General features: G+C 37.2%; 5 protein-coding genes across 5 annotated transcripts in view; 3 read left to right on the forward strand and 2 right to left on the reverse strand.

The window, feature by feature from the left end:
• Positions 1-10524: 10524 nt before the first annotated feature.
• LOC110929856 lies at positions 10525-18016 on the forward strand. Its single transcript, XM_022173047.2, has 8 exons — positions 10525-10799; positions 11052-11137; positions 11213-11370; positions 11451-11581; positions 11889-12202; positions 16601-16931; positions 17440-17517; positions 17711-18016. Exons 5-8 carry the CDS (start codon positions 11901-11903, stop codon positions 17759-17761), a joined length of 762 nt encoding a protein of 253 aa, XP_022028739.1. The 5' UTR covers positions 10525-10799; positions 11052-11137; positions 11213-11370; positions 11451-11581; positions 11889-11900; the 3' UTR covers positions 17762-18016.
• A 22388-nt stretch (positions 18017-40404) lies between these two features.
• LOC110929857 (MDIS1-interacting receptor like kinase 2-like) lies at positions 40405-41439 on the reverse strand. Its single transcript, XM_022173048.2, has one exon. The coding sequence runs from the start codon at positions 41437-41439 to the stop codon at positions 40405-40407; it is 1035 nt and encodes a 344-aa protein (XP_022028740.2).
• A 90-nt stretch (positions 41440-41529) lies between these two features.
• Positions 41530-42807, reverse strand: LOC110932154 (LRR receptor-like serine/threonine-protein kinase FLS2). The gene has a single exon (XM_022175512.1). It carries the CDS (start codon positions 42805-42807, stop codon positions 41530-41532), a length of 1278 nt encoding a protein of 425 aa, XP_022031204.1.
• Positions 42808-54647: 11840 nt separating this feature from the next.
• On the forward strand, positions 54648-57974 carry LOC110929858 (systemin receptor SR160). The gene is made up of 2 exons (XM_022173049.2): positions 54648-57373; positions 57463-57974. Exons 1-2 carry the CDS (start codon positions 54670-54672, stop codon positions 57753-57755), a joined length of 2997 nt encoding a protein of 998 aa, XP_022028741.1. The 5' UTR covers positions 54648-54669; the 3' UTR covers positions 57756-57974.
• Positions 57975-71424: 13450 nt separating this feature from the next.
• Positions 71425-72089, forward strand: part of LOC110932156 — a 1925-nt gene continuing 1260 nt past the window's right edge. Inside the window, exons 1-2 of the mRNA XM_022175513.2 lie at positions 71425-71932; positions 72005-72089. The exon at positions 72005-72089 is cut by the window's right edge and continues 244 nt beyond it. Of these exons, the coding sequence (XP_022031205.2) occupies positions 71425-71932; positions 72005-72089 (593 nt within the window). The remainder of the gene's footprint in view (positions 71933-72004) is intronic.

A 72089-nucleotide genomic window follows, 5' to 3' on the forward strand; every position in this document is an offset into this window, starting at 1 on the left:
AGAAGTAGGAGAGTGTGTGTGTTGTATTGTTCAACAAATGGCAAGAACTAACTAAGGTATGGTATATATATAGTCAAGTTCCAAGTGTGTGCACCCTTCATGGTTTCGAGTGGGGTTTACGGCCCAAAGGCCCAACCGGCCAAAGGTTCTCGGCCCAAGGCCCAAAACCGATTACTAGTCACTCGAGACCTCATGGTCTCGAGTCGGGTTCCTTGTTGTTTCGTGTCGGGTTCTCGGTTCACATAAAACACGTACACATATATATACAATACACACATAACAAAGCACTTATCACATAAAAAGGTTCACGTTATCATTTTAACTAGTCACATAACGTACAAGCAAGTTACATCAAGACACAACGAAAGGTTCTAGATTTCGAGTTGTCACAAATATAAATTCAGTTTACATGACACGTCCCATACCGTGTCCCAAACAAATAACAAGTTATCATAGAAGCAACTAGGCAAATAATTCCGTTCCGACAACTCAGATTTAATTATTACAGACAAGTGTTTATTATCTCTAGACTCCCTAGCCTCGATTTCATCACCATGCGCCTAAGCATCCTAGCAACTTAAGCACCTGTCACATACGTTAAAATAAATTCAATACATATAATGTAAAGGTGAGCACACAAGTTTAATAATAGCATATAGAGTTCGAATAGTTTACGCATAACCAGGCACGTACACAGAGGAAAACGATACATGTTAATTATCGACATGGGACCATCGATGCCAACGACTGCGGGTTGACCGTCCGAGACGGTTCGCAATACATGATTACCACCGTAAACCATGCAAGTAATTGCCCTTAACAACCCCCGTGTGAACGGGTGCTGAGTCCAAACTATAGTACTATGTTGCTAAGGCAGGTAGATAGCACTCCACGTGTAAACATAATAAACAACATTCATTCAGTCAAGTAGCACATGCAGTTTGGTTAGCGTTCAAATAGTTTGTGTTTGCTTGTGATTTGATAGGTAACGTATGTAACACCCAAAAGTGCTAAAAGCAAAAAGAGGTCAAGTATACTCACAGTGATTGATTGTGGATTGAAGGGAGCGCTGAGAGTAAGATTAGCCTGAATAGTTCGATAGCATAACGATAAGTAACGCGGAAAAGTAAACAAGTATGGATGGATCGAATGGGTTGGTCGATCGAACGGCAGGTTCGATCGAACGGCCCGTTCGATCGGCTGGTATATCCGATCGGACAGTCACGTTCGATCGGCCGGTAGGCTCGATCGGCTGGACCATTCGAGTGGATTGTTTCTTCCTCTGGTGTGTTTGTGTTAGAGGATTTGAACTTTCGAAGTTTTTGTTGCAGTATTTGAGAACACTGAAGTGTTCCTACCTTTCAAGTCGATCGATCGAACGGTTCGTTCGATCGGCTAGCTCACTTGATCGGCTAGCTCACTCGATCGGCTAGCTCACTCGATCGGCTAGGATCTTCAAGGCTAGTCCCCAACTAAATGTCACTCGATCGAACAGCCTGTTCGATCGGCTGGCATTCTCTACTACGAACGAGTTGTGAAAACGATTAAGTGTTAAAGCATAGTATCTCATGATCCGAACAGTAATGTTCACCAATCGAGTGCCATGTTCGATCGAACACTACTTCGTCAATACTATACCTCATGAAATTTTGAAGGTGTGGGACAATGTGCTAGCCGATCGGCTGGCCCGGTCGATCGGCAGGCATGTCCGATCGGCTGGGCTGTTCGAACAGCCTAGCCGTTCGGCCAGCATTTCTGACCTGGTCGGCCTTTCGTCTAACACTTGGTTGTTTGTTTATTTGTCATTCTTTCAAGGTATCTTGACAACGTGTTGAACTATGATAACCTCCGTTCCTACTTGTTTCCTTGGCTCGAACAGGAATCACCCAAGTCCGGCCGGTGAACGGTTCGGAATGTCGGTTTAGAGTTTAACCCGAAATCGGTGAACCTTGTTCATAGAACCCGAATCTTGAACCTTTTAACTATTTGAATGATTAGTTAGCCGGTTCGAGCTCCGTTTCTATTGATTTGAAGGCATTGAGTGTAAAAGAGTTGAAAGGAAGTTGGAATTCCTTCTTTCAATCCTTCACAACTTGTGGATGTTTAGATCTTTGATAGATCTTAACTTGTTTATGTGGAAATCGGTTAGATCTAAGCTAATCATAGTGGAATGAGGCCAAAACATGATGTTCTTCAAGAACACCATGATGACATCACCCAAGAACACTTAGATCTTTGTGATTTCACGGTTAGAATCCAAGTTTTGAAAGATAGAAAGGTGTAGAATCAAGTAATGATCAAATTCGTACAAGAATTAGAGTGAAAACTTACCGGGATTGAGAGAAATCTGAGAAAAGGTGAGGAAGATAGCTGGTTCGGTCAGAGCTTTCCAAAAATGGAAAGTATGATAACGACAGCCCTATCTATAGGCTCCAAAAGAGGAAAGTGTCAGCCGATCGGCCAGGAGCTCCGATCGAGTGGGCTGCTCGATCGGCTGGCAAGATGCTAGCCGATCGGCTGGCCTGTTCGATCAGGTTGCCTCCTGTTCGATCCGCGACACACTTTGAGTATTTTGCGACGATTTCGATGTTTCGATTTCGTTGGATGATGATACGAATACGATAGAGTTCCTAGTCAAATTACTTTCAGTCCCAACCATTATATCTAACATACAATCTCCTATAAGTCACGTTTCGATGTCGGTTTCGTTTGAGTTCGATTGCTTTTCGAGTTTCGATTCGATTTTCGATTGATTTGCTTGAATATCACACCAACATAAAGTAAACATGCACAAGTAACACATAAGGCACACACACACGTATAACAATACCAAAATTCGCTTAATTCGAGTCTCGAGTTCGATGATTGTTAAATCGATTTGATTACTGATTAGGTTAACTTTATCGCATTGTTACTTCCTACTATTCACAGTCGTAGATCAGTTCGCGTTAAAACACATTCGATTACTTCGATTCTTGTTGATTACAACACTTACTCCTCATAATACAACTAAAACATAAAATCGACTATCTACAGTCAAAGAAAGTCAAAGTTGACTTGGACTTTGACTTTGACTTTGACATTCGAAAACACGGGGTGTTACACGCCACGCGCGGGAGCCACATGTCTTTGGTGCGCCACGCGAGGGAGACAATTTTCCAGTATAAATAGCCGGGTTTGGCACTTGAAGTTTGGCGTTGGTTCGACGTTAAAATTCAAATTGTATGCTGAGATATCGACTGTTTACTACTAAACACACACACACGATCACGAAACGCTGCCGCGATAACGGGGTAATAACTCGATCGCTATTACGGTTTAATGTCTGATCGATTGAAACTATCCAATGGATGTTTAAGTGCTGCCCACATTAGGGTTATGCTTAGTCACTCGTCGTGAATACGATGGATGTTAAGTATCGCACTTTGTCATTCGTTGTGAGGGGTTGTATCTCGTGAGTTATCGTAAATGCTGTATTAGTTACTAACCTAGTTCGTGTGCATTGTTATTTAAATTAGGTTACAAGGCTAATCAGTAGGCTAAACTCTGCCTGTTAAACTTGCAATGTGAGTCATTCTCTTTTTACCAAACTTGTTTTCAAAATCATGGTTATTTTCAAAGTTATAATTACAGGGATTAAGTCTTTGTAATCTCCAAGTTACAGCCGGTATGTGGGGTTTTGTATACATTACTTGATAACCGTCACCATTGGACAACGGGTTAGCCAAGGGGTGATATGACCATAGTCACAGACACCATTGGACAACGAGATAGCCAATAGGTGGTTGAGTGACAAATACCGTGGGTATATGGTTGATATATATAAACATTGTAATCGCCCTTAATACTGTAAATTATAACAATGCATCGTTTTAGACAAAAAGAATGATTCACTCAGTATTTTTCCGCTGACAAAACCTTTTTCAAACATGTTTCAGGTGATCTGTTGTGATCCAGGAAAAGTGCCGTGAAGCACTACAAGCTTAAGAAAGCGGCTCAATATAAATAAAGAAACATGTTTTGTAAAATAAGGATTTCCCAGTGAAATCACTTTATTGTAACTTACGGGGTTTATCCCGAATTATGAAATAAAATAATCGGGCATTTCACTTTTTAAAAAAAAAGATCCTGTAAAATCTTCCGCTGTCGCATCAATCAAATACCACGGGTTCCTGTCCCGCGGCTCCTGACCGGGTCAAACCGGGGCTGGGGCCGTGACAACTTCGGTTTCACCACTTTTTGGGTTTTGCTTTGCTTTATTTAAAAAACCACTATATTTTGTAAGTTGGTCGCTTATCTCGCTCCACTTCGAGGATAAGCTATTGTTTTCACGATAAACCTCTCTTCCCAATTCTTGATGGAATACTCTACTAACCCCTTGCCACAAATGGGTTCGATTTGAGAATTTCCTATTTTTATAAAAACAAAATTTAATATATTACAAAGTTATATAAAAAAACCATTAAAATAAAAAGAAAGTTTAAGAATACCTAAAGTTGCATGTTGAGATTGTTGAAACCAACCCCTCGCCAATGCAAGTTCTTCAGGAACGGTCCATTTTAGCTGTTTTCGCTTGACGATTTCAAGTGCTTTATCCGCCTCGGTTTTTTTCTTATGGCTTCTCTTTTTGATGGGTTTCAATGCGGAAGGACCATCGTTGCGTGGTTGAGTTTCAGGGACGGTTTCATTTTGTGAAAGGTCGATGGAGGTTGGTGAAAGGTTGATGGGCGTTTGTGTAAACGGGGTAGGTATCGAATCATCGGTGTGTGGGAAGTTAGTAAACAAACAATTCCCAAGATACGATGCGTAACTCGCTTCTTGGGGCATAGAAGAGTGTATCAAAAATGGACGAGGCATTGGACGAACGGGTGGTGGGCTAGGATTATTTTCTTGGAATGCATACGGGTTGTTCGGGTCAAAAGGACGGTTATGAGGATGCGTTTTTTCGTTTTGTAGAAGGAGAATTGAAGATGATTATAGAAGATGTGGTTGAATGTGGTAAAAAATGGAAGAAAAATGTGAGTTTTATAGTGAAATATATATATATATATATATATATATATATATATATATATATATATATATATATATATATTTTAAAGATAGCCATTGGCCAACGGCTAGTTTGGTTTGTCCAGTGAGAGCCCGCCATGTCAGCTTGGCCAGACTGCCCCACGCCCGGCTTGAAACCCAAGCCCCAAGGGCCACGCCCCAACCCAAGCCCACCCGAGATGGTGGTTTGAGCGTTTTCCCCCAACCCATGCCCAAACCCCGCACCATACCCCATGCTCTTATATCAAAATGGTAAGATTTCCTTTTATATTTTGTAAATGGTGTTTGAAGTTTTCACTTTTGTTTTAACTTTAAACCCTTTTAAAGCAAATTGTGTCTTCCATGACAAAGTATATTTGAAAACATCCATATCGTTTACTAAGTATTTCAAAATTCAAATCTCATGTGACTAAAATTAATTAGTTAAATATGTATAGGATTTAAGTGTTATAAAAACTTAGCCAAGGTTTTATAAAATATCTTTGTAAAACAAAATCAAATGTGTATAGGATTTAAGTGTTATAAAAACTTAGCCAAGGTTTTAAAAAATATCTTTGTAAAACAAAATCAAGGCTTTCATTTCTATAAATTAAGACATGTTATTCAAAAACCATTTTAGGGTCATTTAATTTCCCAACATATTCATGTTGTCGGATAACGTATGCATACAAATGTGTAAGATGACGATGTCTTTTTATTTATTTAAGAGTAAATTACAAGTTTTGTCCTTTATGTTTGTACCAAATTGCAGGCGGTGTCCTTTACCTTTAAATTTGACGAGTTTTGTCCTTAATGTTTCACAATCCTGCACGTTATGTCCTTTAGCCCTAACTCAGTCAGATTTTTTTTGTTAAATATGGTCATGTGCCTTGCACATGAGGGTATTCTTGTCATTTTACATTCCCAAGGGCTATTTTGTAAATAACTATTATTCAGGGACTAAATATTATATACAAAACTAAAAAAATATATGAACAATCTCTCTCTTCTTTCTGTCTTCTCTCTTCAGTCTTCTCTCTCTCTTTCCAGAATTCACCACCAGCCACCTGATCTCACCCTCATAACCACCTAGTTCATCTCCGTAGAACACTCCAGACATAATCTTGCGATTTGAAGCCACAATAACCGATTTATAACAAGCACCCAAAACAGTTACAAATAAGTGTTATACTACTTTATCCATTTCTACTTATAAGGTCAACTTTTCAAGGCACACACAGTTTGCATATGTATTTTTACGTCAAACACACAAATATCTCAATCAACTTATGAAAAGGGCTGGGGGACTTACCGGTTGTATCGTTCAAAAACCAATACAATTAACGGACTCGGATGAAACGCAAAACTCTCCCACTCCAAACAATTAATCTCCTTCACCAAACAATCATCCAACTCTCCTTTCCAATCAATCTCAACCCCATCTTCCCCAACCACATTCTTTATCGGATGCTTTTCGAAATACTCCGAAGCCCGAATCCCCACCCGACCGGCCAATTCGGGTCCTCTTCTTCCCCTACCATCCCCTTCTTCTCCTTATCCCCCTCACCATCTTCAACCTCCTCATCAACTCTATCCTTAATCACACCATCCAAAACACCTGAATTCTGCTCCTGAATCGCCGAAAACGTCTCCTCTAATGAACTCCTCATGAAATCTTCCACTGCAGCTGCTTCACTTCTCCTTCCGCGTCTGGGTTTTTTGGGAATTGTTGTTGGAAACGGTTTTTCGTCATCAAGTTTTGAACTTTTGGTGGTTTCGGTGGGTGATTTTGTTGTTGATTTGGGATTTTTTTTAGGGTTTCTATCGTTTTTGTAGGTTGAATTGGAATTGTTAGAAGCTCCAAGTGGAATTTGAAGTTTTGGGGTGAAAATGAGATTGAATTTTGAGATGGATACAGGGTAATGAATGAAATGAATGATTGAATTGTTGTGGGTTGAAGGTGAAATTGGGGGTTAGGGTTTATATCAGTTATATGCAGGATTTGAAGAGAGAAGAAAGAGAGAGAAGAGAGAAGAGAGAGATTGTTTATATTTTTTTTTTATTTTTAGTTTTGTATATAATATTTAGTCCCTTAATAATAGTTATTTACAAAATAGACTTTGGAAATATAAAATGACAAGAATACCCTCATGTGCAATGCACATGACCATATTTAACAAAAAAATCTGACTGAGTTAGGGCTAAAGGACATAACGGGCAGGATTTTGAAACATTAAGGACAAAACTCGTCAAATTTAAAGGTAAAGGACACCGCCTGCAATTTGGTACAAACATAAAGGACAAAACTTGTAATTTACTCTTTATTTAATGAACACACTCGTGAAGAGTATTCCATTTTTATAGACGTGTAGCAAAGAATGTTAGCAAGGTGAATATTGGGCATGTTTAGAGATGGGTATAACCGGGTATTTTTAATACTTGGAACGGGGTACTACCGGTACCCGGGTTCTGATAACACTGAGTGGAACCGGGTACATTGAGGAACCGGGTCCGGGTTGAACCCGGGTAGAAGTCAAAAAAAGTGTAACCGATGTAACCGTGGAAGCTTGGACCGTTAGTATATCACGAGCCATGGTGGCTAGAATTGGGAATTCCGATTCTTTTGATTTCCACCATGCCAAAATATCAAAGTTGGTATATTCCTCAGCGGTCATAGTACGCGAATAATCATATATTTTATACCGACCGAGTTCACTTGATGGTTCGTTACCCCTTTGTTGCTTGGCCGTTTCGTCTCTAACGACATTCAACATGGTTATGATCGGGTCTCCAATAGTTTCATCGTTAGAGGTCGACGACCTAGACGCAAACAAATTGCTATGTTGTTTTTCACCATATTTGTGGTTTTAGAATTTGTGGTTTTAGAGTTCTTTGAAGCCATTGTAGAAAAGTATTACAAGAACTAGAACAAAATGATATAAGAAGAATAAGATGATTGGTGAGTTAAACAAATGAAATTTGAATACAATTTATAGGAATCGGTTCTAACGGCTAGTAACCGGTTCCTTCAGATAGAAACCTGTTCCAACGGTAATATTTGGCATTTAATGCATTTAATGCGATTTCCAACGGATAGAACCAGTTCTAACGGTAACATTATACCGGATACACTGGAGGAACCGGGTACTGTAGGAACTGGGTACGGGTATTAACCGGGTACGGGTTAGGAACCGGGTACTACCCATTTGTTATGAGAAAAAGTGGAACCGGGTAAGAACCTTCGGGTGTTTTGAACCTGGACCCGGTTCTCCTATATATCGGGTAAGACCTGGAACCGGTTCCGGGCCGGTTCTACGGGTTCAGGTTTGGAACCGGGTATTATGCCCATCTCTAGGCATGTGTAGCTCCTGTACCCAATATCTGGGTGGAGCATGTACTTGAAAGAGAAGTTGTAGAGACAAATAGTATGTAGCTATTTAGCGTAGAGATGTTAAATGGGTCATGTTCATAGATTAACACTTGACAAGCTGAACCAAAAAAAAACCTAATAAACTTAGTCACAGACCATAAATTATTTAGACACCCGAGTCCTGAACACGATCAGCGTATTAATGAATTGACCAAACACAATGTTGAAAATGGTATAGTTGGACTTTAAAATTACAAACTTAGAACAAAAACTCTTCTGTCATGTTATTTTGGGATTTCAACTAAAAGTAAAAGGACCGATCGATCTTAGTATAAATCTATTTTGTTTTAACTATTATAAGTGGACAAAAGATCAAATACAAATAAATTTAACATACAAAACGTACGAATTGTAGGTTTTGCTGAAAAAACGCAGTGTCATTTTCGTAATTATTAGTAATTATCAAAATTACTCTACAAATGATCTTGTAGAGTAATTTTGATGTTTGTAGAGTAATTTTGTAAAATTTTCTTGTATAGTAATTTTGATCTTGTAGGGTAATTATCAAAATTACTCTACAGGTGTATCAAAATTACTCTACAAAAGAATCAAAATTACTCTGCAAGTTTATCAAACAACCTACAATTCAAAATTACTCTACAAATGATTCTGTAGGAGATAAATTATGCTTGATTTTGATTATCTTGATGATTTGAAACAAAACCCAGTTTGTAGTGATAGGATGATGAAGTATGATGATCATATAAGTGCAAAATTAGTGCAATGTTGATGTATGAATGTGTATGTAGTAGAATATTTGATAAATGAAATTGATATAGAATGAATGTTATGTGAGCTTAGTTGATTTGATGATCCAAGATATGAATTAGCAGGAATGTGTATAGAATACTTGTACATTATGCTTTGCTAGTGGTACGCACACTAAGTGCTTGATGAAATGCCTTGAATAAAGATTTATATATGACAAAGACGATCTCATGTGTATATGATGCTAGATGGTTAAAACTGGTAAATAATAGATTGTTAACTCAATTATGTTGAGAAAAGAATGGAAGGAAGACATGAGATTAAAGTATATCGATTGTAAATTGTAGGAGTGAAGGAAGAAGACACAAGCCATTCCGGGTCACAATCGAAGCACGACAAAGGTAAGTTCTTATACTTACAAGTACTAGTATCTATAATGCTTATGTTACATTTTTATGTTAAGGTTATAAATTTTTTTGTTAAATGAAAATACATGGAAGTTCGATTCGTGCATACGGGTCGAATAAGTAAGAATGACATATGTATGAATTGGGAATTGGTGTCGAACCAGATATAGAAGATTGAAGGAATTCGACATCAAGACCCGCTAGAAAGTATGAATGAATGTTAATGAAAGGATTATTATCATGTTCGATAGAAGGTTTGAATTCTATGTTGGTTAATTATGATATAACTAATTTGTTTGGTATGGTTGTAGTTAGATCATCGTGTTAAGTGGCATCAAGCTTGGAATGAACATATCTCCCGCATATCACGTTTTCGCGTTTTCATGTTCAAACGGGTCAAAACATTTTGTAGTTATGTTTAAGTTTAATAGTACGTTTGTAGATTGTGTTTAAACTTATTATGTTAGTATGTTATCTACTAGTAAACTTATAAGTAGCCATGTTTCGATTGTAAATGTTGGGTTTCTACATGTTAATGAATGCCAAAAAAAAAAACTTTTGTTTAAATAATCATACGATTATAATATGCGCTTTTAGACCCGTATATGATTGGGTCTCACAAATTTTCTCTACCGACGATTATAAAAAGCAATTAAAACGTGTGTTTGTGAATTTTCAAATGAATGATCATGGTTTAGGGTATTGGCTGAAAAAAATTTGCTTTAAAAAATCATGTATTTTTAGTTAACTATTCTTTTTCAGTTTAGCCTTTGGATTTACGAAACTTATCAAAAGAAATCAAAATACAACTCCATAGTTTATATTTAAAAATTCAAACTCAAACTATTTATGAAACGACAACCGAAGATTCCGTCAAGTTTACTAACGACGTCAATATCAAAAAATCCATAAAAACAATAATAAAAAAAAATCCGATGTGTGTGTAACTGTGTGTGGGTGGGGGGTAAAAGCAATGCAAGTTTTACACCATTGGTAACTGCTGAACGCGTACAAGATCTCATCCACACCGTTGGATCATAAACCAACGGCCACAGATCTATTCCCTCCTCTGTTCGATAAACCTGAACATGAAGCCTGCTATATAAAGGGGCTCCAAATGAGAGAGAGAGAAAGTATATGTCATATGCATCAATAACAACACCATTTCTTCACTATTTCGTTTGTAAATCGAAAATTATCAAGAAATTTCACACGAGAATTCGGTGAGTAAAATGTTGAAGTTGTTCGTTGAATTCAAAGGATCTATAGCTCAATCCGCCTCAATTAGATTGTCAAATTTCGGATTTCAGATTGCAGATTTGTGTGTTTTTAGTTAATAACAGAGTTTATTCAAATTGTTTGATTCGGTTGATGAATTTTGATCTTTTGATCTTTTGTTATGGTTTTGTTTTGAATTTTTATGTAATTTCGATGATTAATAGAATAATAATAGGATAATTTGGCTTATTTTGCAGAGATGTTATACGAACAGAGGATTTTGAGCTGTTATTGAGCTTTTTACTCTTCTGGATTTGAAATCCAAAGGCGAATCGAGGATATTGTAAGTTTGGAGGTTTGCGTTATACGAATTTCGCATTGTTTGATGAATTAATTGTGATGTTTGTTGAATTTACAGGTTGATTTGAAGCGGATTTAGGTGAAATGAAATCGAATTTGAAGATGTCTTTGATGTAAAATGTTCATTAATCGCCTAAAGTTTTCAAGTTTTGAGAATTTCTGTGTCTAAAACCGTCCAATTGAATCAAGAAGATCGTGAAACAAAGTACATAATAAGTAAGTATCAATCGTTCTGAATTTTTACTCATCTGAATTGAATCACAGTTTCATCTGATGCTTATTATTCTGTTTTGCAGTTTCATCGCTCTGAGTTTCGTTAATTCGTCGTTGAAATCTCGTCGCTGAAATCTCCAATTTCGCTCTGATTTTCGTTAATTCGTCGTTGAAATCTTCGACCTCGAGGAACACAACAGATTGCAGCTTAAAGGTAATGCTAATGAACTTTCTCACAAGAAGTCTGTTATATCTTCTTCATTTTTCTTTAGATCTCAATTTTCGTCACTTCCATTGATCTTCTCGATTCTTCTTCTGGTTATGAGAAAGATAATCATTGAATCCGATCAATCTACTGAACTGTAAATTTTGAACAATTTTAGAACATTTTTGATATAATTTTGAAATATTATCATCATTTTCTTTTTTTTTTCTTCTTTGAAAACCTAACTATGGTTGAGAAAAAGGGGTTAAAACTTAAAAGTAAACTAACCATGGTTAGTGAATTGGAACCGTAACAGGAGCATTATTAAATGGAGAAAAATAACTCATTGAGAGACAGATCTAATACGACGACGTCTTCATCTTCGGACTTCGTGTTGCAGTGGGGGAACCGGAAACGGTTACGTTGTATGAAGGTTCAGCAGCAACAGGGTAAGGATAAAGAGTCAGTGACGGTTTCCGGTACACCGCCGTTAGGTCAATCGTCAATTACGGGACGGGTTGACCGGCGGCATAATAAGGAAGGGGTTAGTGGTTCTAACGCCGTTAGTAACGGTCACGGGTATATTAATCTCCGGCAACGATCCGCTTCGCCGGCTCATCGGGTTCTCAGGTATTTTCGTGATTTTTGCACGTGTAGTATTTTGTTTAATAGTTTGCATAATTTAATGGTAAGTTAGTTTAAATTAAACAGATTTACTCATATATTTGAATTTAGTAATAATTTGTTTTGTGGGGTTAATCCAAACGTAACATTAAAAGAAATGATGAAACATAACTTTAATATTTGGCACATATCAATTCTTTTCTTTTTGAAAGTATTAAAAAAGTATTATATTTATTAATTGTTTTTGAATGACTTATTGTTTTATCAGTTATTACTATTGTATTTAACCATTTAATTTTTTAAAAAAGTTAAAAGGTTATTTTATTACTTTTTTAACGAAACTAAGTATAAAAAGTTAAATATTACAAAGAGTAACTTTCTGTTTTCATCCCTTGAGTTTTGTCAATTTTAACAAATTTAGTCCAAAAATCTAATTTATAACAAATCTAACCCTAAGGTTTACATTTCTTAACGTTTTTCATCCCTAAGAATTAAACGAAAAAACATCCTTAGGGATGAAAAACATTAAGAAATACAAACTTCATGGCTGGATTTGTTATAAATTAGATTTTTGGACTAAATTAGTTAAAATTGACAAAAGTCAGAAACGAAAACAGAAATTTCCTCTATTACAAATTTGATAAAAGTAAAAGAAAATGTTATTTACAAATTACATACAGATAGACAATGATTTGACACGAGGAATGGGGCAACTTTATTAAAAAACGGTATGCTAGCAACCTTAATTAAATAAGAATATATGCCTATTGTTTTTTTAAATCTTTATCGGATGAATAAATAAAATGTCTTCTGGCCAATGACCTTGTGGTCAGTGGTAGAAAGTACTTGAGTTCTTAAATGAGGCTCAGGTTTGATTCCCATTAACTGCAAGTGAGGTGGTAAGGTTTACCCATCTTGGTGGAGTTCCTGACCGGGGTCACGGGTTCGAGCTGACAGTCGGGATTAAGTTTCCACAAGGTGAGAGGATGAGCTCTGCACTGCACTCCCCCTCATTCGAACCCGGGTGGCTGTGCTTCTGATAAAAAAGGGTTGAAGCCAGTCCGGTAGTGAGTTTCCAGTCGATCTACACCTTTAAAAAAAATGTCTGCTCATTCGTTTTTTTTTTCTTTTTTGTTTGCTTTTTTTCTTCATAAACTTATTGATTAATGGGTAACTTTGATTTATAAAGTCTACCAATGATATAGTAACCTTTACTTTAATATTTGATTTTTTTAATTAAATTATACAAATACGAAACACAAAGTTGTCTTTGGTGTCTTAAAAGCTCACAATTTTTCATAGTTGAGTTATTCCGAAATTTGTTTAAATCTTCATCATGATTAATGATTTCATATCGAATTTACGTATTATTTTATTTAAAGTTATTATTATCTCCAGATGTTCCTGTTTTATTCATGTAGGTACACAGTTTTTAGTTTCTTTCTAGTAGAATGGGCAAAAAAAATAAAAAAATACATACAAATTACGGAATCTTTTACACTTTTTTGTTGGTTGTTACAACCAGAAGTTGCCAAGTACTTTCTTTGTTGGTAAAATGTTTTTTTTTTAATTATAAATATAGTTGAGAATCAGAACCGTCCCTAAAAACTCTTGAAAAAATTTAAGCCTCGGGCGACGAAAAAAATTGGGCCCAAAATTATGGTTAAGAGTAAATGAATTACAAAAATAAAAACTTAGTGTTGGAGCAAAGACTTGAACTTGAGACCTTTACATTATTTTGAGATGTTTTTTGCCACTATACCACCAATACATTTTTGCATAACAAATGGATAAATATACTAAATATATAATTTAATAAATATATAAAAGCTTATAAAGGTTTTTCGGGCCCTTTGAAATTTTGGGCCTCGGGCGTCGGCACGGGTTTGCCGGGCCCAAAACCGGCCCTGTTGAGAATTAACACATAAACTATAGATTAGTTAAATAAGACAATACCAGATTAAATAAACATAAAACAGATTAGTTACGTACAATATTAGTATTTAGGTGTTATTTTCAGTTTTAGTGGAATAATTTTGATTTTAAGTACTAAAGTTATGACAAGATTAACGATGTCCCAAACTATACTAAACTAGATTACTTATGACAAGATTAACGATGTCCCAAAAAATATATATATATTTAGAAGCCAAAATTAGAAGGTCCACTTTGTATTAATTTATTAGTTTTTGGAGTTAAAAAACGTAAAATCAGGGGATTTGTCTTTTATTTCGTGTCACTATAGAGTTCACTCAGTAATAATGCATCTTTCCCAAATATATGTTTTGGATTGAAAATGATGTGTAAAGCTATTTTTAAATTAAGGAAAATACAGTGTTTGACTAATTGACTTAATGTTTAATAATTAAATTTAGAAAAAGTGGTAAAATCGTTGGATTTGTTCTTTAATTTTAACACGAGAGTAATTTGCAGAAGAGCAAATATACTATACATACATAAATATAGTTGATATTTTATTAAGGTAAATGGAAGTTACAACTTGCTAGAACAAAACTTACAACTTGTTTTTATTGTTTATATATATATATATATATATATAGTGTTATATATATATATATATCATTTCTTTTCCTGATTATTTGTCCTTGAAAATGAAAAAAATAACAGTATATTAATAAATATTTCAATATTCTTAATTTAATATTTATTTTTCTGAAGTCTTCCAATTGAATTTTCTTCTATCCACGACATGATATGACTAATCTTGATTTCGACCTGCAATCTTTTATGTTTTTTTTTCTTCTTCCCAAATTGAATTTTTCATCTATCCCTTTGACATGCATGAAATGATTAATTTTGATTTTAACTTGGAATGTTTTTATTGGATTTTTTTTCTCTATTTGACATGATTTGAATAATTTTGATTTTGAAATTTAACCATACAATTTTACAGCCCATTCTTATTATTATTTTTATTTTTTAATTATATTATCATTTCTTGTTATAATATAATCGTTACTGGTAATATTAATATTTAATAATTAATCATTAATCAATCTTTAAATTTCTTAATTCTGCACATTGTTTACTTTTATAGATTTGTCATTAATTACTAAGAAAATGATAATATATTATTGTATTCATACTTTTTTTGGTGTACGTAATCATTTTTCACATGATTTGCCTCCTAGGATTTTTTTTTACTCTCGTTAACATTAATTAATTTTACCTAATATCACAAATTAGTTATTTCTAATCTCTATTTTCTTAATGATATTTCCCTAACAATTTATCCATCTTTTTCCTGTCTATAGCTCCTTTTTAATCTCCAAAAATAACATCTTTAATTTTGCTAAATTATTTTATAATATTACCCACTCCTTTAAAGGAATTATTATTATTTCGATTATTCTTATTATTATTTATATTATTATCCATTTTGCTTTAAATTAGTTTATTATTAAAAGTCCGGACATGTTCTCCTTATAATATAAAAGGGTGTCCTTTTCAATCTTTTGTATTATCGCCATATATTATTAATATAATGTGTTACTATTAAAAAAAAAACTATTAAATAATCCATTTAGTTGTTTTGTATTCAATACCAAGTGAGCACCACATATTGTTAATATCTGGTTAATTTTTTGGAATATTATAAAAATAAAATAAAATATAATCCTCATCCTATGTTATTCAATATTTTAGGTTGCATAAATTTATATTATATTTGGGTGTGGTTTTATTATACAAATGATAAATCTCTCTTTATTCTCCACTTTACACATGGCCCCTTATTGCAAGTGTGAGAAGGGGGACAATAATCAGGAGAAGTTATCCATCCAACCACGTGTGCCACAACTCACCTCCACTCCAATCATCACCCCATTTTCCACCGTTTGATCCCACTCACCCCCGATACTTTTACCACCTTTAAGATCCCGACACGTGTCCACCATCCAACCCCAACCCCATATCATCCAACGGCCACATCTCACCCCAAAACCAACGCCACCTTTTTTCCAATTCATATTCTTTTTCTTCCCCTGCGCCGCTGCGCATGTTATCATCCCCATCCCAGATCTCTCCTATTGCTCAACCATAAATAAAAGAGATGAATTAAAAAATTATTAATATTGGAACAAAAAATAAAAATAAAAAACAAAAAAAACAACCCCCTCTTTTTAAGGCCTGACCCATGAATCAAATATTCAAACACCTCCACTCATCTTTCCCATACCATCCCTCCAGTTTCCTCATTTTTCTTGTGTGATCCATATATCTACAGGGCTATATCCGTAATTTACCACCCTTTTACCAGTCCATTTCCCTTTCTTTTTTATAATATTTTTTTATTCATGTAAATAATTTATAAAAAGTCATAAATAACGTGATCATGTTCTGATATTCCATATTTCTTATTATTTTTATAACCAAATTGTGTAGGAATTCAGAAACTTCAAATTCCATGAAGGGGCAGAGCAACGGTGGCAGAGGCGTTTGTTCACCGGACAGAGGGGGTGCGCACGATAAGAGAGGTGCACATCATAACGGGAAGAATAATAATAACGGTGGTGGGTCGGCGTCGTCGGAAACGGCGCATGATAGCAAAAAAGGGGCATCGCCGGTGAATGAAGCGGCTCCGATCGTGTGGCCGCCGAAATTCGTGATCGGACTGACGAATAAGGAGAAGGAAGAAGATTTTTTGGCGATTAAAGGATCTAAACTTCCTCAAAGACCCAAAAAAAGAGCAAAGTTCATCCAACGAACCATTAACGTACGCCTCTCTGATTCTCTGTCTACTTGTTTTATTTATGTATTTTTCAATTATTAGAAAAAAAAATCTCAATTTGGTGAAATTTTAAAATTTTATATCATAGTTGGCTCATTTTATTAATGCATTTTTCGATTATTAGAAAAAAATCTCAATTTGGTGAAATTTTAAAATTTTATTAATGCATTCACTATAATTATTGTTTTTAATTTTTATTTGAATGAATTAAATAAAAATATAAAATTTACTTTTAAAAAGTTGGATGAAAAAATGTTTATTTTTTTAAATATTTTATCACAAATGGAGAATAATAGTTTCAATGAATTAAAGTTTGTTGCTGTTAGACAATGCAATTACACCATGGGTCCATTCGGAATAATAAAAATACATAAAGCATTATTTTTAATGTCAATGTCAACTTTCTTTCTTTTTATCTTTATTTTATTGGTTTTTATTTTAAGGTAAACTAACGTTAAAAAATGGTTTTCTTTTTTTTGATTTTGGTGAATAGTCGGTTATCCCCGGTGGGTGGTTGTGTGATCTTACGTTGGAACGGTACGAAGTTAGAGAGAAAAAGATCACAAAAAAGGTATACTTTACTTTCAATTCTTTTATAGTTTTATGACTTTTAGTCGTGGGATTATTTAGTGGTCTTATATAGAAATTATTTAAATAATATTAACAACTTAACGTTCTTCTGTATTTTTATAAAAATAATTGATATGGTTTTGTATTTATAAATATAATGGTTGTAATCATAAAAAAAAATTGGATGGTTACAGAGACCGAGAGGATTAAAGGCTATGGGAAGCATGGAGTCTGAGTCGGAATAAAGGTTTTGTGTTTGTATAATTTACAGAACTCGAAACAAATGTCTTGTAGTTTAATTTTGTACGATGATGTTATCTTTAGACATTTGTTTGTTTTTAAGTTGAGGAGGATAAGGAGAAATATTGAGGTATGTATTTAGTATTTTCGTCAATTTTCTCCACTTAAAATCAGCATGTAGCGTCCTTGTATACTAACCAAAGTGTTAAATGTTCATTTGTCTTGGTTTGACTCGTGATTTATTATTATTATTTTTAATTTAATGTTGTAAAGAGGTGGAAAGTTCTTACACGTATGTTTGTTTGTTTGTTTTTTTTCTTTTAATAATTGCAATATTTTAATAAATTCATGCAAGAATATATTTTTTAAAGTTAAATAAATTTCTTGAACTTCATCAACGGTTTAAAAGTATAGGTGTCTGATACAAAGATAATCGTGCAATAAACGTCGACAAACTGAAAAGTAAATGATGGGAAAATAACCATCAAAATTGGTTTACTAGGCTTTGTAATGTATTGATATAAGGGCTGCAAATGAAACGAACATGAACAAGACTTTGTTCATGTTTGTTTGTTAAGAAATATATGTGTTTATGAACTGTTCATGAATACTTATCGAAGGAGATTGTATGTTCGTGTTCGTTTGTTAAGGAAGCGAAATTGTTCGTGTTCGTTTGTGTTTGTTAATTGTATGCAACAAACGAAAACGAACGTTGATGAACATAAACCTAAGGATGAGCCCATCCCCATACCTGAAAAACTAACCGCCTTTTCCCCATCACCCTTGGAAGTGTTGACCTCCATCTCAGTATCAGTATTTTCGTTGTCAATGTCTATCCCTTAGTGAGCCTTTGGGAGGGGCGTCAGACTAGGCATTTGTTGCGGAGCTTCATCTCTAGCTGATTTACCCCTCGTCAAATGCTCCAACAGGTTCTCTGAAATAGGCCCTGAGGAAGAAGAAGAAGTCTTTGCACCAGGCCCTCGTCAAAGTATCACCTTTCTTAACTTTTTTGGGTTCCAGGTTTCCACCAATCTTCGGTCCAGGCTTTTCCTCTTTCTTGGAGTAACCAGCTTCTTAAGATCAGAAGCAACTGTGCTCTTAATACTCGCAGATCCAGTCTCCAAACCCTCACCAACAACCTTCATCGGATTTCCACCATATGCTAAATCACAATCACTCTTCTCTATCTCCGGGTCTTCAGCAGATTTGTTACTCTCGGTCCAAGAAGATTTCTATGGAACATGAACTAAAACGGACAGATTACCTTCTTGTAAGCAGTCGAAGCCGTTTGCTTCAAAAGGGGATCAGAATTAGGCTCTAGCTCAAAAAAGCTAAAAACCAAGTCATCAAAAGAAGGCACTTGCAAGGAGTCTCGAAGAGACATATCTGCCAGAATAAAAAAACACAAAATCATCACTCAATCAAAAACTTCGTTAGAACACTAATACACTCTCAATATCACTCACCCTTCCCTTTACAAGTAATGAGTGGCCACATTGTAACGCCCTTAAAAATATCTAATATTTAACATTAATATTTACCTTGATGGTAAATATTATATACATCAATACTATTATAATTTAACTTGGTTAGTTGCTTGTTGATAGATAATAAAACATTGAAAAGTGACCCTTTTTATATTAAACAATACATGACGAGCTAAAATGGACAATTAGGAAACTAATTGTAATAAAAAGAAATTAAAACTCAAAACACACACTGATGTGTGTGTTTTGGTCGACCAGAACCAGAGCAAGAAGGGGGAAAGCTCCCCACAACCTAAAATCATCAATTCTTCAAATCGAAAGGGAAATCGGGTCTAAAATCAGTGCATGAACTGAAAGTACTGATCATCTAAGCTAGAGGATCATAAGGTATGTTGAAAATTTGATAATAGTGAAGTAAAGGTTTTTGATAAACACCAGCAATTGCAATTCAAGTATGAATTGTGAGTGTTAGAATGAAACTTGAAGTGTATTCATGTTTAGAAACAAACCATTGACAAAAATTGTGAAGCTAATGCAATAATTTAAGTGTTTGGGCAATTAATCATGATTATGTAGGTGGGTTTTTGATGAAATTATGAATTACATGGATGATGGTAGTAAAATTACATGTTTGATAGTGACGAGGTATGGTACTGGATTCGACCCGAGCGATCGGACTTTCTTGTTATTTATCACTTTTATATAGTAATTATATATTATTATTATTGTGTACTAACCCGCGAAGCCCAGCGCGTTGTAGTTTATGCTACACTAGGCTGTGGGCTCGTAGAGACAACCCCTAACTGGGCTTGGCCCATTGAGGTTAGGGTTTTTCCCATATCTCCTATATAAGGAGGCCTTCACCTCCTTATTAGGGCATGAGATATAGGGCAACACTTTTGTAGCTGGAAATAGGGGATTCTTCCTCTACCGGCAGTCTCTACAATTGCCCACGTTTCTCTCTCCTTGTTTACAGGTCTAGGATGAAGTGGAGAAGACAAGGTGTGGTCGTTCATCACCGTAGAAGTACCGACCCGCTCGGGTTACTCTTTTACATTGGCGCCATCCGTGGGACCCTATAGGTCACATCTCTTTCTTACCTACTCAAACTTCTAGATCTATACCCGTTATAACTGATATGCATTACAAATTTAATATATATGCTTGAATTTGGTACGTGCTTTTAAGCATGAAGCACGCATTACAATTTTAATATATATGCTTGAATTTGGTACGTGCTTTTAAGCATGAAGCACGCATTACAATTTTAATATATATGCTTGAATTTGGTACATGCTTTTAATTATGAAGCACTGTATACAAATCTCTAAAGTTAATAAAGTTAACAGATACCATAATTTCTTATGGGATGATATCACGGCTGCCCTGGCGGTCTCGTCGCCAGAAGAGCCACGGTGACGCGCCTACTTCCTTTGTGTTGTACGTCATCTCATCGTCGGAAAAGCCCCTTTGGCACGCCATCTTCTTCTCTCCTGCGCCGCTCCATTGTCGGAGAGCCACTGTGACGCACCATCTTCTTGTTGGAGAGCCGCCGTGACGCACAATCTTTTTGTCGGATGCCTGTTTTGCCGCCATCAATCGGCGAGCATCGTCCTAAGACGCACCATCTATCACTAGCTAGTGCCCCGGACATATTACTTTTCTACTTTGTACCCGATCAATCGTCTATCGCACGACACACCGCCCCGTTTCTGGTGAACACTTTTATTCACCTCGACGGCTCGACACAACAGGTGGAAGTTCTTATACACCCTTCCTCCTTCGGCTAACGATTTTCTTCAACCCGCCAAATCCCGGCAAAAGCTTTTAACTAACCCGCAGCTCGGCGGACGTTTTGTCCACTCACGCCATCTCCGGCCAACCCGTCCTCACTGACTCCATCAACCGGCGGGCATCGTCCCAAGTCACGCCATATCTGGCGGAACAGTTTAGATACTCAATCGCCCCACGGTGGGCGCACCGAATTTCCTCAGGCGGACGATTTTGATCACGCCATCACCGTTGCGCCACCCTCGTCTCGCGACACTTGAATATCCTTGGCTAAGCCGCCTACTGTTCATGTCGGGCACTCACTCTGTTCTACCTTGCACTAGAGTTGAGCTTTCTCCGCCGTGGCATGATGGTCTCAACACGAGATAGAATCCCACCCCTAACGACGCATCATTAAACTGTATGACCTTGCGTCATATACATCAATTTTTATGATAAGGCTAAGAATGCTTTCTAGTTTTCTTTTGGATTCACATGTTGCTTTTTTAAACTTGTTCGTTTATTTTACACGAATAGTCCCTATACAAGTCAATTTATGACTTTAACACCTTTTCTTTTGCATATTTGTGGTACCGTACAAACACTATCTTATGACTTTTAAACAATAAATGTGGCATATATTCATTTGACCAATATATGGGCATGCTATTTTATCAAATAGCATCAGATCGTTTACATCAGTGCAACCAGCAATTGAAATTTAGGGGATGACCCTGACATCGGCAGATAAAGGGTGTACTAGATGTCCCCATCTTTACACAATATTTTGTCGCCATGCCCATGTAACCAATACAGGTTGCCCTCCATCTTTGCTCAACCTACGCTTCCACCACAAACACATACAGTAGGCAACTCTCTAAAGCGATGCGCACGACAAAAACCCACCATCAATGGCGGAAACTTCTCATGTGCCGTATCGACAACCAGTGTGTGCGGCCGGAATGGCTCTGCTATCTTGCGCCAGCGGACACAGCTCCGCCACCTTGCTCCGACTGTGTAGCGGGACATGCCTTTGCCACGCGCGCATGGCGGGAAGCTCTCATTCGTAGTCATGCGTACCAACCAACTGCTCCGCCCATCTCCGGTCGGTGACCGTTTTGGTCACGCCTTTACTACACTTTTAAAACGCATTGTCAAATGGTCACCGCCACTGCGCGTCATTATCTCTTTCCGCCATCTACAACCCACATCTATCATGGGGCACTACTAGAGCATTCCTGCCTTCGCACAACCTGGTTCGTGCCACCGTCATCCGCCCTACGCGTTTCGCGCCACCGGTTCCTCCGCTGCAGGTCTTTGTACCATAAGAAACTTTTATCGAAGGCATGAGCTTGAGTTTTCATGATCACGCCAATTCCGGCGACGACTTCTTTGCCGCACCATCCCCGGCGCGCACTTATTTTGCCACTCCCCACTCAAGCATTGGTTAAAACTCGAAACACCCTACTATATGGCACCTCATTACCCTTTGGTTGTGTAGTTATTTTTGCTCGCGCCACTAATGGCGGAAGTTTTTATTCAACCTGCCACTACCGGCGGAAGCTTTTATTCAACTCGTCACCATAGGCGGAAGCCTTTGCTCGCCCCGGAAAGTCTCCAACGGACGCTTTTATCCACCTGCGGCGCTTCCGGCCGATTACTTAAATCACTCCGCCACCTATGGCGGATGCTTCGGTCCACTGCGGTGCCCTCAGGCGGTCGCTTTTCATCCACCCACACCTCTTGCGGACACTTTTATTCGTTTCGCCACCCCCGGCGGACAACATTATTCATCGCGCCATCCCTGGTGGACAATCTCCTAGGTCATGCCATCTCCGGCATACACATTTCTTGGTGGCGCCACCTCCGGCGGACACCTTTCCTGGTCGCACCACCTCCGGCGGGCACCTTTATTCGTCGCACCGCCACGAGCGGACAAATTTCAGTCTACCCGCCACCCCGGCGGACTTTTTCGTTCATTCCCACCATCTCCGGCGGATATCCTCCTTGCTCGCGCCATCTCCCGTGAGCACGCCTTTGGTCATGCTTATAAATTGACTTTACTATAGAACAAAACACAAGAGTACCTATTGGAAATCCTCAGCTGTCATGCAGAGAGATATATCTTCGAACCTTCTTGCCTATTATTATAAAGGGGGTTGTGGCGCATTTAGTCACGCCATCGCCGTAGCGCCTACGTTGCCACTCATACACCGGCATGTCGCTTTAATTCGTGTTACTAGAGCTTTTAACGGAACCAGGTCACTTATAATGGTTTAACACTTTCCTCTTTATACTACAACACATGTTACATGTGCCGAGGCTTTATAGCACGAGATCGTACAACCGCTATAGCACTACTCTTAAACATATATGAGCATATATCCATTTCACCATAATTACGGGGTGTCATGTAACCGCCCTAGCATCCATATCATCTTCCAGATCATGGACATGCATTTTACCCAACATGAGATCATTTACATCCATAAAGACGGTACTTGAAATTTGGTGGCATAGGCCATCCATACCACTAAAAACGGCCGAAACTACATAAATATTATCGTCGTAGTATAATACCGCCATGGGTAGGATGTGTTAAAAAGCAACCAAGCTCGATCATTTCGACTTGTACATAGAATGGTCCTTGTCTAAATAAGACACGTTTTGGAAAACCTTATGTATACATACGAATAATAAAATTTTCTCCCTTGTTATTTCAATGCTACTAATGTTTTATTTAAGCAGCAATAGACTGGGAGACTAGCACAGCGGGCTAACCACTCATGCCCTAGCTACAATTAAGTCTTAAAAGCTGACATTTTGTAAAACCGAGCGGCACCTCGGTAGGAATTGACATCATCAAGCAAGACAGTCTTCTTGATAATGTCTCGCCACCTCCAACATGACACATCGAGCACATGACTCTCCTGCTAACATTATCTAGCAACATTGAAATAAGGGACGGGGACAGTGTAACACTATAAACACTATAGAACGTAGTCACCAACACCAAAGGCCTTGGTTCGGACATTCGATTTACACACCTGAAAACCCCTCTTCAACAACGAGATTTCGGTTGGACAGCTTCTTGTCAAACCTTCTTACTGGTAAGGTAGTTCTTGTCGCCATTTACTCTTTCACCAAGCTATACCTCGGTAATGATAAACCTAAGCTGGAGTTCACTAAGCTAAGCTATATATTTCGGAATGCAATTCCAGGTACAACCCTCTTTTTGCTTTATTTAGTTGCGCGACACACTTTTATTTGTTCAAACACGCTTCGCATCTCATTGCACGCCCTTGGTTCACTTGACTATATACATATATCTATATGATGATCCGTACATAACCTGATATGGCGATGCTACCCCAAAATTACAAAATTCTAAACGCATAAATGGAAAATTTCATTGCCCACACATGCATTTGGTCACGCTTGATTGGCCATCTGACATGTTGCATGGGCCTATATAATTACTTTTAATACTTAAGTTCTAACATGCCTAGCATCGTCAAACTGGGTAATCTGCTCGGAACAACATGGCTATGGGCAGACATGGTCAGAATATTTACGCAGGCTAAACTATACATCGGATAATCCTTATTCAAGCACGTGGACCTAGCTAGGCGCCTACGCACAACGCTCACGGGGGACAGGTCCTCAATCTCATCTTTAAATATGGTACTCTCATATAAATTGATAACTTAACGGAATACTCCATAAGTTATCTATTTGCTCTTCAAAATGACCTGATAATGCTTTCATATATTAAAAGGGTGCCTATTAGAATGGCCCACTAAACAAAAAGTGTCGATAAAGGTTGCACCTCTATTTCACGCACACTTATCTACAATACATTTAAATCGACTAATAAGCATGTCGGAGTCTTCTTAGCATGTTATACTTCATGTTTACTTGTCTATTTATTTTTAGTACTTATCAAGTTCAACGCTACTGACATACTTTAGCAGCACTGAACTGGGGGACTAGCAGGGTACAACGCCATTACGCCTTAAAAGTAATCAGTTTTTCTCAGGCTGCCTATTAAGGTGATATCCACTGCACATTAACCCGCATCGGCTCTTATATAATGTGGATGTTGCAATACGACAGACAATATTTATACTTCTCACATCATTTGGCCTACGACTATACCACTTGACACGCATATGCAATTTGGTAGTCAAGACAAACGCACGACAAAACTAGTATACTTGATTATTCGAATAAGTATTCCACACCAGTCTGCGACATGGATAAAAGAAAACCCTCACGCCACAGTCGGTGAGGTAAACAGATATGCCACCTACTATAAGCGTTCCACACGCCAGTGCGCGTCCAGGAAAAGCACGTAGTAGCTTACATAAAGTGCTCATTCACACCTAACGCGTATAAAGCATTTTATTATCTCAATAAGTGTTCACTCACGCCAAGCGCGTAGAAAGCACTTTGTTGTTCAAGTGTTCATTAACACCGCGCGGGTTATAAAGCACTTTCTGATATCAACAAATGTTGATATAAAAATTTGTAAACACAACATACCACCGCATTTGAACTGCATATCACGGTAAAAACAACTCTGACACGAAATATTTTTCATAATAACAAAGTCAGATGATCAAAGTATACAGCGCTAAGAGTGGGCATCTTGGTAATAGATGTATTCAACCACTACTATTCCAGTGGGTATCTTAGTAATAGATGCACAACCACTGATGAAAAACCAAGTACTTGTCCCACAATTATAAAAAACATTGTGGGGAACATAAATAACGCTCTAAGCACCCTTGCGAGGTCATTGAGCATAGCAAGCACTTCTGTAGGGGTGCATTGTATATCATTCCTCCCGACTGCAACGACGATTGCTATAGTCGGATCATCAATAACAATGGCTGGTACAACCACCAGCAGTTCTACATTCGCCTAAGGTAGCATATCATCTGCATGTGCATCTATGACTACCAGTGGCTGCACATTACGACAACGGGGATCCCGGTGACACGGACGCGTGGTAGGGATCGTCGTCACATCAACATCAACTCTTTCAATGGGTTGAACGCCGTTAGTGTACCATATGCTAACCAACGAAAGTCGCACCAAAAGGTGAATATTTTACAGTAGCCCACGTGACCATGGGCACACCGCTAAAGCAGGGCCACACCTGCAAAAATCATCCAAAGGCGAGACACTTGATCGCCAAAACTCAGCTTGTTCCAAGACTCATGCATGAGATCTGACCGCATACACGCAACCTTAAAAAGCTCATGGTAATGCGCCAGTACAAATGACAACTACCTATAACCAATCAGCGTGCACCAAGTTACCCAACCAATTTCTACGATGAGCAATCGTGTACTATTCATTTCTCCATTATCTCTACTCACAGCCAACGACAACCACAACAAATAGGGCCGGTGACTTTCTCGCACCCGGACGACATGTAAGCCTAAAATTAGTGATCTTCATTCCCGAGCTCCTAATAAGTCTAAGTGCTTCTCCCACGCTTGCACACGGAAGCAACACTAGACTGGGGGACATGACGAGGTATGGTACTGGATTCGACCCGAGCGATCGGACTTTCTTGTTATTTATCACTTTTATATAGTAATTATATATTATTATTATTGTGTACTAACCCGCGAAGCCCAGCGCGTTGTAGTTTATGCTACACTAGGCTGTGGGCTCGTAGAGACAACCCCTAACTGGGCTTGGCCCATTGAGGTTAGGGTTTTTCCCATATCTCCTATATAAGGAGGCCTTCACCTCCTTATTAGGGCATGAGATATAGGGCAACACTTTTGTAGCTGGAAATAGGGGATTCTTCCTCTACCGGCAGTCTCTACAATTGCCCACGTTTCTCTCTCCTTGTTTACAGGTCTAGGATGAAGTGGAGAAGACAAGGTGTGGTCGTTCATCACCGTAGAAGTACCGACCCGCTCGGGTTACTCTTTTACAGATAGAAACTCCATTGAATCCTAATTACTAATTGAACATTTTGATGATGTTGAATTCATGAGATGTAAATACATGGCTTAATGTTGATTAGTAGAACCCATTTAAGTAATATATAAATTTATGCCCATAAGGTGTTTGACGAAACGCCTAAAAGAACTACCAATATGAATAATGAACGAGAATTGTTAATAAGAACCTATGATTGAAAGTTGGGCAAGTTTACATGCCATGGAAGTGGATAACAAGGTTCTAATTATAAATGGGTTACACTCTATAGGTAACTCGGGTGAAGCTTCGGGAAGTCAAGCTGAAGCTGTCACGGCCCCCGACTCGGTTTGACCCGTTTCAGGAGACGCGGGACAGAAAATCCCGTGGTATTTATTTTTACAGCGGAAGTCTTAACAGGATCGTTTTAAACTTGAAAAATTTTGCCCGAGTATTATTTATTTACATTTCAGGATAAATCCCGTAAATATCATAATTTCATTATTTTACAAACATGTTTATTTAATTGAGCCACTATTTCAAGCTTGATGGTGCTCCGTAGCACGTGTACTGAAATCACAGTATGTCACCTGAAACATGTTGTAAAAAGGTTTTGTCAGCGGGAAAATACTGAGTGAATCATTCATTTTGATAAAAATTGACACATAGTTATAATTTACAGCATAAGAGCGATTACTATGGCAGTATCTTAATTAATATCTGGTTTTGCCACCGGTGTGACGATGGTCATACCACTATTGGGTCCAGTCATCCAATTAGTGACGTTTTGTCACTGTTAGGTCTTATTAGCCTAACCCACGTTAGGGCTTATTGCCTAACCGTGAGAAATTAGTAATGTGCACAATACCCCACTAACCAGCGGTCAAGATAACCACGACTTAATCCCTGTAATTATAACTTTTGAAAATAATTTGAGGTATTGTAAAACAGTTGATAAAAAGAGAATGACTCACATTGCAGATTTAACGGGCAAGGTATAAGCCTACTGATTAGCCTTGATTAAACCTAATTTAATAATAATGCACACACAATAGGTTAGTAACTTAATACAGCAGTTACGTCAATTCACGAGATCAAACCCTCACAATGATTAACAAGTGCAATACTTAATAATTCAATCGGATTCACAACGAATAACAGAGCATAGTCCGAATTCGAACAACACTCAGATATTCAAGTCGAAATCACGACGAATAATCAAAGTAGAAGCTCAATTTGAGCAGCACTTGGACAATCGTTGGATAGTTATAATCGATCGGACGTTGAATCGTAATAGTGATCGAGTTATTACCCTGATTGCGGCAGCACTTCGTGAATTGTGTGTGTTAATTGTAGTAAACAGAGTATAACTCCGTGCCTTAGACGAATTTCTTCGTCGTTCAAACACAGAATTTCAAGTGCCAATGTCTGCTATTTATACACGAATTTGCTCCTGCTTACGGACCGTATGCCACTTCCCTTACGGTCCGTAAGGGAAGCAGTCTAAATATAGGGTGCCTAGGTTCGGGACTGGCTATGCTGAGTTGATAAAATGGTCCAATCAGATTCAAACAACGAGTTATTTTAGATAACTATCAATTAGGGTTTGCCCCCCTTGAGTTTTAGGGGCCCTGATCCTGATTCCGATGGTTCTGAAAATTTTAGGGCTAATGCAGAATTACTTGGGTGTCTCAATTAGGGTTTTCTTATTGACTAATTATCGTCCTAATTATTGATTTTAGTGACAGTTGTTACAGAAGCGAATGCACGTTTTAAGGAAAAGTTATAAGGAACGTGGCTTTATGCTTCGTAGGATTTCGTTAATAATTTTGTATTGATATATGTTGAACAATGAAGTGATACTAGAGAAATTTGGTTTATTCATAAGTGATGGATTTCAAACGAACGAACCGAATGGATAAATAACGAATAATGATATGTTTGATTAGTTCAAAAGTGATGGATTTCACATGAACAATCAAACGAGTCAAAATAACGAATAATGATATGTTTGGTTAGTTCAAAAGTGATGGATTTCACATGAACAATCAAACGGGTCAAAATAGCGAATAATGATAGGTTTGGTTAGTTCAAATGTGATGGATTTCACATGAACAATCAAACGGGTCAAAATAGCGAATAATGATATGTTTGGTTTGTTTAAAGGTGATGAATTTCGGCATAAACCTGGTTGATGGGTAAAATTATGAATACAAGCGTAAACCGAGTAACGGGAACCCGGTTTAAAAGTAGATGGACTCGTGTAATGGGTCATAATCGAAAATTTTGAAATTGTTGAAAAGAATTCGGATTAATTAAGTTCGGCCATTGAAAGGTTGAAAGGGTCAAAAAGGCGTAAACGAAAACCGGATAACAGATGCGTGTAACGCAAAGTTAATAACCCGGGTAATGGTGTTTAGTCGTAAAATATTGTTGTTCTGGCAAAAAGAATGTAAATTCATAGGCTTGTTTGCTTAAATATGCAAACGGGCCAAAGAGTTAATTATATAAATTTAGAATTGATAGCGAAATACGTAAATATATAAATCCAGGTTATGGGTTTATAAGTTAGTTAATAATGTGGGCAAATGATTTACGAATACGTAGGAACAAGTTTCGTGTAAAACGGATCAATAACCAAAAAAGATATTGAAGTTTTTATGAAAATGGCAAAAATGGCAACAATTTTGCAGCTGATGGCTGCCGTAACCTACGGTGGCCAGCCGTATGTTACGGCAGGGGCCTTCTGCCCATATTTTTATATGTATGCCGTAGGCTACGACATGCAAGCCGTAGCTTACGGTGAGCTTCTTTCAATTCTTTTTGTTTGACGTTTTTGATGAACATGAGTATTTTAGTTACGTTTTAATCATCTTATAACTAACATGTGAGATGGTTTTGACACATAGGTGATAGCTAGGACTTTACGGATGACGATCAAACTAAATGAAAAACCGAACACGTCTAAAAGTCACGTTTCCGCATTTTGTTCTTTTGATTATCAAATCTATCTATGATAGCATGTTGAAATGTTTGGAAATCTTTTGAAGTTTTATGAAACTCTAAGTTTTGTAATGACATGTTATAAAGTTTTTATCAAACTCGAAATTTAAATGGATGTTTATTTGCATTACTTTTATACAAATGCAAATCTTTTATTAATTCTCATTTATTTAAGTCCGGGTCTTACACAAATTCTATCCCCTTAAGAGCATTCACATCCTAACCATCAAATTATGTGAGGAGGGGTTTTTATATTATAAAGGGTATAAAAAGTGGTTGTGAGTAGAGGAGAGAGAAAATGTTACTGTTCATCTGTATATTTAGGGGGACACTGTTCACCCGTTATAATTTTTTAATATATTTTGAAAGTGGTTGTGAGTGGAAGTGAGAGAAAAAGGTAATGATAATATTATTTAATTGAAAGGAGAGAGAAAAAGTATTTGTTTTTAGTGGAAATATATTGATATAAGAGTTGCTTTTAGTGGAATGTATGTATAATTTGATGGATTGGATGTGAATGCTCTAAGTCCAAACTCTACTTATCCGACCCAAAAGTAGAATATGATCCAGAAGCGGTCGATTATGACTTTTGTTATATATAAGATCCTGAGCCAGGTCCTGGTCAAAATCAAAATTCTTGGATATTTCAAAATTCACCGAGTGATACTTCAAATGCACACCATATCTACAGGAAGTCACCTGTCGTCCAGAAAGAAGTTATCCTTCCAATGCTTCATACTAGACTTCTCCTCAGAAGTGCAACTCTCAACCTTCTTCCAGTGGCCAAAAGTGTACCATTCCCAGCCGAACCAAACTCATAAAAGAACCGGAATACGTTCAGATCCGGTAACCATCCCAAAGCTTGACAAGATAGCTCGAAATGATTTATACGGCTCAAACCAAAATGATTAACTTGTGAAATGTGTACTCCATGAAATTGAAGAACCTTCATTAAAAACTTGATAAAAGGAACACGGTAATTTGCAAAATTACACACCCGGGTGTAAAAATCAAATATACCAGCCTCAAAAGGATAGATGGCACCGTCCTTTGCAGGGAAGATGGGATGGGGAAACTCAGGGATCTGATAGTCCCTCAATTTTTTTTTTTCAAATTGTTTCTGACTAAGGATAAGGGTACTGAAACAAGCCCTCATCTTCTCTTTACCAGCCATGACTACTAAAGAAAAAGAGAAAAGAAGGGGTAGGGACACACCTTTCTTAAAGGATTTCTGATCATCAGTCTAGAAAGAAGAACACGGCCTTTTTGGCAGAAAAAAGTAGAAAGAGGAAGAAAACAGTGAAAAAGTAAAAACAATAAGTCTTTATATATATACAACATACAAATAAAAATGGGGTACAACTGTAAAGGCACCAATCCAATCAAAGGTCATGTCACATGATGGTTGGGTTTTGCTATAGGAGAAACTATACAGATACATGTGGGTGACGTAAAAAGATGTGCCACGTCACCCCCCAGACTGACTGACGGTCACCAACTCAATAATAAAAGTCTCACCAAGTTCTAGTTTTGGACATGGTAGTTTTGGAGTAGTCTCACCAACTACTCCGAACGTTACATCCAGCCACCAAACAACAAAGGGAGATATCCAATCCAAAGGACACCAAAAGAGCTTCGTCCAAATGACAGGCCGCATATCAAATAAGACAAAGGGGGCCGGATGACGTCATCCCAATCTACGAGTATAAATACTCCACTTCAAGTACAATCAAGGTACGTTGTTCTCAGTACCTTCATTCGTACTTTTCTCTACGTTCTTCTCTAAACAAATATTTATTCTCACGCCGGAGGGTGGTCGCAGAGTGGCCCTCCCACTTCTGTGACGAGTCTAACGGTTTGTTGTTTTGCTGGTTCATCACCTTCTACAAGGTTCAATCTTCTAGTTCAAAATGAAGGACTGGTTTTTTGAATCTTCAATCATAAGCTAAATCTTACCTTTGAGTCAACTCTACCATATAGAATTTCTAGTCTCACATTGTACTTTTAGTAGATGATGATTATTTAGATCTAAACTCAAATACGAAAATCAAGATCTAAACTCTTTGTTAACTTTAGTGTGGTTCCAACAAACTAGAACATATCTGATCAAATTTCCGATAATGTCAAAAACGATTCACACTTTGAGTTGGAACATCTCGTGCAAAGGCTCATCACCTTCACTGGATAGAAAACGTCGTTGATTTCCTATACGTTTGAAATTTGTGTGAGAGAAATCTTGAGTCTCAATTAAAATTTCTGTAATTTTCTTAATGAGTTTTTGTCTGAGAATGTTTGCTCTCATTTCCACTACGAACAAACTTGTTATTCATATTTCATGGACCATGGTTTTTATCCAACGAGAATTAAGATAAAGTAAAACTTCTTTGGGCCCACTACGAACAGACTTGTGATTCATGGTTTGGGTCCGATCATAGCAAATGGGCCTCAACAATTGAAACTTGAAACCAGTATTGAAAAATGTGTGTGAAATATGGCCTTACAGGCTACAACAATTGCAATTAGGCCCAATAATAGCAGCAACTTGAGCATTAAAAATCAACGGTAAAGGGAACCAACTCAACCAAGTGATGATTTAGTTTTTACTTTTGGGAATAACAAATTACTTCGATTTTGAAATTATTTAAAAAAACTTAATTTTATAATAAACCAATATTTTGCTAATAAAATAATTTATATGATATAAGGTATTTGTATAAAAGAAATACAAATACTGTAAAGAGTAAACTTATATTTTGCTCTTTGTGGTTTGGTCACTTTAACGGTTTTGCCCCAAACCTTTAAAAATAGCCATTTTACTCCCCGATGTTTTGGTTTTGTTGCCAGTTTGCTTCCTGCAGGGAGCAAAATGGAAAAACAAACAATTTGGATGGAGTTAGAGGCGGGGAGCAAACTGGCAAAAAAACGAAACATCAGGGAGTAAAATGGCTATTTTTAAAGGTTTGGAGCAAAACCGTTAAAGTGACCAAACCACAAGGAGCAAAACGGAAGTTTACTCTACTGTAAATTAATGTTTTAAAATAACATTACATATTTTTGTTAGTTTACCCGTTATTATGTGTATAATGATTTAAATTTATAGATAAGTGTGGTGTACAAGTACACATGCTTAACACCGCCCCCTTCTTATGTGGTTTGGCTTTTTGGGGGCTTGGTCGTGGTTTGAACCACAAAGTGCAAGAGAGAGAAGGAGAGATGTTGATTGGTTAGACTTTGTCTTGACAAATCATTTTTTTTAGAGTTAATTGCTCGGATGGTCCCTGTGGTTTCATGTTTTTTCACGTTTAGTCCCTGCATTTTGAAAATAACATGTACGCTCCCTATGGGTTGTCATTTTGTTATTCGGATAGTCCCCCAACATTCACTCTGGGGACTATCCGAGTAACAAAATGACAAACCATAGGGAGCATACCTGCTATTTTCAAACTAACTGACATCCACTCAGGGGCTATCCGAGTAACAAAATGACAAACCATAAGGAGCATACCTGCTATTTTTAAAAGGTGGGGACTAAACGTGAAAAAAGTTGAAACCACAGGGACCATCCGAGCAATTATCTCTTTTTTTTATTTCAAACCTACTAATTTCACATATCTATCCACTACTCAATTTTACTCAATTTTAAGGCCTGACGACGTGTCAGGAAAGAACAAACCACATACCTCACCACTACATATGGTCTTATACAAGTCATTAATGCAATCAAAACAAAACGAAAAATAAAAGGAAAAAAATAATAATTAAAATCGGTTGGGTTGTGTACCACGTCATTTCACCCGTTCATGCCGGGTAAAGGGAAATGACCCCAAATGCAAAACCCTTCGATGTAGCTCTTGGGAGGAGTACTCCCACCTCATGCAAGGGTACCCGAAGGACGCATGTATTGTGGATGATCTTAGTAATAAATAAATTCAAATCTTAAAAGATTTCTCTGCCTGTAACTCTTTTTACGAGGGTATATACATATATTTGGAACCTACATTTTGGTGAATATGGAATGAGATAGATACAATAAGCATGTACGATGCATAAATACATTCCTGGTACAAGTATAACTAAGGGTGACTCTCAAAGATGGCCTAAATGGTACCCTCAACATGATAATTTCTTAGACACGTCTCTCATTGTGGGTCGACACTTTGGATCGGTGAGAATGCATGCTAGTGCTACATTATAAACACGCATGATTTCCTTTTCAATCGACGTATTGGTTGGATAAGGGAGTCGCTTGTCCAATATATTTTCCAATGTTGTACCATGACTAGTCGAATAGTTTAGGAATGACAGCAGGTCTCCAGGATGCTTCCCTCCAATTGTCTCAAGTGCCACAACCCCAAAGTGTTGAAACATCAGTATGAATGTGCTCCTATCTTTTGTGGCTGGTTTGTTCTAATATCTCTTGTTGTTATTTTTGTGTGAGGTTTGGCTTGTGTTTGCTCCTTGGGCCGCTCCCCTTGTGTGTCGCTGGCCTGCTTCTTCTTGGGCTCATCTCATTGGGCTCCAGCTGTCTCTCTTGAAGATCCAGCTGTTGGTTTATGCTAGGGTTGTTTCCCCCTTTTAAGGACGTGGTTGGTGGCTGCTTTCTAATCATCGAGCATCATCAGCTCTTTACTACTTCTTGGTGTTTCTCATCTTTTTCATCTTCCTCACAAGTAAAATACGTGAGGAATCTTGAAGCCTTTTAGTATTTCTGTTTGGTCTTGTTGAATCTCTTGTATCACCAGTCAATCTGTGATGACTGGATGACTGCTTTGCTGTAATCGCTTGTTAATTTGAATAAAGTGGTGCTGTGCCTTTGAATCTAAGTTTGTGACATGGTATCAGAGCCCCAAGGTTGAGATCGGGCTCTGGTTCTTCTTCCGCTGCGGTTCGTTGCACAGGTCATCCTTCTCTTGTCCGATCTAGGGTTTCTTCCTTCACGACATCCTGTGGTCTGACTTTCTGTTTCCGGAGTGCTTCCTGCTCAGAGGAGACGGTACAGATCTTGTGGGTGTGAAACCCTAAGATCTAGGGTTTGGTTCTGTTGGTGCCTGGAATCCAGTTTCGGCGTTACTGTGTTCTGTTGAAGATCCTTGTTGGTCCCATTAGGGCAAACCAACAGGAGGTGTCCACCGGTCTTTTGATCTGTGACTTGCAACCCTAAGTGAAGGTTGCAGTCCTGGTCCCCTTCTCTGCCAAACACCCACTGTGAGATTGTTCCTTTCCTTATCTCTCTTTTTTGTTTATTGCATCACTGCGTCGTGTGTCTAGGCATCCTTGATACCGGATTAGGCAAACCGGTTTTGATTATTGGGACACAGAGAGGGTTCACTCTGTTGCATTGTGTCTGGTTGTTGGTCTGTTAGGTTGTGGCTCCCTGGGCATTGTCTGCGGAGGCACCTTTGAGTGATGAACCTCTGATCGGACCTCTGTCCAGGCTTCGCCGGTGTGTGATTGGCTTTGTTCTTAACTGTTTTGGTTAATTCTTGACTGTTTTTCTGTTTGGTTCTGTTATCTGTTTTTGGGTGTTGACTGTTCTGCTTTGTGCTTCTTTATCTTGCCACTATGCCTGATAAAACTGAAACTGCTGTTACCCTGATTAGCAAGCTAGATGCCAGTGACCCACTATACCTACATGCTAGTGATTCTAGTGGGCTCACAATTGTTAGCATAAAACTAAAAGGAACAGAAAATTACGTGGTCTGGTCTAATGCTATGAAACTTGCCTTAATGGCCAAAAACAAACTAGGTTTTGTTGATGGAACTTGCATTAAATCTAAGGATAATGATATGCTTGCTAGTCAATGGGATCGATGTAATTCTATTGTCCTTACCTGGATTTTGAACTCTGTTTCTGATGAATTATATGTTGGTCAAGTCTACTCTAAACTTGCCTCAGAAGTTTGGGATGATTTAAAAGACACCTATGATAAGGTTGATGGTTCTGTTGTGTTTAGCCTATATCAAAAAATTAACTCAGTTAGCCAAAATGGCTCCAGTGTGTCTGAATACTACCATAAAATAAACACTATGTGGAAACAGTTTGATGCTATGCTACAACTGCCTTCTTGCACCTGTAATGCTTCTGCTAAATTTAATGAGTTCAGTCAGTTAATTAAGCTTATGCAGTTCTTAATGGGTCTTGATGATGTTTACCAACCTGTTAGAACAAATCTGTTAACTAGGGATCCTCTGCCCACCATAAAAACTGCCTTCTCTATCATTTCTAGAGAAGAATCACACAGAGGATCTAATGGTGGGTCAAAGATTCCCAATGTTGGTTTTGCTGCTAAGACAAACAATTTTTATGACAACAAAAAGAGATTTAACAAGGGTCCCAACCCTAACCTTAAATGTTCTCATTGTAATAAAATTGGGCACACTATGGACAAATGTTTTGAATTGCATGGGTATCCCACCAATTATAGACAAAAACAGAATCAAAATAGTCAATGGTCTAAATCTAACAATTCTACTAATAGTAGTAATGGCCCTTCGGTTAACAACTCTATGAGCGATACTGGCTCTTTGAATTCTCTGTCTGCTGATCAGTTCTCTAAGTTGCTAGGTTTGCTGAATGAAAGTAAAACTGAAGACTCAAATAAGTCCAATGTAGGAGGTAAATGCTTTAACTCCTTCTCTTCTCTAGGTGGTTACAAAAACACCTTTTGTTTCAACTCTACAACCTCACCATCTCAGCTGTTGAACTGGATCATTGACTCTGGTGCAAACCAGCACATGGTCATGACCAGTGAAAACATGTTCAACTTAGTGGATGTCTCTGAATACAATATAACAATAAAGCATCCTAATGGGACAGATGCTAAAGTCACACAAATTGGATGTTTTAAGCTATCTGACACTGTGATCTTAAAAGATGTCTTTGTTGTGCCTGAATACTATGTGAATCTTATTTCTGTGTATAAGCTTGCTAAAGACAACAAACTTAGAGTTATATTTGATGAACATACTTGCTATATTCAGGATTCCTGCACAAAGAAAACCCTGGTGACTGGTAGACAAACTGAGGGTTTGTACTTTTGTGGTAATCCTTTAGGCACTAATTTTTCTTGCTTAAGTAAGACTGAAAATGTAAAGCTCTGGCACTCAAGGCTGGGACACCCAGCTGAACAAGTGTTAAAAGTGTTACAAATTAAAACTGAGTTAAATGACACTAGACCCTGCGATATCTGCCATAAGGCCAAACAGCACAGGGTACCCTTTCCCCTAAGTGATCACAGGTCAACTAAAGTAGGGGATCTGGTTCACTTAGATGTTTGGGGACCCTACAAGGTTACTAGCATAGACGGGTACAAATATTTTCTTACAATTGTTGATGACTTTACCAGATCTGTATGGGTCTATCTTATGAAGTCAAAATCTGAAGTGTTTGAAAACATACAAAGTTTTTATAACTTGGTAAAAACCCAATTCGAAGTGAATGTCAAAATTTTTAGAAGTGATAACGGGTCTGAATTCATTAACTCGCAAATGACTGCCTTTATTAAAACTAACGGTATCATCCATCAAACCTCGTGCACTTACACTCCCCAACAAAATGGTGTTGTGGAAAGAAAACACAGACACCTGCTAAATGTTGCAAGAGCTTTATTATTTCAGTCCAAAGTCCCTCTTAAATATTGGTCTGAATGTGTGCTTACTGCTTCCTACTTGATTAACAGGCTTCCCTCTTCTGTGCTGCATGGTAGTTCCCCTTATGAAAAACTTTTTGGCTTTAAACCTTCTCTTGATCACTTGAAAGTCTTTGGCTGTCTCTGTTTTTTTACTGTTTTGGATAACACCGATAAACTTGAAGAACGTGCTGAAAAATGTGTCTTTATGGGGTATTCCAACTATAAAAAGGGGTATAAAGTCTGGAGTATAGATCAAAAGAAGTTCATCTTTTCCAGAGATGTCAGCTTCCATGAAACCATTTTTCCATTTGAAAATAAAAACAACTCTCCAGATCGTGTCATAATAAATGATTTAAACCAAATCAATTTTTTCGACAGCATTGAGACTTCAAGTGATACAAATCCCTATGATGAAGAGAAGGATATTTCTGATTCTCCTGTTGTGACACAGCAACACAGTGACGAGGCTGAGCACACTGCTGATCAGCAGTCATCAGGATCTAATGGTGAGAACCATGATTCCACTAGTGCTGAACCTGGTCCTGTGAGGGTTGAGTCGAGCAGCTCCAATGATGAATCAAACCTTCCTGAGGGTACCCAAACCATTAGGAGATCGTCTAGATCTGTGTCTGCACCTAAGAAATTTAATGACTTTGTTGTTGGGAACGCCAAATACAGCTATGACAAAGTAGTAAATTACTCTAACCTGCCTAGGGAAAATATCTGTTTAGCTGCCAATGTCAACAAAACCGTCGAACCATCCACCTATAAAGAAGCCATCAAGGACAAGAGGTGGATTGATTCGATGAATGAAGAGCTCACAGCCCTTCACAGGAACAACACCTGGGATATAGTTGACCTACCTAGTGGAAAAAAACCCATTGGGTGTAAATGGGTTTTTAAAGTCAAATATAAATCCACGGGTGAGATTGATAGATTCAAAGCCAGACTCGTTGCCAAAGGGTATAATCAACGAGAAGGGATCGACTTTGAGGAAACATTCTCACCAGTGGTTAAAATGGTCACTGTCATGTGTGGCAAAATAACTGGCCTATGTACCAACTTGATGTTAACAATGCCTTTCTCTATGGTCATCTTAAGGAAGAAGTTTATATGACTCTTCCGGAGGGTATAGGTGTAAAAGATCAAAACAAAGTCTGCAAACTGAACAAATCCTTGTATGGCCTCAAACAGGCCCCACGCATGTGGAACGAAAGACTTGTTCAGGCTCTTGTTAAATTCGGATTTATTCAATCAAAGTGTGACCATTCTATGTTTACAATGTCCACGAAGGACATCTTTGTTGTCTTGCTTGTCTACGTAGATGATATTGTTATAACAGGGAATCATGAAGGGAAAGTGACCGAAGTTAAGAACTTCTTGAAAACTGAATTTCTAATTAAGGACCTTGGGCTCTTAAAATTTTTTCTTGGCATTGAGGTCATAACAACTGGGGATGGGGTGTGTCTATCTCAAAGAAAGTACTGCATGGACCTTCTAAATGAATATGGGATGAGTGGGAGCAAACCTATTGGTTGTCCTATTGATCAAAATCATGTTCTAACACACTTAGTAAAAAAGGAAACTAATTCAGTTGATGTTACCCAATATTAAAAACTAATTGGTAAATTGATTTATTTATCTCACACTCGCCCAGATATAGCCTACTCGGTACATTATCTGTCTCAGTTTATGCATCAACCCACTGAAGCTCACACTCAGATTGCCTTCAAGGTGTTACGATACCTTAAAGGGGCACCTTGAACTGGGATTATGTTTAAAAAATCTGATACTTTTCATTTAACTGCCTATTCCGACTCGGACTGGGCAAAATGCACTGAAAGTAGAAGGTCTGTAACTGGATTCTGCATCTTTCTTGGGGGCTCGTTAGTCTCTTGGAAAAGCAAAAAACAAAGCGTTGTGTCCCGGTCGTCTGCTGAAGCAGAGTACAGGGCAATGTGCAGCGCGACATGTGAAGTTTTGTGGCTGGTCAACATTCTTAGGGAGCTAAATGTTGAGGTCTCTCTCCCCATTACACTAAAATGTGACAGCACCGCTGCCTTATCCATTGCTGGTAACCCTGTGTTTCATGACAAGACTAAGCACTTTGAAGTTGACTTGTTCTTTTTACGGGAAAAAATAGCTTCGGGACAAATCAAAACCTGCGGTGTCAAAACTGAACATCAGCTCGCTGATCTGTTTACCAAGGGGCTTTTACCTACAACTCATGCTCATATGTGTAAGTCTATTGGCCTTCTTAACCTGTTTGCACATTTAAACTGAGGGGGGGGGGTGTTGAAACATCAGTATAAATGTGCTCCTATCTTTTGTGGCTGGTTTGTTCTAATATCTCTTGTTGTTATTTTTGTGTGAGGTTTGGCTTGTGTTTGCTCCTTGGGCCGCTCCCCTTGTGTGTCGCTGGCCTGCTTCTCATTGGGCTCCAGCTGTCTCTCTTGAAGATCCAGCTGTTGGTTTATGCTAGGGTTGTTTCCCCCTTTTAAGGACGTGGTTGGTGGCTGCTTTCTAATCATCGAGCATCATCAGCTCTTTACTACTTCTTGGTGTTTCTCATCTTTTTCATCTTCCTCACAAGTAAAATACGTGAGGAATATTGAAGCCTTTTAGTATTTCTGTTTGGTCTTGTTGAATCTCTTGTATCACCAGTCAATCTGTGATGACTGGATGACTGCTTTGCTGTAATCGCTTGTTAATTTGAATAAAGTGGTGCTGTGCCTTTGAATCTAAGTTTGTGACACAAAGCTATACACGTCACATTTCTCTGTCACAATCATGTTATATGCAAGTTCTGCAAGATCATATACGACCGAGGATTGTTAGAAAAATTTCTATTTCTAATAGACATAGAAGAACACTATGATTACCCGGAGCAATGTATCCCAAAGTTCCTACAGTTACAGTTTGGTTGGAGGAATCTGGGTCAAGCAATCTGGCTGCTCCAAAGTCAGCAACAAATCCTTCCATTTCTGAATTCAAAAGTATGTTGTTGGTTGATATGTCTCTATGAACAATAGGAGGGCTGCAATCATGATGCATGTACGCTAAAGCACGGGCCACATCTTTGATGATGTTCACTCTCTTGATCCAGTCCACTTGAACAGCTAATTCTCTGTCACTCAAGGCGCAAAACAGGCTTCCCTTTTCCATGTATTCATATACAAGGAAGTTGCATTTGTTATGCAAACATAAACCATAGAGCCTGACGATGTTTTTGTGGCGTAGGTTAGTTAACACTTGAACTTCATTCTTGAAACTCTGGTTGAATGCTGGTTGCTTGGCTTCAAAATGGTGGAGTTTTTTTAAAGCAAAAGTTTTACCGTTAGGTAGTTTGGCCTCATAAACACTACCATAGCCACCAGTTCCAATGCAATATTTAAGGTCGAAGTCCTCAGTAGCATTGATGAAGTCTTCATATGCAATTGTTCCATCATAATTCCATATTGAGCACACATTTCCGTGTTTTCTTGTTTCCGGGTGGAGTTTGTTTTCGGTAGCATTGTGATTATTATAGCACATGTAACCAAGAAGCAAGAAGCAAAGTCCCACGATGATGGGAAGAAAAATGGTCAAATAATGGACTGGCTTGTTTCTTGGCTTATGCTCTTTGCATGTTGATTGTCCACTCAAGGCATTGCATGACAAGCCAATGTCTCTATTATGGGCAAAAGGACGGGTGGGGATTGCCGTCAAATTTTGATTTAGAGACTGATTTAAGAACTCCAGTTCCGGGAAATCTGAATAATCAAGTTCTTCTCCAACAAAATTATTACTACTAAGATTCAAGTACTTTAAGTGATTGCAAACAACAAGACTTGTGATAGGTCCGGTCATATGATTCATAGAGAGGTCTAGATTGTGTAGATTACATGGATTTTGGAAAGACAAATTACCGGACAACATGTTTGCTGAAACATCAAGGTATTAAAGTCTAGACAGGTTTCCATGAATCGGACCCACAAGACTATTATGATTAAGGTCCAGTTGTTGTAAGTTGATCAGATTTGCTATACTTAGCGGTATGTGGCCACTAATGGAATTCATGCCAAGGTTTAAAAAATACAACTTGCTTAGATTACCAAAATTTGAGGGAACTGGACCGTCAAAATTGCTGTCACCCAAATTCAATGTTTCTAGATATTTTAAATTACTAATTTCTGTTGGGATGGATGCATTCAGCTGATTTGTGCTAAAGTCTAAGACTCTGAGATTGACCATGGAACCATAAGATGGTGGGATTGGACCCGTAAGCTGGTTTTTACTGAGATAAAGGAATAATAATTGGGTGAGATTGGCGAGGGAAACAGGTAAGTTTCCGCTTAAATTGTTAGAGGAAAGACCAAGGTGTTCTAAATGGATGAGATTAGTTAGTGAATCAAGTATCTCACCGCTGAAGTTGTTTCCAGAAAGATCAAGATATTCCAAATGGATGAGATTGGTGAAAGACACAGGCAACTTGCCTCTGAAATTATTATCAGAAAGATTAAGGTTGTTTAAACGGGTGAGATTGGTGAAACCGAGAGGCAACATACCATTGAAGTTGTTACTAGAAAGAGAAAGGTATTCTAAATGGGTAAGATTCGTAAAAGAGACAGGTAAGTTGCCACTGAAATTGTTACTATTAAGATCTAGGTGTTTTAAATGGATGAGATTGGTGAGCGAAATAGGTAAGCTACCGCTGAATTTGTTACTAGAAAGAGAAAGGTATTCTAAACGGATGAGATTGGTGAAAGAGGCAGGTAACTTACCACTGAAATTGTTGCTATAAAGATCAAGGTGCTTTAAATGGGTAAGATTGGTGAGGGAAACAGGTAAGTTACCTGTGAGCCGATTCGCCCAAAGTGAAAGATATGTCAGATTTGATAGCAAACCAATCTGCACTGGGATGCTTCCCTCAAGACCACAGCTTTCAATATAAAGGCCAACAAGGTTTGGAAATGAAGAGAAGTCGAGGTTTCCCATATCAGGTCGATCCCCAAGGTAATGATCGTTCAAATTTATTTCAGTGACACTTCCTGCTTCATTGCAAGCTATTCCATGCCATTTACAGTGATCTGAAGCATTTTCACCTACCCACCAATTAGTGGCAAGCAAAGCTTTTGCCTCTAGTGATTTGTTGAAATCAGTGGCAGTGGTGGATTGTGATAATATGCAAAAGAGAATGATAAGAAGAAGATGAGTAATAGTATTGGTATGCCACATTATATATATTGTTTGTTTATCAACAAAGTGTGGTTCTATGTTTTCTCAACTGACTGGTACTCAATATATATCCATGCATTCTCAAAGCCGTGTTAAGTCTGTAAGATAATGGCAAAGAGAAAACTTAAGTAAAATTTAAAAAAAAAAAAAATTCTTACCCCTCTTAAGGGTTAGAATTTGCTCTACACCATGGTGGGTTTACTATTTCGAGTCAAATAATAGAAAAATGTTGGAAATTTTGAATAATGTGAATAGAAATTAATTTAGTGATAATTAATGGACTCTTCATGGTGAGTAACTCTTTGGTGACTAACTGTTGAGTAGAGTTTTTATGTCACTTGATTAGCTTTTATTAGAGTTTTTATGTCTCTAATTAATCACTAATTAAGTGAACCTTTATTAGAGTTTTATATCTCTAATAAATCACCAACTAATTGTAACTCTTCACTACCTACATCTATTGTAAAAGTGGTAGGCTATGTGCCTGATTGGGGATGGTGAGAAAACTACAAGAAAAAAAAAATATGCATGAAAAACTCTTAGAGAAGTGGTGAAGACTTGAAGACCCATGTGTTGGGTACTTAGAGAGATATGTTTTCTCTATTCATTTTCATCACCTTCATATTATTATTTTCCACAAGTTCTAACACTATAATTTTATCCGGTGTAACCTCGGGCGCGTGGCCATTTCCGGCAGTACATACTGCTTCGGCTGTTGTACCATGGGAAACAGACGCGTCATCTTTAGTAGAGGCGCGAAATCTGTTTTAAGGGAAGCGTGTTGAACACGTGCCTCAGCCACAACCATCAACATCAGTTTGTTTATTTTGCAGCCAAGAAGATTGCAAAGGGACCGGTTCAAGTTCTCGTAGCAGAAATTGTACAAGAAGACGCTTCTCAAGCTCTTGTCAAAGACAACGATTTGAATCGATTTATTTAAATATGTTGTATTTCATATTTAATTTTGTATGGATTTGTAGACGGTACGGGTACTACAATTTCCCAAAAATTATGTAAAGGGAGTATATTTACAATTTTATATTTATTTATGTAATTTTTATTATAAAATTGTGACCCATGTCCTACAAACTTAAAACAGATTTTGTGAGATTGTTGCTACAATCTTAAAACCTTATTTATATGGATTTTGGGTTCACAAAAGAATTTATAATAAAAAAGAATATTTTTAAAGATTGTGATCTTTTAAATACTTTTTTGGGAAATATGTATGTAGTACAACTTGTTGTGTTTAGATTTATTGAGATTGTGGTAGAATCTTAAATCCTACACCGTGATACAAAAACAAATGAAATATGGTTCAAACGTTTGGTTTTGAAACGATTTAGGGAATCGTTAATTTTTCTAACTTTTGTGTTAGATCGGGTTTATTAGTGTAAACCATACGTTTTTTGTAAACGTAAATTTCTCTAACGTGTGCGTTAGACCGGCTTTATTTTTATAAACAATATGTTTTTTGTAAATGTTTCATGTTCTAACATGCTTGTTAGAAATGATCATATTATTTATATAATATGGTTTAGAGTAAACTGCCATTTTGGTCCCTGAGGTTTGGTCACTTTTGCCATTTTAGTTCAAAACTCAAACCTTTTGCATCTGGGTCCCTGTGGTTTCAGTTTTATTGCCATTTTGGTCCAAAATTGAAATCAGGTCATATTTGTCTTATAAAATCCTGTAATTTTGTCATTTTCCTCAGGGGCAAATCAGTTCATATTTGTCTTATAAAATATGGTATTTATTTATAAAAAAAGAAATGATCATTTTGCCCCTGTGGAAAAGGACAAAATAGTAGGATTTTATAAAACAAATATGACATGATTTCATTTTTGGACCAAAATGGCAATAAAACTGAAACCACAGGGACTCAGATGCAAAAAGTTGAGTTTTGAACTAAAGTGGCATAAGTGACCGAAACAGGGACCAAAATGGCAGTTTACTCATATGGTTTAAAGAATGAGTGTTATAAAATTAAGTTTATTTTATTAAACTAATAAGCTTAACCTAAAGGATTTTTTTTTAATATTTAATTTCTACAGGAGGTAGGAATTGGGTTATTTATAAACCAACTGAATAAGTTTTTTGTTAAGCGTTTATACATTTTTGTAATTGCTATTACTTCTAACAAAAGTGTTAGAGAACGGTTTATAAAAACCATTAATTTGAAAATGATTTTGTGAATTATTTGTATGCTAACATGTGTGTTAGAAACGTTCAAGGAAAGTGTTAATGTGGAAGCAATTTTTAGTTGTTTATTTTCTAACGTGTGTATTGGAAATGACTTATTTATTTGAGCCATATATGTGTTTTTAGCAAGCCGAATTAACATTTTGTGGAAATGTTAATATTTCTAACGTGCGCGTTAGAATTTCTTTCATTTTAGCAGGATTGTTAAAAATGGTTAAAATACAAATGCTTTGAAATGTTTTATGTAAACATTTTATATAAGTAATTTGTTTTAGCATTGATTTTAATGCTTTGTATTATTTAGAAATAAAAGGCCATACATTGAATTTGATGTTTGATTGGCTTCAATGAATTAAATCACCATAAAGTGATGGTGTGGTATTTATATGAATTTAATGAAATTAAAATCATTTACTAGACTCTTCATATGGAAGATAAACTCTTAAGTAGAGTTTTATGTCTCTAATAAAAACTTTAAATGAAAGGGAGACTTTTCTCCAACCCATGTCTCATATATTTAAAGTAGGCTATGTGCCTAACTTGATGGGTTTGAAAAAGTACAAGAGTAAGAATACAAGAATTAAATCACCATAAAGTGATGGTGTAGTTGTGTGGGATTTATCACCAACTTTAATTTGTGATTTCTAAATCCATTTGAGTGAAATTTAAATTAATAATTAAACTCTTCATATGGTGAAACTCTTGAGTAGAGTTTTAATGAGTTTTAATGATGACATGTAATGCCTTAATTTGGTCATGTTTTGACACGTGTGTTAGAAAATGTGTATCATGAATACGAGGTTAAAGATTGTTAATAATGAACAGAAATGTTTTATGTAAACATTTAATTGCCTATGCGTGCATTAAAAATGAGGAGAATGGTTTATTTTATAAACAATATCTTTGGAAAACGTTTTATGTAAACCTTCGATTCTATAATGTGCTTGTTATAACATTTTTTTCTAACATGCGTGTTAGAAAATGGTATTTGGTGAAAAACAACTTGGTGTTGTTGTGAACAAATTTAATTGTTCAAGTTTAATACTTAAATCTAGTATTTGTAACAACTTGGTGTTGTTTTGAGCATAATTGTCCAAGTTTAAAGTTTCAAGATGAAATGGGGAACTTGTACTTACAAGTGCATAGAGTCTTATTGAGGGAGTACCTCAAGACATGCCATGGGACGATATTGTTGAGAAGATTTCGGTCAGATTATAAAGTGTTGAAGATAAAAACACTTTTCTATTTGATCTCTACATATTGTCTATGCTTCAGTTTAAATTTCAAAAGTGATTGACACTTATGATTTAGTTTCCAATGTATTTTATTGTTTTGTGTTCAATATCTTCGGATAACACATGCAACTTTTTACAAAGAAATAAATCACTAATGGTTGTGACGTATAAATTATTTTTGTGGAAAATAATTATAACGTCAACTATACATTGTTTAATAGAATATGGTTTAAATGGATAGTACATGAAAATTCTTGGACATAAACAACTTAAGAGTTGTTGCATTGACTAAATGTCAAAGACAAGACATCAAATGTGTAACCACATCATGAGAGAATAATGAAAGAACGTACTGAGTGTATTGAGATGAAATACACAAACGAGATTCATGTCTATATACTTCGTTAGAAGTCCTTGGAAAATTCACAAGTGTGAATAATAAATCTTGCGAGATTTCTTCCAAGTGATCTACACGTAGATGCGTCTACCACTTGTTATTGTTAGAACTATATGGAGATTTTACCTTCATTTGGGAGAGCATCCTAAATATACATATCTCCTAATGAATAACAATAATTATGTGCAAATCACTTATGGCAAAATTATGAATGCCATGTTGTTGAGTGTCAATCTAGTTAACTCTGTATCACACATAATAGTGATTGTAGACGAGGAACATTCATCTTGTTGGTGATGAATGTGTTCACCAAGTGACTTGGATTAAGACTTATGTTTAAGTCTTTATGAGTGAATGGTAAAGTGTTGGAGATCAAAGGTAAACAAGTTATGTTCCTTAAATGAATGATAAAATTTAGCTATGTGCTATATACAATAATTTGTGAGACCTTCCTAAATGTGATGTTTTAGGATTATGAATAAGTCTCGTTATTTTGTCTTAATAAGGGATGAATGTTGCAAAGTGATATTATGATATCCTTAGGGCTGTGAAGATTCAGAATGATGCATCTTCTATTCACATGCTACAGTATTGTAGTCTAAAGCATGCTAGACTAGTACTTGGTTAATTATGGGTCTTGACGAAGACTAATTAACTCTAAACATTCAAATGGGTATGAACACGAAAAGAATTTGTGTATAGACAAAGTTGAGGGAGAATTTTCATTCATTATAAGGAAAAGACATGTAACCTTTTAATAGTTTGTTCGAAAAGCTAATGAGGAGAACTCATTGTCTAAGCTTATTCTAGATGTTAAATTAGAATCATTCTAAGTTGGTGACAAACTTATGACAATGGCATGTGTTGCTTTGGTCAGCTCAGAAGCTTATGTAAGCTAATACAATATGAGTTGAATTCACTGATACAATGAGGTTGATTTTGTTAAATCATATGTGTATAAATGTCGCCATAAGTGGTGTTATGGAATTGTTGATCAAATGGCAAGAAATGTGGGGGAGGATCCATTTAAGAAACAACCCTATAAGGATATGTAGAAATGGTTCTCATTAACCCATCTAGATGTTATCCAATAACACTTCAATGTGGGGGTGTCTTGCATTTGTTTTTGGCAATAAGGATTTTGTAATCCAATCTAACATTGCAAATAGACGACTAAGTGGAGGACACAAATGTCGTAGTGCATAATGGAGATGTGTTTGCCTTAAATGATAAATGTATCATTCTAAGACAAATATTATAACCAGATTCAGGTGGCCACTGAGGTTATAGTCTTAGAAGTTGACAATAGGCAATGTTAACTTTCGAGTTACGAACACGTCATGACAATTGATCTCAACTGCAAAGTTATCTTTAGTGACTTGTCAAGACAAAGATAGTATTATGGATCCAACAACCTAAGGGTTTATTAGAGATCAAGTTGTGGAATGAGACTAAAGCCCATGGAAAAAGGGTGTGTGAAGGAAACCTAACTTAGTTGACTGGAGATCCCGAGATCTAAGTTCAATAGGACAACGAATTCATATGCCTAAGGGCGGTCACTGTGGGGGCATAGTTGATATGCATAAGCTAGTATATATGGTCATATATACCCCCTAAACGATAAAAGGGTGCTTTAATACGTCCTAGTTCATTCCTATAAAAAATTCAGTGACAAATTGTGAGGCTAAGCATATTATGTGGTAAATGATTTTGTGTAATCATAGTAACCACGATGCTTTTAATGATTTAATAGAATCACCTATGTTAGAGAGAAGTGGGGTCGCTTCGAATGGAATTGGGGCACAATTCCTAGAGCTCTCGCAGAACCAGGAAAGTGTTCCACGACCATAATTGGACACGACTATGAGGGGATGACCCGACTAAGGAGAGTATTGTGTGAAGTGTATTGTCGTCTACACAAATAGGGGTTTGTTCAAGGACATCGCGTCTACACACCGCTAGGAGACTACGTATGCTTCACAAAGGAAGGTTCAAAGCTAATACCTACCTATCCTGCAATACTCAACTGTCGATGTTGCATTCGGATTTTTGTGTGTTTTGACCAATCTCCATTCATGTGGGGGATTGTTGGAAATTTTGAATAATGTGAATGGAAATTAATTTAGTGATAATTAATGGACTCTTCATGGTGAGTAACTCTTTGGTGACTAACTGTTGAGTAGAGTTTTTATGTCACTTGATTAGCTTTTATTAGAGTTTTTATGTTTCTAATTAATCACTAATTAAGTGAACCTTTATTAGAGTTTTATATCTCTAATAAATCACCAACTAATTGTAACTCTTCACTACCTACATCTATTGTAAAAGTGGTAGGCTATGTGCCTGATTGGGGATGGTGAGAAAACTACAAGAAAAAAAAATATGCATGAAGAACTCTTAGAGAAGTGGTGAAGACTTGAAGATCCATGTGTTGGGTACTTAGAGAGATATGTTTTCTCTATTCATTTTCATCACCTTCATATTATTATTTTCCACAAGTTCTAACACTATAATTTTATCCGGTGTAACCTCGGGCGCGTGGCCATTTCCGGCAGTACATACTGCTTCGGCTGTTGTACCCTGGGAAACAGACGCGTCATCTTTAGTAGATGCGCGAAATCTGTTTTAAGGGAACCTCAGCCACAACCATCAACATCAGTTTGTTCATTTTTGCAGCCAAGAAGGATTGCAAAAGGAGACGCGATTCAAGTTCTCGTAGCAGAAATTGTACAAGAAGACGCTTCTCAAGCTCTTGTCAAAGAGAACGATTTGAATCGATTTATTTAAATATGTTGTATTTCATATTTAATTTTGTATGGATTTGTACACGGTACGGGTACTACAATTTCCCTAAAATTATGTAACGGGAGTATCTTTACAATTTTATATTTATTTATGTAATTTTTATTATAAAATTGTGACCCATGTCTTAAAAAAATATGCCATTCATTACCATGTTCCTATTCAAAATATAAGTCCTTGCTTTTTGTATCATTGTATTATAAATTAAAAAAAAATAGCACAAGAGTTCTTGCCTTGCATTTTCGTGTTGAGCTGACCGCACTCAAATATGAGGGAACCGGAGAACAGCCTAACATCCATTATATTATTTTCACTGTGTGTTACAGATTAACCCCTCCTTTTATACATATAATGGTTCTTTAGTTTTTTTATTTTAGTTTTATCTGACTATTTTTTCATTTATCCAATTCCCTTTTTTCTCCCTCAATTTATAAAACCCATTGGTCCATTCAATACCTCCTTTTATTTTGTTAAAGTTGTGAACTAAATCAATTTTTATTCGTAAAATATCCCACTGAACTTGATAAATATTTGGATGATGCTAATATCGACATTGAAAGAACATGTCTCATTTATGAGGCTTGATCATGAATATCCTTTTAAGAACCTGCCATATTCTTTTATGATTTATCAAGCGGCGGCTCAAACTTCTTGGGGCCTAAAGCAAAATGAAAATTTGGGGCAATATCTGAATTTTAATGTTATAAACCATCCCTTTTATCCCCGGGTCTCTTGATCTTCCATAGCAGTCGCCTTTAAGACCATTCATTATGGCCTCATGCCCGGTGGTTTCACCGTTCAAGCTTTAAAAAAATCAAATATATATAACACTTACCCCACTTACCACCATTTCGTTTCTTAACAGCATTCACATTTGATCCTCTATATTATATAGAGTGGGTGTAAGTGGTTTTGAGAGAAGAAGAGAGAAAAATGTTACTCTTTATCAGTAAATTTGAAAAAAACACTGCTCGCCCTCTATATTTTTAATACTTTTGAAAGTGACTGTGAGCGGAGTAGAGAGAAAAGATAATGATAAAAGTATAAAAAATATTATTTAATTAAAAAGAGAGTGAAAAGATAGTAATTTTTAGTATAATTATAGAAATGTGAATGAATGATCAGTTGTGAATGCTCTAAACACAACATCCACTTTCAACCCTCTTTTCTCTTTTTCTCTTTCAAAATTGTAAAACTCTGCATATTTTTTCTAAGCCATGTTTCCTTGAAGCAACATGGGTCTGAACAACACTTACTGAAGCTCACCAAATACCTCCAACACACTAAACTCTAAACCCAACAATTACCTCTTCGTTGGTTGTTATAACTAGCTCAAGCGGCGAATTTTTGTTACCAATACCAACTAAACACGCAAAATTCAAAAACTGTCATACCCGAAACTCAACCCGACTTTGTACAACCAATACAAACGGGTCCCTCCCGCCAACAACAAAAAAAGCATAAAAAGGTGGACGATGCCCAACGCGTTGAAAAACATGGAAGATGAGGTGGACGACTCCGTCACTTTGGCGCGTGCTTGGGTGGACATCTCGAAAAACCCGGATACCAGTATTATTTACCATTTCATATTTATATTACGCTTTTACTAAATTGCAGTTTATATATGTCAAGTTTTTAATATATCACATTTTTTATATATTATGTTTTGGATATGTTACAGTTTTTATATATTGTGTTTTTAATATATTATCATTTTTCATATATTATGTTTTTAATATGTTGTATTTTTTATATATTATGTTCTTAGTATATTATCATTTTTTGTATATTATGTTTCACAGGATCATCAAAATGAAACCAATTTTTGGAAATTTGTTTTTGATATCTTCCACAACATTATGGAACGTGATCCTTACTGCAACCCGGATCAAATTTTCGATAAATGGAGAGAAATGCAGAGAAAAGTAACCACTTTTAGTGGCATCTTTCACAGCCTCGCCAACCAATGCGGTGGTCGAGCGAGTGGTGTAAATATATTTGCTTATGGATGCACACAAAATCTACAAACAAGATAAAGTCCACTCAATGGATCAACCATGGCAAATGTTAAGTGAAAGCACAAAGTAGCATTTTGTCCTTCTTATGGATGTGCGGGAGTCACAATCCAAATGGTAGAAGGGCGTATCATTCACCGACGTAGGTTCGGATGCACAGTCCCATTTTAAATTAAATTATTTGGACGATAAGTTTGATATTCCGGTTGATGCAACTCGCCATATTGGGAGAGATCATGCAAAAGCAAAAAACAGAGTTGCGGGTTTATCTTTGAGTCAAGTGGATGTCGAAGCCAATATGGATAAACTCAATGAGAGTGTCAAACAATTGTCGTCCCTCAAACAACAAAAGTCTGATGACGTTGATCTTATGGTGCTTGGGGTGAAAGGTGACGCTGTCGCAGCCCCCGACCCCTATCCCGGGAGTGGAAGCCGCGGGCCAGTCCAATGGTATCGATGTTTATTAATTTGGCAGCGGAATTTAAACATCAGGACCGTAATTAGGAAATATTTATCAGAGTTTATAACACCAAGTTTTTATAATAATAAAATGGAATAAAACCCAAGTTTCCATTACAATACATTCATAGGGATAGACCCTAATTTATTGAAAACAAAATCTTTTTATTTAGATAACTTTTATAGCCACATCTTTAAGCCTTCAGTGCTCTACAGCTGGCTTATATTAGCTTCATATTAAGTTACCTGAAACGCGTTTTAAAAAGGTTTTATCAGCAACCGGGGAGTGCATCCCAGTTTAATCAAAACAATTTTATAACTTTACAGTATTAAGATTTACAATGTTTATATCTATCCAATTATTCAATACAGTATTGCTAGTGGGCAACCTTTGTCCCCCATGCTTGCGGTCATGTTACTATTCGCAATAGTAACGAGTGTTAAGTAATGTATACAAAACCCCACATACTGATGATAATTGTAGATTACAAAAACTTAATCACTGTAAGTATCTTGAGAAACATTTAGAGTTTTGTAAAATATTTGAAACAATGATACAAAAAGAGTTTTCAAAAAGAGAATGTTCTCACAAAAAGAAGAGTTTATAAAAGAGGAATGACTCACCTATAGCAGTCAAACAACCGTTGACCGTTAACAGTCAAACAATATGGGGTAAGATTACCAAAATACCCTTACCTATAGCAGTCAAACAACCGTTGACCGTTAACAGGGGGTAAGAGTGCAGCATTTTCCATTAGTTGGGGGGTCAAAGTGTGAAATTTCCCTGGGAGGGGGTTAGAGTGCCAATTGGCTCTAACTCCAGAGGGTAAAATTGTAGTTTACTCTAAAACAATATATATTTAAAAATCTCGCTTATTACATTGGTTGAATAAATGTAATTTTATATATTAAATAATAAAAATTGTTGTATTTTTAAGAACCTCGTGTATTGTACAGGTTGAGTAAATTTAATTTTATATATTAAATAATGAAAAACATTACATTTTTAAGAATATCATGTGTTATACGGGTTGAGCACATGTAATTTTATTTACCAAATAATAAAAAGTTATATCTTTATAAACAATATCTATCATATGGATTGAATAAATCTAATTTTATATACTACATAATAAAAAAAACTTATATTTTTAAAAACCCTATATATTACATGAGTTGCATAAATGTAATTTTGTATAGTAAAAAATAAAATTGTTATATCTTTAAAAACTCGTTTATTACACGAGTTGAATGAATCTAATAAAAATTTATATCTTTAAAAAAACTAACGGATATACTCGATATTCGATGGATGGGGTGATTGCGGTGATGGTTCTTATAAATGTCACGTAAAGATAGTGATTACCGTATTTGAGTTGAGAGTTGAACACGAAAATAAAAGTATAGAACCAATAAATATTGATTAATATTTTTGTTTACCGCTTGTATACATTTTTTAAATAGGTTCTACCCTTAACTACTTTAATTTAGTAAAATAAATAAATCATTTACATTATATTATAATTTATATTTAGCGTACATCTTTTGTTAATTTTAGGATAAATAATTTTTAAATATTTTAAAATATTAGATTATCTCCTATACGAATTGTTTAAATTTATATTAAATTTAATTTTATAATTATATTTTAATTGATATTAATTATCTATAAAAAAATAGATGGTTTCAATGAATGACATGTGTTCTTTCATTTGTTTCTTTTATCATATAGTATAGATATAGATATTGAAGGAATAATACACGTGATGTCAACTTATATAACGTCTTTTAAACAGTACGTGCGTTGAGAGGAGCACGCTTTTCAACGAAAGATATTATATTATGTAAATTATTTAGGGTCCTTCTATTTTCCCACCCTTATTTCCTTATTTCACATCCCTAGGTGTATACGGGCCGTATAACATTATACGGCCTGTATAGAATGTTGTTGCATAGAAATAGATGCAATAGAATGTTTTTTTTTGTTTCACATGTATACGGGTCGTGTAACATTATACATGCCGTATACAATTGTATACGAGGAATATAATGTTATACGACCAAATGTATACGGGCCGTATAACATTATACGAGCATTATATACGACCACCCTAAAAGCTTATCTCACAAAGGCTGCTTTGTCAGTTCATTTTATTCTATACGAGCCGTATAACCTTATACGGCCCGTATACACCATCTAAGAATAAGTTTTTACCATATGTGTGTGATTATTAGGACCCATTATTTATCCTTAGGGGACTAGGGGTGGTTCACTAGTGATAGAATCTATCACTCCCACTATCCAATCAAGTCATGCCATGTGCACAACCAATATTCTATCACTAGTGATAGAAATGTAGGGGGGGTGGTATCACTAGTGATGGGATTCCAATGTACAAGTATTAATGCACAATGTACAAGATACCATTCATTCACTCATTCACAAAACAACAAACAAGTTCAATATACAACGCGTGATAGTGACCACGTGTTGTAAAGTTAACGCGTGATGGCATTGACCGGCGCCGGTGTATCACTCGTTATAAATGTTCATCACGGACAAGATTTGCTCCACCCCGGGTCCTCTTACGCTAATCTAATTCTGAAACGCGTGTAAAATGTGTGTACACAGTGGCCTACCAAATTTGACTTTCGTATTCATAAGCTATAGTATGAACTATTTATATTATTCGACACACGTGATTTCGTTTATAACATAGCATCATCGTCTTATTTCTCACACACCAGCATCATGATGATAATGATGAATACTCTCTGCTTCATTAATCATTTTCTCTTTCATACGCTGCTGCTTGTTGTTAACGGAGATTCTCAACAGCTTTTGCTCTTCAAATCATCGCTAGAAAACCCCAACCTGTTACAAAACTGGTTACCCGGTAACAACGTGTGCAACTTCACCGGTGTTTCATGCGCAGCAGACACTAGAGTTTCAGCTATAGATCTGACTGGTATTTATTTAAACTGTGAGTTCAGTTCAATTTCGTCAACTTTACTAAAGGTTTCTACTCTAGAATCATTTGTTGCTAAAAACTGCAATGTTACTGGTACTATTGTTATGAGATCATCTCAGTGTAGTAACGTTCTTAAAGTTTTAGATATGAGCGAAAACCGGATATCCGGTTCGGTTAAGGATATGAGGTCATTATCTGGTTGTTTAAACTTGAAAACCTTAATTTTGTCGGGAAATTTGATTGAGGCGAGTGATCTAACGAAACCGTTAGCAGCGCTTACACTAGAGGTTATTGATCTGTCGTTTAATATTATCTCCGGGCAGGAGTTTATGCCGTGGATGTTATCCGACGGTTGCGGTGAGCTCTTGGAGTTTAACGTCTCCGGCAACAACATCTCCGGTACGGTTCCGGTTAGCTTGAAGTCATGTTCGTTGCTTCAAGTGGTCGATCTCTCCCGGAATAGTTTCTCCGGCGAGTTACCGATGGATACATTTTCTAATTTGAGCAGGTTGAAGACGTTGAACCTCGGATTTAATAATTTTACCGGTGAGTTGCCGGAATCGTTGTCGGAGATGACGAATTTGGAGAGGTTTGACGTGAGTTCTAACCGGATTTCCGGTGAGATTCCTGCCGGAATTTGTCAAGGTGGTACAACCAGGTTACAAGTGTTGTACCTTCAGAACAATAAGCTTACTGGTTTTATTCCTGAAACTGTTAGCAATTGTTCTCAACTGGTTTCACTTGATCTGAGTTTCAATTATTTCACCGGAAAAATACCTGAAAGTTTCCAGTATCTATCAAAACTTCAAGATTTGATAATATGGATGAACTTACTAACAGGTGAAATACCGGAAGAGCTTATGCAAGTTCAAACTCTTGAAAATTTGATTCTAGATTTCAATTATTTAACGGGTTCGATTCCAGCTAGATTAAGCAACTGCACCAATTTGAACTGGATTTCGCTTTCCAACAATAAATTGGTCGGAGAAATTCCAGCAGCCCTTGGTGGTTTGTCGAATCTTGCTATTCTTAAACTTGGGAACAACTCGTTTTCTGGCCGGATACCAGGAGAGCTTGGAGATTGTAAGAGCTTGGTATGGTTGGATTTGAACACCAATCAGTTAAGTGGGATGATCCCGCCGGAACTTTTCAAGCAATCTGGATTCATTGCTTCTTGGTATCTCACTGGGAAACAATATGTGTACATTAAGAACGACGGGAGCAGCCAGTGTCATGGTTCCGGGAATATTCTGGAATTCGGAGGGATCCGCCAGGTGGATTTACAACGGTTTTCATCGAGACACCCATGTAACGTCACCAGAGTGTATTTAGGGATCACTCAGCCGAATTTCAATCACAACGGGTCAATGATATTTCTTGATCTTTCGTACAACAAACTGGAGGGTGGAATCCCGAAAGAACTCGGGTCAATGTACTATCTCAATATACTGAATTTGGGTCACAACAATATCACCGGACCGATACCCGAAGAGCTAAGCGGGTTAAAAAACGCAGCAATTATGGATTTATCACATAACAGGCTAAACGGGTCGATCCCAAGATCGTTATCCGGTCTTAGTCTTGGAGATGTCGATCTCTCCAACAATAATTTGTCTGGTGTCATCCCGGCATCTGCTCCTTTTGACACTTTTCCAGCCGACAGGTTTTCAAATAATCCCGGGCTGTGTGGGTATCCTCTTCCTAGGTGCAGGATGGGTCCTAATAATAAATCAAATGGTCGACAGGAAGCGTCACATGCTGAACAATTGGTCCACTATTTAACCATTTTTCTTCCCATCATCGGGGGACTTGGTTTCTTGCTTCTTGGTTACATGTTCTACAAGAATCACAAAGCTACCGAAAAGAAAAACCAGCCAGAAACAAAAAGACACGGAAATGTGTGCTCGGTATTGAATTATGACGGAAAAATTGCATATGAAGACTTCGTCACCGCTACAGAGGATTTTGACCTCAAATACTGCGTTGGAACTGGTGGCTACGGTAGTGTTTATGAAGCAAAACTGCCTGACGGTAAGATATTTGCTTTAAAAAAGCTCCATCGTTTTGAAGCCCAGCAACCAGCATTCAACCAGACTTTCGAGAATGAAATCAAAGTTTTAACCAACCTAAGGCACAAAAACATTGTCAGACTTTATGGTTTTTGTTTGCATAACAAATGTAACTTCCTTGTATATGAATACATGGAAAAGGGGAGCCTATTTTGTGCCTTGAGTAACAGTGAATTAGCTGTACAAATGGACTGGTTCAAGAGGTTGAACATTATCAAAGGTGTAGCCCATGCTTTGGCATACATGCATCATGATTGCAACCCTCCTATTGTTCATAGAGACATATCAACCAACAACATTCTCTTGAACTCAGAACTCGAAGGATTTGTTGCTGACTTTGGAATAGCCAGATTGCTGGACCCGGATTCCTCCAACCAAACGGCCGTTGCAGGAACTTTGGGATACATTGCTCCAGGTATTTATTTTACGTAAGATTACACTTCTTCTAAGTCTATTAGCTACTGGAGCTTTTCTAACGACCGTTTTGTGTATATGAACACGTAGAACTTGCCTACAACATGATTGTGACTGAAAAATGTGACGTATATAGCTTTGGGGTTGTGGTGCTTGAGACAATTGGAGGGAAGCATCCCGGAGACCTCCTTTCATCCTTGAATTATTCAACTAGTCATGGTGCAATGTTGGAAAATATATTGGATAAGAGACTCCCTTATCCAACCAATAAGTCGATTGTAAAGGAAATCATGCGTGTATATGATGTAGCACTAGCATGCATTCTCACTGATCCAAAGGGTCGACCAACAATGAGAAACGTGTCTCAGGAATTATCATGTTGAGCACATCATTTGTGCTATCTCCAAGCTTTGTCATATTGAGAACAACCCGTAGTTATAATTGTTTCAGGAACTTATTTATATTTGTGTTATCCTTCGGAGCTGTGTGCTTAGATAAGATACTGTTAAAGGATTAACCATAATCCTAATCAGAAATGAATGGGTTGGAGATACAGGCTGCTTTGGTTTATTTGTTTAGTCATTATCCAGTTGTTGAGTATTAACGGAAAAGATTTATATATATTGTAATTCTCTCATTTAATTGATTAGAATTATTAATAATACTAAAAATAATAATATTTAATCTAAATTAATACAAATTCTTATTATTAATAATATTTAATCAAATCTAAAATCTAATCTAATACAAATTTTTATTATCAATAATATTTTTAAATATTATTTTTTAATAGAGTAAAACAAAGCATTTAACACTACGATAAATATGGATGTGGTTTATGAATTCTTTTTTTTTTTATCAAAAACAAATCGTAGGAACAGAACTGGAAATAACCACAACAAATATGGATGTCAATGGATTAGGTTTGGGTTGGGTATTGGTACTCCCATACTCATACTCGATTGTAAAATCGTGTCTCATACTCGACCCAATACCCGTCGGGTATTTGTCGGGTAATTACCCGTCGGGTATCGAATATACTCATTAGTTTGTTAAAGATATATGTTGTAATTTCCAAATACATGTCTTTACTATTATAATTATTATATCATTATATTTACACAACAATTATTATAAACAAAAAATGTACATTACGTACATATAAGTTTTATCATCAATTAATAACAACTTTATTATACTTATACACTTATATATATATATATATATATATATATATATATATATATATATTTCACACATACATAATATAAATACTATTATAAAATACATATACTAAAATAAAATTTATTTTTTCACATTATGAACATACTAAAATAAATAACTAACAGACAAAGGTTAATGAAAAATACCAATATAAATTAAAAAATTTGGGTATATGATCGGGTATATAGTTTGGGTAGACGGGTATGTGGTTTCGGGTAATCGGGTCGGGTATCATCTAATCCCATACCCGACCCATACCCGCAAAATTTTTTAAAACTAATCCCATACTCGGCTCAATACCCGTCTGGTATCGGGTATACCCGTTCCATTTGTGTTAGGTATTATGTATTCCTGTCGAGCTCGAGTATTTTTGCTATCCCTAACAACAAAATCGTTATTAGTGCCTATGTTGCTGAAGATAAGGAATAAAAGAATGTGTAAACTTTGATAAAGGGTATGGATAAATTAGTAATTTTATATTCAAAAAACTAAAACCTATTTAAAAAAGACGAGTTTTTGTGGCTTTTGGAAAAACATCTTTTTACCTTCAAAAAAAAAAAAAACAATTAAAGACTTTTGTCATTCTCAAATACTTTTTGAATTTATTGGCTTTTTAAAAAACCCAATAAGTTATTTCAAAACTCAATCCCGAACGTCGTCTAACTATATTTATTTTTATCAACCCGTGTAATACACGAGGTTCTAACCTAGTTTATATATATTGTAATACTTGTACATATTTTCTTTCCTTGTTATTTTTATTTCTTCCCTTAATTATAGGAGAAACCCTTGTAATCTTTTATTATAAATATAAGGTTCTATCCCTCAAATATTTTTGAGGTTGATTTTAATCACGTTTACATGGTATCAGCCTAACCTATTCAACCCTAATCGCCCCCTTTCTTCCCCAACGTCTTCTTTGTTTCTTTCAACCCTACTCGCCCCCTTTCTTCTCTGTTTCTTTCATGGCATCTCCGCCTGATTCCCTCACCACCACCAACGTCCCTCATCTCTACCCTATCAAGCTTTCCGGCACCAGTTACTTGGTATGGCGCTACCATATGCGCCTGCTGGTCGCACACCATCATCTGACTTCATATATCGACGGCTCCTCTTCCGCTCCGTCTGAAACCGTTACCGCCGATAACAAGACCACCGCCAACTCGGATTTTGCTTCCTGGACCTCCAATGATCAAAAGGAAGCCCTTCTTCTTCTCTCTTCTCTAACCGAAGAGGCTGCCGCTGAAGTTCTCGGTTTAAACAATGCGCGCCAGATTTGGACAGCCCTTGAAAACGCCTATATCAATGCTTCTGTTGAGCGGGTTCAGTCCCTCCGTGATTCTCTCCGCTCCTTAACCAAAGGTACAACTTCTGTTACTGATTTTGCTCGACGGTTTAAAACTATTTGTGAACAGCTTGCTGCCATCGGCCATCCGGTTGCTGATATAGACAAACTTCACTGGTTTCTTTGTGGACTCGGACCCTCGTATGAGGTTTTCTCCACTGCCTTACGTGCCACAAAGCCTGCACCATCCTTCTCTGACTTGATAGCTCAGGCCGAAAGTCATGAACTATTTTTGCAATCTCTTCATGGCAACTCGGCTTCTCCAGTCGCCTTTAATGCACAACATAGACGTGATTCTGGTAATGGACGTGACTATGGTAATGGACGGGGTCGTGGTTCATCTACCCGCGGCTCTTATTCTCGTAGCTCTTACTCCGGTAATGGTCGAGGTCGTGGCAACCGTCGGCCGCCTCATTGCCAACTGTGTCGTACTAATGGTCATTATGCATCGGCCTGTCCTAGTCTTCATACATATGCTTCTCAGGCTTCCCCCTTGGATGATTCCCTAGCCAAGGCGTTTCATGCACAGTGCCACGTTACTAATGAAAATCCCGATTGGATAAGTGATTCTGGTTCCACTGATCATATGACCTTCAAGAAAGAATGTCTTCATCATTCTACTCCCTATACAGGTAATGATCATGTTACTTTTGGCAATGGTAAGAAACTTCCGATTACTCATACGTGATCATATAAATTGTGCAATAATATTAATCTACGTAATGTTCTCGTTGTTCCTAATCTCACAAGGAATTTATTATCTATTAGCATGTTGACTTCCGATCACCCTGTTGATGTCCTTTTCTCTCAACATTATTTTCATATTCAGGATCGGAAAACAAAACAGGTACTCGCTAGAGGAACATGCTCTAATGGACTTTATGTGCTCCAAGATCAACCGCAAGCTTTTGTTGCTGAAGTTTCCACTAAAGCCTCTTACGAACTATGGCATTCGCGTTTAGGACATGTTTCTTTTGATGTTATTTCTGTTTTAAACAAGACTGGTGTTTTATCTGTTACTTCGTTATTGCCTAAACCAACTATTTGTGCATCTTGTCAACTTGCTAAGGGACAACGTTTACCTTTTATTAATAATGAAAAACGTGCATCTTTTCCATTAGATTTGGTTCATTGTGATTTGTGGGGACCAGCTCCCATTGCATCTACTGATGGTTATCGTTATTATGTGATATTTATTGATGATTACTCAAGATTTACGTGGTTTTATCCACTCAAAACTAAGACAGGTTTCTATTCGGTTTTACCTGTTTTCATTAACCTGGTTCAAACTCAATTCTCGCGGTATTTCAGAGTGATGGTGGCACTGAGATTGTAAATCATACAGTTTGGAAAATATTTGAAGATAACGGCACGTTTCATCGTTACTCTTGTCCATACACGCCTCAACAAAATGGCCGTGCTGAACGTAAACATCGCCATATAGTTGAAACTGGCCTTGCCATGTTGTTCACTGCTCACATTCCGGCTAATTTTTGGGTCGATGCGTTTACTTCAGCAACTTATATCATTAACCATGTGCCTTCTCCTTTATTAGATAACAATTCTCCATTTTAACTACTATTCAATACGGTGCCTCGATATGCCAACTTTCGTGTTTATGGCTGCCAAGTTTTTCCTTATTTACGGGACTACGCCAAGCATAAACTTGAGCCACGAAGTCTTCCATGCGTTTTTCTTGGCTATAGCTCTTCCCATAAAGGATTTCGTTGCTTAGACCCGGTCACTAATCGGACGTTTATTTCACGACATGCTCGGTTTAATGAAACGGTGTTTCCTTTCAAAGATACACATACCACCGTTGATGTTCAAGGCTTGGTACTTACATCCTTTCTTGATGAATTCAATCCACTTACTGCACCTTCTACATCCACTAGCCCAAACAAACCAGCTAGCCCAAACAAATCAGCTAGCCCACACGAATCAGCGCCGGTTACCTGCCCTCTATGTGTTTTATCGCCGGGCTCACATGCACTTAATCCGGCCGACCACCAGTATTCCCCGAACCCGACTACTGGCCCAGCCATACCGGCCCAGCAACACAGCCCGGTCACCGGCCCAGCAACACAGCCCGTTGCACCTGATGTTGTCGGACAAATTACTAAACCCGAGCCCATTCTTGCATCCGAATCGGTTTTGGATACTGACCCGATGGCTGTGATCGACCCACTTCCTGCATCCGCTTCTTCTACATCTAACACCTCCACTAATACGCATTCTATGACAACCCGCTCCAAGTCAGGAATTTTTAAGCCTAAGTACCAAGCTGATCTTGCATGTCTTACCTCTTATGCTTTACATGCTGCCTTATCTTCCGCTATTGAACCACGTGGCTATAAATCTACGGCTAAGGATCCTCTATGGATGGCAGCTATGCTTGAGGAAATTAACGCCTTACAGCACAACCAGACTTGCCAACTAGTTCCTCGTCCATCATCCACCAATGTTGTGGGCTCTAAATGGGTATTTCGAGTTAAATGTCACTCTGATGGTTCTGTTGAGCGCTATAAGGCGCGCCTGGTGGCACAAGGCTTCACACAAGTTCCTGGTTTGGACTATTCTTGTCACACCCCGATTTCCACACGTTTCACCGGTGGGCCCGGTGGGAGATTACCGTGACGTAGTTGGCAACAATATAGTCAAACCACACAATATTTAAATGCACAGCGGAAGCATAAAGATAGATATATTTCAACCATCGAATGTAATATTCAAGTATCACAAGTAGTCGAAATAATCCACAGGGGATCAAAATAAAATAGGGAATAATTGTTCAACAGATAGTGGCATCCCAAGCTTGCGAGACTCTAACGATGCTAAGGAGTGGCCAGCCTATTTCGTGTAGAACCTGCATTTAATCTTTTTGGGGAAAATACGTCAATTTACACTGGTAAATACATTCAACCGACACTTTTGTAAAAGGTTTAATAAAATTGATTTGAATGCACAAGGCACAAACTCTTTATAACTTGGGATAATTAATCAGTCAAATCTTGTAAAAGAATTACATGTTCACTATGCATTCAGTCGCCCGGGTCATACCGGGTTTAAGGTTAATTGACACACCACATAGCATAAAATCGTGGCGGGAAAACCAACGGTTATGCCTTTATAAATATGGACACATTGTCGGGTGTACGCCTACACCCGCGTGTCAAGGTCGTGGCCATTTCGTAAAATGATGCCAAGGATATCCAGGACATGGTCATTAAACTCCCAAAGGCGTAAAGCCAACAAAACCAATTTTTAAATGGGTCACATTGATAATACCCAACTACTAATGAGTTAGGGTCAATTGCCCGACCAAGCGGTATTTTTATATACCATAACCCAAGCCCGTATAAGGGGAAATAAGTTAAAAGTATTTACATGAGCAAGTAATAACCACAACAAGCAAATGCAAGTATCTTTTACTGGTCTCCTATTCTGGAACGAAGGTTTATAATAACCTATTAGAATCCTAACGGGTCTTTAATTTAGCCTTAGCTTAGACCGGTCAGTTTCAAAGGATAAATACGGTTTAATCGCATGAAAGGCGAAAACCGGGAATGGAATGTGGTTTGGACCCAACAAGTTTGAAGACTTGCTTTATATGGGTAATATAAACACATTCTGGATTTTGAGGTAAAAACGACAAGGTTTGACCCGTTTCGGCTAGTTTATGTAAACTAGTTACATAAACAGAACCGTACGCGCAAATGGCGTAACGGGTAACCGTAAGAGTCCTACACAGGTTTCCAAAGTTAATATGCTCTAAAGAGGTTGTGGTATCAGTAGGATACCTTCCATTATGCCCATAACGAGTTTAATCCCAATATACGCCCCGTAGGGGGTATTTCGGTCATTTTAAAGATTATAAAAGAGGTTTCCAAGTTCTATAGGAAATCTGAGTTTTCCGAACAGGTTATAAAGTTCAAAATACTTTATTTATTATTTAAAATCAGTATCAATTGGATTCGGATCAAAATACCATGTAGAACTCATTTTACGTCCGAAAAGGGTATATTCGGTATTTACCGAATCAATGCCATAACCACAGGTTATGAGCAGGTTAAAAATAATTAAAAATCTTTAAAAATCTCAAAATACTATTTTACATCAGTGTGTAAAAGGTTTGGTGTCGAAATTTGGGTTTAGATAGGCTTTATGCTAATTGCGCCGTTTAATTACTAAAGTTTCCTTAATTGCGCTAATTAGCATAACTCCTATTCTAGACCTCGGATTGACTTGAAATTTTAGGGACATGCTTAGAAATCAGTAACTAAGGTCATTGTCCTTTCACATGTCCAAAATTCTCGTTTTAAAGTCAAAAGGGCGTTATGGTCAACATTTAAGCATATAACAGAAATGTGCAAACGACTCGGACAAACAACGAACCGGTCACAGAGGGTTATACCATCATGTAACCTGGACCTAAGAGAGTCCTAAGGCATATCTAAATCATACCATAACGGGTCAGAACTGAAGTCAAAGCCAAAGTCAAAGTTTTGCGACTTTCGGTTCCGAACCGGGTAAAAACAGTAAATGGTCGGATCAAACAAGCTTAGACTAGTTATAATACTTATTATCATGTTATATGAGTGATAAAACAGTTACACGCCATCTACATTGTTAATTATGCCTTAAATCGAAAATTAGCATTCTGTTGACTTTTTCTAAGCAACTTTGACCCGACATTTGGACTAGTTAGAGTGGGAATCAGAGGGTGCCCTTTTAAGGGTTTAATGCCCACATAATTACCAACATATAACTACCTTTGATTCGGCTAATCACTGGACCATTAGTGATTAATCGTTAAGTCAATCGTTAATTACGACAGATTGACTTTTAAGCTATATCTAAGCAAAAACTTAACCAAGAAGGGTGGAGCACACTTACAAGAGTCCTATGCACGACCAGGGATGAGTAGTGAAGGCACTTGAGCTCCAGAAATGATCAATGGGCAGATGGAAGGTGTGAAGAACATTGTTGCAACTAATGGCCCTTTTATAGTAAATCATACACCTTAGATCATTGACAACTAAGGCTACAAGTGTTCTTAGATCATCAACATCTGTCCCTGAGTGCTAGGGGACGTTTAGGGGGCGCCCATGCTCATAATAATGGCTCATATGTCGGTTAAAACACCAAACAGTGCTTCTGTCCGAATTATCTGCATCTGGGAGGCTGACGCGGCCCGCGTCAATGATCAGGCAACCTTTACGCGGCCCGCCTGAATCTCAATGTCAGAGCCCATATCTTCTACTGTCAGCGCGGCCCGCGTAAGACCCTTTGCTACTTTTACGCGGCCCGCCTGAGACCTGTTCATAAGATTTTCAAATCTTTTTCATTATTGCAGTTGGCCTTTGGCGTTTCGAAGGGGTAACTTTGCACTTTGGGCCTCTTTTATTTACGTATAAGGGCCTCGTGACTTTTACCCGCGTTGTTAAGTCCTCGGTTAGTTTATTACTACCCGAAAAGTCCTAACTTTCAATGTTGACGCTTTTAACCCCAATTCGATCATAACTTTCTCATTTTAAAACGGAACCTTGAGAAATTTATATCGTATATTCTAGTGAGCGTAATTTACTATTACAAAGTATCGGGTTTATTAAAGGGTCACTCAGAGGTATAACTTAAACATGTTGACACATTTAACCCCTGTAGTTTGTAATCTCTCACTTTCTTCCACATTTCGTTCCGTATGATCCATGATACATTCATTTGAAGGTACGAGCATCATTTAGGGTTACTATAAAGTATATTTATCCCTTGTTGACATTTTGAACCCTCGGATTCACATACTTTCAATGTTTATCAACTTTAGTCCTTATTTAGTATTTATTACCACGTGTAAACTTATGACACGTGTCGATACATTATAGGACGCAAAATTTTGAGGTGTTACAATTCTCATACCTTTAGTCCAGTTGTCAAGGCGTCCACGGTTCGTATTGTTATTTCTCTTACCATTCTTAACAATTGGAAGTTACATTAGCTTGATGTTAAGAATGCCTTCCTTAATGGCAACTTGACTGAAACTGTTTTTATGGAGCAACCTCCTGGTTTTGTGAGCTCTCAATATCCCAATCATGTTTGCAAGCTATCTAAGGCTCTCTATGGTCTGAAGCAGGCCCCTCGTGCTTGGTTTCAACGTTTGAGCACGTTTCTTCTTGCCTATGGATTTACATGCAGTCGTGCAGATGCGTCTCTCTTTGTTCTTCGCAAAGACTCTCATATCATGTATCTCCTTGTCTATGTGGACGATCTCATCCTCACGGGTAGTGATGAATCTATTATCAATCTTTTTATCTCTCGTCTTCATCAAGAGTTTGCAATTAAAGATCTTGGGGATCTCAATTATTTCCTGGGTTTAGAAGTCATTTACACCTCTTCGGGTTTATTTCTCACTCAAGCTAAATATGCTAAGGATATTCTTCTTCGGGCACATATGTATGATTCTAAATCGGTGAGCACTCCACTTTCTCCCCATGAGTCCTTTTCGACCGATGGTGTGGCTCATCCTGATCCCACTTTATATCGCTCCTTAGTTGGTGCTTTGCAATATCTTACGATTACTAGACCTGATTTATCTTATGCCGTTAATCAGCTCTTACAATTTTTGCATCACCTAACACTTGATCATTTTCAAGCTGTCAAACGTCTTCTACGTTATGTCAAAGGAACGCTCTCCTTTGGAGTTAACTACACGCGTCCACATTCACCATCAGTTATTGGTTACTCAGATGCTGATTGGGCTTGCTGTCTTGATACGCGACATTCTACCTATGGTTATCTATTTTTCTAGGAGGAAATTTGGTGTCTTGGAGTGCTAAGAAGCAACCTACTGTCTCTCGGTCCAGTTGTGAATCTGAATATCGTGCTATGGCCAACACTGCTGCTGAACTAGTTTGGGTTACTCATCTTCTACAAGAATTGCATGCTCTTCCTCCTGATTGTCCTACATTACTTTGCGACAATAAAAGTGCTTTGTTTATGACTCAAAATCCTGTCTCTCACAAACGTGCCAAACATATTGATCTGGATTATCACTTTATTCGCGAGTTGGTTAGTTCTGGCAAGCTTTATACAAAATTTGTTCCAACCAATCTTCAGGTGGCTGACATATTTACCAAGAGTCTTCCGCGTCCACAATTTGAAGTTTTTCGTAAAATGCTTCGTCTTAGACCGCCACCGTTTCGATTGAAGGGGAGTATTAACGGAAAAGATTTATAAATATTGTAATACTTGTACATATTTTCTTTCCTTGTTATTTTTATTTCTTCCGTTAATTATAGGAGAAACCCTTGTAATCTTTTATTATAAATATAAGGTTCTATCCCTCAAATATTTTTGAGGTTGATTTTAATTACGTTTACATTGAGTCATGGTTATCAGGCTAATTACTTATGGGTTATCTACTTGTTAGTTGTTTCATTTCTAATCCTAATTGGTTAATGTTAGTGTTTCGTATAAATAGGATCGATGTGTAATCAAGGTTTGAGCGTGTTGTGTTTCCGATTTATATCACTGGAGTATCGAATAATCAAACACAAGAACAAGAACGAATGGAATAACTCTCCAAGAACTTTTATTATAACCAAGAAAATATAACTCAAAAAACTTGATTACAATAACTTATAAACCATAACTCGGTTTTTCTTCTCTTGACTCTTAATAATGTCTAACCTTACCTTGGTTTATATAGGCTTACCCAAACTTGGTGACCAAGACATTACAATATAACCCTAACTTGGTGACCAAGAAATTACCAAATATAATTATAATGTAATTAGAAAACTTAACCAATTATGACCAACTTGTCAACATTGATCCCTCAAGTTCACCGACTTGTGACTTGAACTCCTTTGCCACCCTTTCACATCACCGACTTGTGATGAGTCGGGAATTACCGCCAACAATCACCCCCTTAATTTCCGACTCGAAATAGGTAGGCTCTAAAATGTCTTCTTTGTCTTGATTCTTATAGAACACATCTTGATCTCTAGCTGTGTTTTTCGTCTCCTTCCTAGCTCGAACATTCTTGCGACCTTGTACTCGACTAGTCTTTTCTCCACGACTCGTCCTTTGGTCATAAGAACTCGCACCACCATTGACTCGGCTGCGATCTTGAGCAAACACTAGCTTTCTTGGATCATAATGCGTTCCCTTAGAATATAGGCTCATCTTGATTCAAACCTCGCGACTAAAACATGGGTAGCGACTTCTTGAAGAATCTTGATCGGCCCTTTGATCTTCTTACCAATCCTCTTGTTGGTCTTGATCCTCCCGGTCGGTTCTTCCTTGTCAACTAAAACCTCTGTTTAATCCTCGGTCAAACCCAAAGTCGTTCAACCAAAAAAATATTCCTTAATTAAACCAACTTATTTAACCCAAAGACTTTGACCTTACACGTTCAATTACGATAATAAATCAACCTGCTTGTCGATTTAATACAAACGTAGCAGCAACCAAACTTGTTGAACTATAAACTTGTTTGAATTAGATATACTCTAACCGACTTGTTAGAAAGTGACAAATTTACCCCCTCACTCCAGTCCGTCGAAACAAATACCAACTGATTAGTCTCGAACAACTTTTCAAAACCGAATCGTCTACTCGCAAATATGATCGCGAATCCCTCTCGCAAACCCAGTAAAAAAATCTTGAATTGAACCCGCTTGTTCAACCCAAAAAACGTTAGTGGTTAAACCTGAACTTGTTTGAACCAAAAAAAAAAAAAATCGACTTATTGTATTTTTTTTCTTTTGACGTTAGCACACAAAAGCAATAAAAGAAAAACTAACACTTTGTTCCCGAGTATCATTTAACAAGGGGAGGGGAGGGGAAAGGAGGGAAAATGGGAGAAAACCATGTTCCCGAGATTTTTTAAGGATGGGAGGGGAGGGGAAAGGAGGGAAAATGGAACCATTTTTGTAGCTATCTTTATCCTCCCAAATTGGGGAGATTAGGAGAGAAAACCCTATCAATTACTAAAATACCCTCCAATTCTAATAAATCTCACGTACGGTTATTATGGATCAATTTTGGCGCAAACTTCTTCATCCCCTCTCACTCTCTGTTCTGGAATCGAACATCTTCTTCACTTCCAGTTACATCAATCTGTGCGTGGAATCTCCAGGTAATCTCCCTCCTTAGAATAATCGGTATGATATCCGTGTAAGATTAACACCATGAATATTTGATTCTTCTAGAAGCTCTTCAATTGTTAGTTTTCACGTAATTGAGTTTATTGAGTTTTAGCCTTCTGTTAGTAGAGTGGAGATTTAATTTGTACTAGTGTGAGATATAGTAGAAAAATCATTAGTTTTTTTTTTTTTGATAGAAACCGTAGGTTATTTGAAGTTAGAACCCTTGTGTTGCTCTAGCTTACAAGTACTGAGTTATTGGTCTTTCTTGATGTTAAAAATAAAATTGTCAAATTATAACAATCTTACCTTTGAAGGATGTAACCTGTAGTATGTTGTGATTTTAAAGATTGTTCATAGTCTACTTAGGTTGGTTTTGATGAAAATTGTTAGGTGGTTTAAGGTTGTTCTAAAAAAAGTTCGAGCCGAAGCGAGCCGAACTCGAGCTTTAGGTTTTACTCGCGAACCGAGCTCGAGCATAAACTCACACCAACAGAAAAGTCATCGACCAGAATATCAAAATAAGTTAGTATCATGTGTAATTGTGTTTATCATGGATTAGTCTACTCCAAGCTTACTCGACCCCGATGTTGCCACGGATGCATTATGTGCGTCCTTTGGGTCCGATACAACAAGATATGTTGAGACATAACGCTATGAAGATTGTGACTGCAAGGTTGGGTCGATCGGAGCCAGCATTGGGTCAAGAAGTGGTTCAGTTTATGTTGGATTCGGATACTCACACTTGGAGCATGAGGAGAAGCAAGTCGAACTGGTTTCGGATAATTAACGGCTTGTCATGTTCGTTCATTTAATTAAACGAACAAATATTTATGTTCGTGTTCGTTCGTTTATTAAATAAACGAACTTCCCGCCGAACAAGTTCATGAACGTACGGTTCGTTTACATGCCTACCTTTAACTGTATGAACTGTACTTTGTTGGCCTGTATGTAAGAAAGTTAATCTTTTATCTTTGTAATTTAGATAACAGAGGCTTAATTAGTTGGGGACTATAGGAGTTCAAGTAGCTTTAAATTTTAAGTTTTTGCTGTTCAGTTTTCTTATTGGTTTTGAGTCTTTCAGGGAAGATATTGTATTCTTCTGTTCTTTTAGCCTTTAGGATTTTGTGAATTGTGTGAGATAGGATGTTAAAGTTTTAGACTTGACAATAATTTACTGAGCATCAGCTATCTGAAGTGTACAGTTTGTAGGCAGGTAGTTAAATGGTAGGTTGTGGGTCTTATGTGTGGTTCAAGGTCTTAATGTATGGCAGATGATTTAGTTTCTCGTATTCCAGCAATACAATTTTTAGTGGATCCATTATTTCAATTAACGGCTTATACGCCTTCTTGATTGTAGCATTGAGATACCGTTACCGAATGCAGGCCATCTTGCCAAAGTGGCTGCTTTTGACGGTTAATCATCCGAAACCAGTTCGACTTGCTTCTCCTCATGATCCAAGTGTGAGTATCCGAATCCAACATAAACTGAACCACTTCTTGACCCAATAAACAATTACCTAAACAACGAGACCTAAGGGTGCAAACGAGCCAAGCGGCTCGTGAGTATCAAAAAGTCATAGACCAGAAAATCTTGTCATCGGGTGCGTGTGCCAAACCAGAAAAAACAAACTGATAAATGAAAGTAAGGGTGCAAACGAGCCAAGCGGCTCGTGAGCCGCTCGAGATTGGCTCGAAACGAGCTGAGCCTTATTGAGCTTGAGCCGAGCTTGAGCCCAAAATAAAGCTAGTTTATTTACGAGCCTGAGCTCGACCCTGGAATCTGAAGCTTATCGAGCCTTAGTGTGACATTAGTTTTTATTAAATATTTAAACATTTACCCTTATTTAAAGTTGTCTAGTAAACGAGCCTAGCCGAGCTTACTTAAACTTGTTTACGAGCCGAGCCCAAACCTAAAAATAAGCTTGTTTAGTAAACGAGCCCGAGCTTCACTTATCGAGCTCGCGAGCCTAAACGAGTCGAGCCCAAGAGTTGTCTAATGAGTTGAATGTTTATTTTTGTTTTCTTGATTTATTATATATTATTGTTTGAAGGTTCACTATTGAACTTTGGGACTTTTCTATGGATTATCAAATACTTCAAGATCAAATACTCCGTATAATTCGTGTTGTGCGAGCTAGACAATTGCAAGCCGCTGGACTAATTTGCTTTTTGCTAGCTTTCATTACACAACATAGATTGTCTACAAAAAAACATGTCAATCTACCTACTAGAGATGTAATTTTACAACGACGATATGTACGAGAAGAGATGTTACGTGACCTTTCAAATAGTGGTAAATGTCGTGAACTTATTCGTATAAGTGAGAGAGCTTATATGACATTGTGCAATATCTTAAAGCATGATGGTGGTCTTCAAGCTACTCAACGAATGTCCGTTGAAGAGCAAGTTGCAAGATTTTTGCATATTGTAGGTAATGACATGAGAAATAGGTTAGCCTCTTGGATATACCGTCGTTCTAGATCAACAACCAGTCGGTGCTTCCATAGAGTTTTGCGAGCGATTTTATCGTTAGAAAGTCATTATCTACAACAACCTAAAGGTGATGTTGTCCCGAAAGAAATTCAAGAGAAAAAGAGATTTTATCCTTTTTTCAAGGATTGTGTAGGGGCAATTGATGGAACACATGTTCGTGTCAAAGTACCAAACAAAGATGCCGCTAGATATCGTGGTCGTAAAGGATACCCGACAATAAATGTATTGGCAGCTTGTACATTTGACTTGAAATTTACATATGTTCTAACTGGTTGGGAGGGGACTGCATCAGACTCGAGAATAATAAAGGATGCATTTAGTAGAAGTGATAAACTAGTAATTCCTACCGGTAATTTTTCAAACCAGTTTTAATTAATTGTTATATTATTTTAGAATATTACTAATTACAATTTAATTATAGGTAAATACTATTTAGTAGATGCGGGTTTGCCTCATACAAGCTCACTAATGACACCATATAGAGGCGTTAGGTATCACTTGAAAGA

The sequence above is a fragment of the Helianthus annuus genome, chromosome 3 (assembly GCF_002127325.2).
Source record: "Helianthus annuus cultivar XRQ/B chromosome 3, HanXRQr2.0-SUNRISE, whole genome shotgun sequence".
Lineage (NCBI taxonomy): Eukaryota > Viridiplantae > Streptophyta > Magnoliopsida > Asterales > Asteraceae > Helianthus > Helianthus annuus.

What these genes read in the sequence shown, in the direction of transcription:
- LOC110929856 (XM_022173047.2), top strand. Translation starts at nt 11,901, where the DNA reads ATGGAGAAAAATAACTCATTGAGAGACAGATCTAATACGACGACGTCT. An exon ending in TCATCCAACGAACCATTAAC is followed by an intron (nt 16,932 to 17,439) that starts GTACGCCTCTCT and finishes TTTGGTGAATAG; the next exon opens with TCGGTTATCCCCGGTGGGTG. An exon ending in AGAAAAAGATCACAAAAAAG is followed by an intron (nt 17,518 to 17,710) that starts GTATACTTTACT and finishes GGATGGTTACAG; the next exon opens with AGACCGAGAGGATTAAAGGC.
- LOC110929857 (XM_022173048.2), bottom strand. Translation starts at nt 41,439, where the DNA reads ATGACCGGACCTATCACAAGTCTTGTTGTTTGCAATCACTTAAAGTAC.
- LOC110932154 (XM_022175512.1), bottom strand. Translation starts at nt 42,807, where the DNA reads ATGTGGCATACCAATACTATTACTCATCTTCTTCTTATCATTCTCTTT.
- LOC110929858 (XM_022173049.2), top strand. Translation starts at nt 54,670, where the DNA reads ATGATGATAATGATGAATACTCTCTGCTTCATTAATCATTTTCTCTTT. An exon ending in TTTGGGATACATTGCTCCAG is followed by an intron (nt 57,374 to 57,462) that starts GTATTTATTTTA and finishes ATGAACACGTAG; the next exon opens with AACTTGCCTACAACATGATT.